At 50.7% G+C, this 71,427-nt stretch overlaps 1 protein-coding gene across 1 annotated transcript; it reads left to right on the top strand.

Moving 5' to 3' along the window:
* The first annotated feature begins 30,967 nt into the window (after positions 1-30,967).
* Positions 30,968-66,514, top strand: LOC116476162 (guanylate cyclase D-like). The gene is given in 19 exon segments (XM_058446239.1): positions 30,968-31,010; positions 34,393-34,688; positions 36,184-36,302; positions 36,712-36,808; positions 36,893-37,021; positions 38,354-38,434; positions 40,235-40,293; positions 40,295-40,367; positions 40,606-40,762; positions 41,005-41,126; positions 45,719-45,819; positions 45,821-45,890; positions 49,051-49,214; positions 49,846-50,038; positions 56,396-56,570; positions 57,798-57,896; positions 59,153-59,247; positions 61,227-61,315; positions 66,270-66,514. Coding segments are annotated over 19 exon segments (2,271 nt in total). The 3' UTR covers positions 66,379-66,514.
* The last annotated feature ends 4,913 nt before the right edge of the window (positions 66,515-71,427 follow it).

Genomic DNA, 71,427 nt, shown 5'->3' with positions numbered 1-71,427 from the left:
CACAAATTAGCCAGGCATGGCGGCGTGTGCCTCTAGTCTCAACTACTAGGGAGACTGATGGGGGGAGGATGGCCTCAGCCCAGGAGGTGGAGGTCGTGGTGAGCTGAGATTGCGCCACTGCACTCCAGCCTGGGCAACAGAGCCAGGCCCTGGCTCAAAAAAGAAAAACAAAAAACTCCAATATATTTATACTATGGAACGCCACTGAGCAACAAGGCAATGCAGCCCTGTAAACTTAGACTTACAATGTGGCCCAAGAGAGGGAGGCCTGAGCATCAGCTTCTCTGGGCTGGCCTGTCCCAAGGGCACCAGGAGGCTGAATTGAGGGCCAGTGAACCAATAGGCCTGAAAGGGTAAAGGGCCCGGGCGGCAGAGGCTGATGAGAGCCCACTGGGCAGGGGGATTGATGGGGACCAGGGCAGAGACTGTGGGTCTGCAAGCACCAGGAGCCCAGGTGCAGTCAGACTGGCCGGGGCCACCACTGGAGGAACGCCTAGACTAAAGGAAGGCCCTGAGCTCCTGAGCTGGAGGCCTCATGGGAGAAACCAGCAACTGGACAGGTGCAGGATGGCCCTGGAGAGGCAGTGGCACTGACTGCATCTGCCGGTTCAGGATGATTGGCCTGCCTGGCTGCTCCCACTAAAACCCCTCTCCTCCACCACTCCTGATGCTCCCACACAGCTGAGAGGCGGGTGAAAGGGGAAGCGACCCGAGGGACAGGGCGTTTTTATACAAGACAGACTGATATTACCTAGACAGTTTCAATGATCAGCTCAGACCACACTTTCAACCAAATTAGATGGCATTCTGTAACTTTTTCCTGCCAACCTGGGGTTAGGGAGGGGAGGGAGGAGTTTGGGAGGAAAGTCAGATTAGTAACACATAAAATCACAGCTTCCCTGTGCACTGGGGAGTAAAGTGAGCTGAATTTTGTGACTCCCACCGCCAGTGTGACGCACTTTGGTCATTCAGCCCTCCTGGCCTGGCATGCCCTCCCTCCCTGCTCCTCCTGGTTGGTTCAGTTTAGCCCTGGCATCCCTCCTCAGGGAGTTGCCTTTGAATCCCCCAGACTGACCTTCACACCCCTGGGCTTCTCTGCATGGTGGCACTTGGCACACCGGGTAGTCACGCCCGTCTTCCCCACAGACTGTGGGCTCTGGGACAGAGACCATCTAATGCTCATCTATGTTCCCTTAGAACCTAGCACAGTACTGGGCTCAGTTAATGTTTGCTGAATCAATGAGTGCATAAATGAATGAATGATGACATGACCTGAAAACTGTGACCTTGGGTCCTCACTTCCCTTCTCTAGGGCTCTGTTTTCCATCTGTACAGAGGTGGGGTTGGGGAGCTGGCCTTCTCTGACCAATTCGCCCAGCCCAGGCCTTCTCCAGAAGAGCCCCAAACTGCCAGACTCTTTCTCTTTTCCCCACTGAAAAATTCCAGACAGGAGAGCCCAGTCTACAGCAACCTCCCTGCCCCCTCTGCCCACTCACATCTTTTTCAAATCCCGCCGCTTCCTCTCTCTAGACGTGGCTCATGTCTGGCTTCCTCCCAACGCCCTCATCCTTGAGGGACCTGACAGCTTCCAGATGGGTGCGGTCACTGCCTCCTTCCCGGAGTCCAGCAGGCAGGCAGCCCGGCCCAGCGGAGGAGCTGCCCAAGGCCTCTGCCTGCCCCTGGGGGAAGTCCCTCTCACGTCCTCTCTCGTCCTTCTCTGCGTCGTCCGGGCCCTCTGACCCTGCTCCCCTCTCCATTCTCTCCGTGTGGCTCTGTCTCTTGGGCTGTGCGTCTCAGGCTTTGTCTTTGTTGCCTTTTCTCTCTCGTCTCTGTGTCTCTACTCGCTCCCAGTACCTGTGTCCCCCACTCCTGCCCTCTCTCCTTGTCTGTTTTTCTACGTCTTTCTCTCCCCTCTCCAGACTCCTCCTTCTTCTCCTCTGGCCTTCCCCTCCCCAAGCCTGGCTGATGGGTGGTTGTTTCTCTGAACCAGGCCCGCCTCCGAACCTGCCCTGACCAGCCTGAGTCCCCTCTCCCACCCCACCTCCTCCACACACCTCTGTCGGGTGTGCGCCCCAGGACAGTCGGGGGAGTGTACTGGACCCACAACATCCCAGCACTGCCTTCCCGAGGGGGAGAAGGGACTGGCTGTGACCCAAGGCCAAGGTCATATGAGCTTTGCCGGCCTGGAGATGCCCCACCCCTACCCTGCATGAAGCAGCCTGGTCCCTTCCAGGCCCTGACTGCTCCAGTGCCTGGCGAGGGAGCAGCCCTCAGGAGAGGGGCTGCACTTATGCTCCCACCCCCAAACATACACACACCGGGGAACGCTTTCCTCTGCTGCCTTTCTCCCGCAGAGCCCGCTGGGAGCTGGGCTGATAGCTCGCTGCTTCAGTTTTCACCCCAGAACCCAGCCCGAGGGATATAAGAGAACCCAGGCATGAGAGGGCAAGGCAGAGAAACGAAAAATGGGACGGAATGTGAACCCTGAGGTGGGAATCTATAGGTTAGATTCAGCCTTGTGGGATCCTGGGCTCTGCCAATGGGAGGCTTCAGGCAAACGATTTCTTTTTTCTGAGCCTCTGTTTTTTCCCTGTAAAATGGGACAGCAGATTCCCTCCTGGTACACTGTTATGGGAATTACATGTTAAGACACCGATAAAACCTCTAACACTGAAGGCTCTTGATAAATGTTACTCCAGAGAGAATCTGAATGCCTGACAAAGGAATAAGCCCGGAGTCAGGGGATCTGTGTTCAAATCCCATCTGTGCATTCTGTGGCTGGCCAGGGGGGGATGCTCAAAAAGAATTGAATAGTAAACAAATGAAGGGATAAGGAGATGATGAATGACTGAATCTCAATCACTGATCACCTGTGGCTTTGCATATATCACAGATTCTCAGGAAAATGGAGACGTAAAACTTACCTTGCAAACTTGTCAAGAGAATGAAATTGAATAATGAATGTGAAAGTGCACAGTCAGTGCTCACACACATTTGCCCTTATATAAATTATGATAATCCTAGTGCAAGACTTAAAATAAAAAATTAAGAGTCACAAAATCCTGGGACAGTTGCCCCACTTAAGCCCAAACTGCTAAGGAGCGTGGAAAAAGGGCCTGGCTTGCTTTTCAGTGACCCTCAAGCCCACAGCAGATTGAGTGAAGGTGCCTGGAGACTTTTTGCAGGTTGTTTGTTGTTTGTTTGTTTTAAGAGACAGGGTCTCCTCCGTCACCCAGGCTGGAGTGCAGTGGTGCAATCATAGCTCACTGAAGCCTCAGCCTCCTTAGCTCAAGGATTACAAGTACACACCACCACATTCAGCAAATTACTTTTTTTTTTTTTTTTTTTTTGCAAGTACACACCACCACACTCAGCAAATTACTTGCTTTGTTGCCTGGGCTGGTCTTGAACTCCTGGGCTTAAGTGATCTTCCTGCCTCGGCCTCTCAAATCACTGAGATTACAGGTGTGAGCCAGCGTGCCCAACTTATTATTGCAGGTTCTTGACCAAGTGGCCAGGGTGACTGCTGAGGAGCCAGAGATGCAAACCTGGGGATGCTGCAGCCTGAAGCAGGCCCGAGGAGGCCAGGGTCAGAGGGTCAGTCCTGCCAATGAGGGCCTAGATCGAGGGATGAGGCTGTCTTCAGGACTACAGGCTTCACTCCCTATCTCAGCAGTGAGCCTGGGCACACCCTATCCCCAGGCTGGGCACCAGACTCTTGTCCCACTTCAGCATGGGTCCAGGCGGTGTAGCAGACAGAACTGCCCTTTCCTGATTCCGGCTGCCCTTAAGTACATCTCACAGGCTACTACGTCTGTGCCTTGGTTCCGCTGTCCCTGCCACCTGGGATGTGCAGTCCGCCTTCTCTTTCTGTTAACATCTTACCTATCCTTCAGCTCTACTGCAACTCCCCAAGATCCCCCTGGGTCAGAATGACTTCCACACCAACCTGACCTTGGGCAGGTTACCTGACTCAATGAGTCTCCGTTTACTTGCTTGCATATGCTGCTATTTGTACCTACCTGTGGGTTCTATGAGCATTTGGTTAGAAAACTTATACAAAAGTGCCCAGCACGATTTTAGCATATAAATTATCTCCTTATGGTGATACCTTTTTCCTCCAATAAAAAATTTGTCTTGCTTTCTGTGTTATGTTAGTTGGCATGTATTCCCCATCAGAATGGGAAGTACTTGAGCACTGGGTTATTTTGATCTCTAGTGCCTAACACAGGACCTGACCCATCCATCATAACACATGCAGAAGGGCATGGCCCTGACCTTAACCTGCACAAGCTAAATAGGGCCACATTCTCTGAGCCTCCCCATGTGTGAAGCAATATGGGGAGCATTCTCTGTGCATCACTCAATCACTCAGCAAAAACTTAGTGAGCATCTACTATGTGTCAGGTTCTGTCTATGGCACTTAGGTGACATCAGTGAACAAAAGTCACAAATCCTGTCCTTGTGGGTGTTGCTTTCTAGCAAAGGGAACAGATGACAAAGAGCAAACACAGTGAATGTTAGAAAATGACAGCACTATGGATAAAAATAGAGCAGTGCGAGGGGGAGTGTTGGGGGGAAGGGGGTGGGTTACAATTTTAAATTGGGTGGTCAGTGCAGGCCTCCTTAGAAGGACAGTTGGGCCAGGGCTTGGAGTATGGGAGTTCATCATCCAAATGTCTGTGGGGAGTATGTATCTGGCCAAGGAACAGCCATGGCAAAGGCTCTAAGGTGGGGCCACCCGGCTTCTTGTGGGAGGCAGGGAACAGGAGAGCATTAGAGCAGGAGGTCAGGTCATTTGTTACTGTGGGTTCACCAGGGCGTTACAGGCCATGGTAAGGGCTTTGGTTTTTGCCCTAAGTGACTTGAGCCATTGGAGGGTTTTTTTGTTTTGTTTTGTTTTGTTTCTGAGACAGAGTCTCACTCTGTTGCCCAGGCTGGAGTGCAGTGGTGCCATCTCAGCTCACTGCAACCTCTGCCTCCCAGGTTCAAGCAATTCCCCTGCCTCAGCCTCCTGAGTAGCTGGGATTACAGGCACCTGCCACCACACTCGGCTAATTTTTTGTATTTTAGTAGAGACGGGGTTTCACCATGTTGGCCAGGATGGTCTCCATCTCCTGACCTTGTAATCCACATGCCTTGGCCTCCCAAAGTGCTGGGATTACAGGTGTGAGCCACCACACCTGGCCCATTGGAGGTTTTGAGCAGGGAAGAGACATGATATGACATGTTCTAAAAGGATCACTCCTCATGGCTATTCTGTGGGTTCAAATCCCAGCTGCCCTTCTTGGTAGCTGCATCTCTGGGCAAATCATCTCAGCACTCAGCTTCACTTTCCTCTTTAAAAAGTAGATTAATACTATGTGTCTAACAGATCCTTGGCAGAAATTTCTGTCTGCTTTTGGGCCTAAGAATAGCAGTCCTTCTGAGCAGTTGGTCTGTTTCAATCTCATGAACACTGTGGCTGCGTTTCTCATGCTTACGGGCTGCTGGGAGGTGGGAAGCAAAGCATGTGCTCTCCTCATGGCAAATCCATTGCTCTTTAGGCATTTCCAGCTTTATTCTTGCACTTGTTTCTTTCATGCCTACTTAAAAATTTTGTTTTAAATGTTATGCCCTTTAAACAATTCCTTTAAAATAACAATTTTTCCTCAATTACAAAAATAATACATGTTAATGTTAGGTATTTGGGGAAATGTACAGGAAAGGGACCATGAAGAAAATATTTGTGAACCAAAGCTAAGCAATTTTTTGTAGTATTTCTCTCCAATCATATGCATAGGTATGTGTGTATATGTATGTACGTGTGTGTGTGTGTGTGTGTGTGTGTGTGTGCATAGCTACAAAAAAAATTGAACTATTAAACATTGTTCCCCTTCCTCCAGAGTTTCTTTAACCAATGACCTTTGCTCTCACCCTGGCTGTTGGGGACCACGCCTTCATGCCACGGTGGAACACTGACAATAAAGGCCTTTGGCTTTGGGGATTTGAGTGTGAGCAACACATTTGGAAGAAGTGGTGAAGAGTCAAGCAACCCAGCTTCCAGACCAGCCAGAAAATATTCTGATGGAGGGAAGGGAGAGTTTCAAGGAGCTGTGGGTGCTAAGGAGGGGTCCTGCACCACCCGCCTTCCCCAGTTTTGTCCCAGGAAGAGAGTGTGTGAGAACCAGCCACACTGAGGCGGAGACTGAGGGGTGCTGGGACTCCCAGAGCAGGGAGGACTTGTGCCCTCCCTCTCAGCAGAACCTGGGAGGCGCCAGGGCACTGGAGTTCCTGACAGCCCGCTGCAGTCCTGGCTAGCAGAGCACAGATGCCTGAGAGAAGTCAGGCAAATGGGCCTGAGAGAGCTTCACAAAATGTCCCGTACTCCTGGAAAGGGTCTGGGGCAGGAGAGGGAGTCCTGGGCCCCGGGGGGTGTGGGGAGTGATGGAGAGCCTTGGGGAGCCCCCATCCCAGGTGCCCCTTTGTTTACACACACCTGGAAGCAATCACGGTATGCTGACATGCAGCTGTATCAGTTTCCTGCGGTAACAAATGACACAAAACTGAGTGGCTTAAAACCACAGAAATGTGTTTTCTCTTGGTTCTGGAGTCTGAAATCAGTTCAGGGAGCTGAAGCAAAGGTGTCAGCAGAGCCACACTACCTCCGGGGGTTCCAGGGGAGAACCTTTCCTGCATCTTTCTCGGTTCCATCTGCACTTGGCCTTCCCTGTGAGTCTGTCTGATCTCCCTCTGCCTCTTGTAAGGGCACACGCAATTGCATTTAGGACCCATCCAGATAACACACGATAAGCTCTTGTTGTCAAGATCTTCGTCTTAATCGCATATTTTGCCCTATGAGGCAACATTCATCTTTTGCCATATAAGGTAATAACAGCACTAACAGGTTCTGGGGATTAGGAAGTGAATATATCTTGGGGAAGGGGGACATTCTGTTTGCCTACCACAAGGACCCTGTAGTAGCCACGAAAGCTGCCTGGAATGGAAGGGCCATGTGGCTGGGAACCAGGCTTGACCAGGCAATGACCAGTGAGGACTGACAGCCAGGGCTCAGACAAGCTGACGGGGTGTCTCAGGGGACACCACTGTAGACGGATATATTGGAGGACCAACCTGTAGGAATAGGGAAAATGAGGTGAGGGGGGGACCCAGAAGTGACTGAGATTAAGTTTCCACTTCACAGAATGGTGGCTCATAATAGAAACTAAATTTAGTTAGAAAAATAAAATTGCCACTTCTTTTGCACATTTGAGTGCTCTGTGGTTGGAATCTGTTACACATACGCATGTACATACATACTCCCAAAATGAGCTCTCCTTTATAAATGCTATTTTCTTTTTTTTTTTTTTTTTTTTTGAGGGGAAAAAAAAAGAGATCTCACTCTGTTGCTGGAGTGCAGTGGAGTGATCACGGCTCACGGCAACCTCAGCCTCCCCAGGCTTAAGCCACCCTCCCACCTCAGCCTCCTGAGTATCTGGGACTCCAGGCACACACCACCATGATCAGCTAATTTTTTTGTATTTTGTAGAGACAAGGTTTCACCATTTTGCTCAGACTAGTCTCGAACTCCTGAGCTCAAGCAATCCTCCCTCCCTGGCCTCCCAAAGTGCTGGAATTACAGGTGTGAGCCACTGTGCCTAGCCTATGAATATTATTTTCCAGGCTAATTTTTTTTAACTTAATAAAATTTCTTTCTTTTTTTTTTTTTTTTTGAGACGGAGTTTCACTCTTGTTGGCCAGGCTGGAGTGCAATGGTGAGATCTCGTCTCCCTGCAAACTCCACCTCCTGGGTTCAAGTGATTCTCCTGCCTCAGCCTTCAGAGTAGCTGGGATTACAGGCATGCGCCACCATGCCGGGCTAATTTTGTATTTTTAGTAGAGACGGGGTTTCTCCATGCTTGTTCAGGCTGGTCTCAAACTCCCGATCTCAGGTGATCCGCCTGCCTCGGCCTCCCAAAGTGCTGGGATTGCAGGCGTGAGCCACCGCACCTGGCCAACTTTCTCCTCCATCATTGTTTTGATAATTGCCTTTAACATCCTGTTGATTAAATGTACAGTGCTGTACACACACCATCTCGTAATTTTATGAAATCTCATAAGCCACGTTAAATCCTTTTTTTACATGATCAATCTACTTACGAATATCTCACAAGGATATTAGTAAGTATATGCAACATATTCATAAGTACATACAGCCCAGGCTGAAGTAACAGTGGCACAATCTCACTGCAAACTGCCTCTCGGGTGCAAGTGATCCTCCCACCTCAGCCTCCCAAGTAGCTGGGACTACAGGTGCAAGCCACCACACTCAGTTAATTTTTGTATTTTTTTATAGAGACAAGTTTTCACCATGTTGCCCAGGCTGGTCTCAAACTCCTGAGCTCAAGCAATCCACCCTCCTTGGCCTCCCAAAGGGCTGGGATTACAGGCGTGAGCCACCATACCTCCCTATAGTTTCACAGGCAAGGTGCTGCTTTAATGAGAAACCCGGATATAACTCTTGCCTCCTCCCTCTTCCTCACCCCACCACCCCCTATATCTAATCAGTTGCCAGGTCCCACCCATTCTGCTTGTTCAATCAGTTCTCTCCGCCCTCACGGTCCCCCTCCAGGTTCAGTTCGTTATCTCTCCTCTGCACCATTGCCTCAGCCTCCTCCATGGCTGTCTTCATTAGGGTTCCCCCAAAAGCAGACCCTGATATAAGGACTCGGGTTATGTAGTTTTTCAGGGGCGGGGTGCGGGGGTCCTCCTAGAAGCAAAGCAGGCAGTGAGGAAAATGGGGAGAAAAAACAATGAAGTGTGTGTGAGAAACAAACTTGGTCTCACTGGGCACCCTCAGGTATCTGTAGGGCGGAACGGGCTCATGTGAAAGCCCTTATCTTCTTGGGCAGAGAAGCAGAGAGAGGGTGGCACATGGGGTGGGCCGCTGTCACAGCGTGACGTTATTGCAGCTGGGGTGACCACGGGGGATGTAGGGCAGGGCATCAGAGCATCTGTAGCACCGGTCTCCTGCCTCAGTCTCTCTCTCTCGCCTGTCTCTGCCCAGCAGCTGGAGGGGTGTTTCTGAGACAGTGTCTCAGGCTGCACTGGTATGAAAATGGGGAAGCAGGCAGAGAGGCAGAGGGACAGACTGGCTCCTACAACGGTCTCACAGAGGGACTGGAGCATGGTCCACGGGCTGCCTCGTGTCTGAGTTCACCCCTAGCTGAGCTGGACTGGGATGAAACAGGCCAAGGGTCTGTGATCAAACACCAGGATCAAATCTCAGGACATCAGATTTTATTTTATTTTAAAATAAAATATGGTTTTTATGTTTTTTTTTAAACCTTTATTTTAAGGTTAGCTAAGGCTAACCTTAGCTTCGGATGAGAGAGGGAGGTGGCCCAGGAGGCCCAGGGAAGCCACCTGGGAGTCCGCACTGCCATGGGCAGTCCACAGGTGGAGCAGTGAGTTTCCCTGTGCCATTCGGCTAAGATATGAAAGTCACGAGGATGTATTTAAGTCGGCATTGATGGAATTACTATCCTCATCTATGTCTGCAGATCTTAACAGAAAAAAAATGCCACTATTGGAGTATTGCCAGTGTTGGAAAACAAGTGAGTAAATGAGAGTCTCATGTGTGTCATGGGTTCGGCTGAGGAGGCAGCGTCTGGATGCCAGTGACTTCCCCAACAGCCTCTTGGCTCACCTCACTCATGGGCCTCTCAGAGGAGCCGGGCTGCTGGGGTTCCCCGCTGACTGGGAACAGGCTGTGTGGCCTTCAGCCAGAATCCCTTCGGGATCCTCTTGAAGGAGCAAGTTTTCTTATGTGCTGATAGATAATTAGTCCAACAGCCATTCCCTGGTGCCAGGTCCTGGGCTGGGACGTGGGACCCAGAGATGGTTCAGACATGATTTCTGCTCTCAGAGGGATCACAGTGCAGTCTGGCTGAGGTGGGAGCAGAGTTCTGTGCTGTGACGGACGCCCCCAGGTGACTTGATGAGTCAAGGGAGACTTCCTAGAGGAGGTGACATACGAGATGGGTACGAGTACGAGTAGAAGTTTGCTGGGTGGGCATAATGGGGCGTAGATGGGGAGAACAAAGCATTCTTTTAACTCCATTTATGAAGCGACTGCTCCACATGTCAGGCCCCCATCAGGTATAATGTGCATAAAAATGATAAACGCAAGAATCCTGGTTCTGAGGAAGCTGAGGCCCAGAGAGGCAAAGTGACATGCCCAGAGTCACGCAGTACATCAGGGGCAGAGCAAGGACTCGAATTCTCCAAGTCCAAACCTTTTCCCACCCTTAAACTGCGCATGACCCTGGAGGACAGCACTGGGCAGCTGGTGAGGACAAAGTACCCTCGTGGGTTTGCTGAGCCCACCCCTCTATCTCTGACTCATTAGCAGAAATAGATGTTGGATATGTCTTAATTTCTTGTTTGTTTGTTGTTTTTATTTGAGACGAAGTCTCACTGTGTCGCCCAGGCTGGAGTGCAGTGGTACGATCTTGGCTTACTGCAATCTCCACCTCCTGGGTTCAAGTGATTCTCCTGCCTCAGCCCCCCAAGTAGCTGGGATTACAGGCGCCCATCACCACGCCTGATTAATTTTTGTATTTTTAGCAGAGACAGGGTTTTACCATGTTAGCCAGCTGGTCTCAAACACCCGAACTCATGTGATCCACCTGCCTCGGTCTCCCAAAGTGCTGGGATTATAGGCGTGAGACACTGTGTCCTGTTCAGATAAGCCTAATCTCTGTGTTGTCTCACTCCACCTCTCAGGTTGGGTTTTTTGGAAGTGTCTGCCCTCAGGTAGGGCCAAAGCAGTTCTCTAGGATAGGTGGACTTGGAGAAAAGTTTTGCTGAGAGAGCCAGAGGAGGCCAAACCCAAGCAAACATTAGTATATCGGGTGTGGTATCAGATCAGGGTCTGAGCCGGAATGCAGCTCTGTGTCACCTGCATAGTTCAGGTGGGGTCGGGGGAGAACAAGGCCAGAGGCAGGGGATGGAGGCTGAAGGGTACTGCATTTGTATGACTTAGCTTCAGAAGTCACGTAGCATCACTTTGACCATACCCTACTGCTCAGGGCCATCACAAGCACCTGCCCAGGTTCAAGGGCAGAGGATATAAACTCTACCTCTTGTTGGGGAGTGGCAGGGTTCTAAAAGTGCATGCGAGATGGGAGCTCTTGTTGCAGCCATCTCTGGAAAAGGCAATTTTTGACACCCACTTTGTGGCTTTTATTTTCACTTTCTTTATGATGAACAGAAGTTCTAAACTCTACAGTAGTCAAATTTATTGCACTTCTTCCTTTATGTTTGCATCTTCTTATGTCTTTCTTAAGAAGTTCTTCCATGGCTTAAATTCATAAAGGAATGTTCCTATATTTTCTCTTAGTATTAACAAAAAAAGTTGGTTCTCACATGTTAAGCCCTTAATCCATCTGGAATTGATTTTTGTGTGTGGCGTAAGGTGCAGATCACATTTCACTTTTTCCAGAAGTCTCAGCACCATTCAGTGACTAGTTCTTTCTTCATCTGCAATGCAGCTGTCATTTATCAAGTTTCCATATGTGCAGGGGCCTATTTCTGGGGTCTCCATTCTGTTCCATAAATCTATTTATTTGCCACCTCTGCCGGCAGCCATACTTTCTTAATTTCTATCGTTTTCCGATAAATCTCCATAGCTGGCAGGGCAGGACTCCTCACCTTATTTTTCTTCTTTGGGAGTATCTTGCCCTTTGCTCATCTATTTTTTAAAAAAAGTTAGAATCGACCTGCAAAATTCTCCAACAGAGCTCCTGGAATTTTGATTGAAATAATAATGGAATCTAGAAATCAATTATTTGACATTGATCATTTTAATCCACAAGTCTAAAACGTCTACCCACTTTAAAAGCTCCTTTTAAATTTTTTTCAGTAAAGCTTACAATCTTTCTTCATAAAAGGGCTTGCGTGTCTTTTGTTAAATTTGTCTCAAGGCATATTTTAATTTTTGTTGTTACTATAAATGCATCTTTTTTTAAAATACATTTTTGAGCTTTTTTTTTATTTTAGAGACAGGGTCTCACTCTGTCACCGAGGCTGGAGTGCAGTGGCATGATTATGGCTCACTGCAGCCTCGACCTCCTGGGCTCAAGCAATGCTCCTGCCTCAGCCTCCTGAGTAGCTGGGACTACAGGTGTACACCACCACGTCCAGCTAATTTTTTGTGTGTGCGGAGATGGAGTCTCACTATGTTGCTCAGGATGGTCTTGAGCTCCTGGGCTCAAGTGGTCCTCCTGCCTTGGCCTCCCAAAGTGCTGGAATTACAGGCATGAGCCACTGCACCCGGCCCCAGTTTTGAACTTTATGTTGCCAGTATATAAAAATGCAACTACTTTTTATGTATATATCTCATGTTCACGTGTTTTGCTAAACTCTATCATTTTAATTATTTACAGATTATTTGTAGATTCTATGTGGATAATAATATTATGTACAAACAGTTTTGTTTTTTTCCTTTCATATCTCTATTCATTCATTTCTTCATATTTTATTGTGCTGGCTAGGGGCTCCAGAAGAGAATTCAATAGCAGTTTTTGACAGAAGGAATCCTTGTTTTGTTCCTGATTTTAAAGAGGATTTAATAAAAAACAACTCACTGTTGAATATGATGTTTGCTTTAGGGGTTTTGCAGGTATTCTTTATGAAATTAAGGAAGCTTTTATTCTTGCAAGTTTGCTAAGAGATTTTTTGTTTTCTTTTTCAATTGTGAATTAACACTGAGTTTTATTAAGTACCTTTTTTCATCTATGATATGAAAATATGGCTTTTCTCCTTTAATATGTTATTGTCCAATATTAAGATTAGGGTTGGCTGTAAAAGACAGAAAACTCAACATACTAGTATCTTAAACATAAGAAGAGTTTACATCTTTCTCAGACACAGGTCTGGAGGAGGGAATTCAGGGGTATTTTGGCAACTCTGCTCCAGGAAGTACCCCAGGCCCCAGGCCCCTCCTGTTTTGTGCTCTGCCACCTCTCCAGGGGCCTCACCCCATTGATCCAAGATGGCACTGCTGCCAGCACAGCCTCATGCCACAGGGCACGCAGAGAGGGCCAGGCAGGGGTGCAGGGCTGGCCAGGTGGCACTCAAGAAAGGCTCCCAGAGCTTCGCGCCCTAGACTTTGCTTATATTTCATTTGAGATATTTACACACATGTTCGTAGGTTCTATAAATTTGCAATTTTCCTTTACTACCTCGACTTTGATTTTGCTATGGAGGAGCTGTATGAATTAGGGGTTATTCATTCCTCGAAGGCTTAGCATTGCTTATTTCAAAAAGTTTTTATCTTGGGAGTTTTACTGTGGGCAGATTAAAGACAAACTTTTAAAAACAATTTTAAATTTGCAGACACTTGCGAGTAGAATACACACACTCTATTTTTTCCTGAGTGAATATTTTAGTGTTTCCTACAAACAAGGACATTCCCTTACATAACCACAACACAACCAACAAAATCAGGAAACGCCCATGGATACATGACTCTAGTCTCCTCCAAAATCTTGCATTGTCATGTCTTTTTGTCTCTTTCAGACTAAACAGTTCCTCAGTCCTTTCACTTTCATGAGCTTGATACCTTTGAAGATTACAGGCCAGTTATTCTGTAGAATGCCCTTCACTTTTGGTCTGTCTGATGTCTCCTTATGATTAGATTCAGGATTGAAATCTTTAGCAAGAATACTACCGGGGTGACACTGTGTTTTTCTGATTGCATCCTGCCAGGTGGCATGTGACTTCAGTTTGTCCCATTACTGGTGATCTTTGCTTTGATCACTTTGATGGTGCTTGCCAGGCTTCCCCATAGGAAAATTACCACAGAAAATGATTCCTTTTCCATGTGTAATGAACATGTATTTTGTGGGGAGGTATTTTGAGACCTTATAACTATACTGTTCCTCATCAAATTCTCCCTTCCTTGCTCGTTCCCTCCCTAATGGTTTGGACTCATGGTTTCTTATTTTATTCAGTGAGTTATAATCTGTCATTACTGTTATTTACTTCGATGCACAGAGTGATCCAGACATGACCCATGGGAGCCCCTATGGGATAACTTCTATGTCTTTTTGACTTGTCCCCATAACTCTTTGAGCACTGATTTACTTTCTGGTACAGGAAGCTGTTCCAGGCTCGTCTTGTAAGTTCCTTGTCCCAGGCCTGGAATCAGCTATTGCTACAAGGGGCCCTGGCTTGAAGAAGCCAAGACTGGAGTGTTCATTGCTATTCGGATGTGGCTTCCAGGCCCTCTCAATGGAGAGAGCTAGAAAGCATATCTATCTGGAAAACCATGAGTTCACACTGATACCTCCAAATCCAATCCAACACCATTGGGTTAATTTTATTTTTCTCTTTCCATATCTGTAACTCCCTTCTCTAGCAGGGAGAAACCTGGCTTTGATTACCTAAAATACATTTACTTTTTTGATCATATATAACCATTCTCCCATCACTACCCCTCCTTGCTCTGAGTGGATATCCTCCTCACCCTGCCTGTGCTCGACACCCATGCCAGATAGCCACCCCCATGTGGTCCCAGGACCTGGCCAGGGGAGTAAAGGCTGACGTTAGCTGAACTGACCCGCTTGATGCTCAGTCTTGCACAATCCTAACTTCAGAAATTCAAGTTTTATTCTAGGAAAATGCCTTTTAATTTTGAATGGTCACGGAAAAGGAAACCATTTGCCTTCGTAGCTGGGAAGAGCTCTTAAAAAATAATGCCAACTCAAAGAAAACACTCAATTTAGAAGCCTCATTGAAATCTTGGAACCCCAAGAATACATCATTAGATTCCTGATTGGAGACCCTTTTCCTAAAATGAATGTTATATGTTCATACCTGTGTGAGCAGAGTCGCCTCAGGGTGCTTGAGCCTTCTTTTATTTACTTATTTATTTTTGAGACAGGGTCTCCCTCTGTCACCTAGGCTGGAATGCAGTGGCACGATCATGGCTCACTGCAACCTCAAACTCCTGGGCTCAAGCGATCCTCCCACCTCAGCCTCCCAAGTAGCTGTAACTACAGGTGTGTGCCACTATGCCCGGCTAATTGTTGTATTTTTTGTAGAGACGGGGTTTTGTCATGTTGCCCAGACTGGTCTCGAACTCCTGGATTCAAGCCATCTGCCTGCCTCGGCCTCCCAAACTGCTGGGGTTACAGGTGTGCACCACCGTGCCTGGCTGCTTGAGCATTCTTGATGTCTGTGAATCCTCATTAAGCCCACTCACAGCCCCAATGCTCATGCCCTGCACTGCCTGGTCCAGACAGAGAACCATGGTAACTCCTGGTATCCATAGCTCGCGGTTGTAGATTTCCATGGCTGATACATCTTGGGCCTGCCAGCATGTTCCTCCAGGGTGCTTCTTTCTGACTTACTGTTTCTAGTCTGAAGAGGTCTGAGGAACAAATCGCTGGCCCCGACAGGAATGTGGGGATTTAAATGGAAATCCCATGGCAGTGTTTGTTCAGCCTTGCCCCACACCCTAGCCAAGTGCTCTGTTCTTCTTTCCCACCTTCTCTTTCCCTGCCTGCAAGTGGGACCTGGGCCAAGCCAGAGGCTCTGGAGTCTGGCCACTGCCATTCCCCGGTTTAGGGAGAGGCCTTCCCCTACCATAGCCTGCTGTGCCCTTTCCGCTCCCATTCGTCTCTCCTCCTGCTTCTTATCCCTTGGAACTTTCTGTCCAGCTCTCGTCTTTCGCCCTTTCTTCTTTCGCTCTCTTTGTCACCTGTATTCTGAGCCTGATCCTGCCATGATTTGCTGGGCCTCAGTTTTCTCACCTGCAAAATTGGGAGAGGGTTGAACATGGTGGATTCTGAGGCCCCTCCTGGCTCTGCTCTCTCCTACGTCCCATCCCTGGCACACATCCTTGTATTTGCCCCTCTCTTTCTGCTTCTTGTTTGTGGATCATGTATTATTTCCTCTCTGCCTCTGATTCTTTTGGCGTCTCTCTCCCTCTCCTTCCTCTGTGACTTTGTTTCTCTCTCTGCACATCTGCTTCTGTCATAATTTTTCTTCTTGGAGTCTCTTTATCTTTCTCCCTGTCTCCCTTTCTGTGTCTCCACTGCCTCTGACTCTATAGTTTCTGTCTCTCTCTGCCCCTCTTTCTGGCTTTCTACTTCTTTCCCATCTGTGATAGCTTTGTTGTGATTCTGTTTCTCCTTCTCATCCCATTGCTACTTGGTCACTGCCTGCCAACTCCCTTCCTGACACTGCTTTTTCAGTCTGTTCCCGATGCCAATGTTCCCGGGTCCCCACCCACTTCCCTATCCCTGTTCAGAGTCCCCCTTCCCATTCCTGCCCTGACCTAGGACTGGGAGCAAGGACCTGGTGCCATGCTGCCCCTACCAGAGCCAGTCTTCTCCCTGGAGTGGAAATAGCAGCTGTGAGGCTGTCTCCAGGAAGCACATTGGGCCCAGCTGGCCGCCTCTGTCTCAAGGAAGGCTCAGAAAGTTAGACGCACCACTCAGAGGGTGGAAGTCCTGCCACAGCCCAAACCCAGAGAGTGGCCATCGGCTCCACAAGCACCCTCCACCCAATGTGTGGGGGTGCACACACACATGTAATGCGCGCCCCTGCATACACGTGCATGCAGCTGGGACACAAGTGCTGGCACTCAGCTCTCATCGGGAGTGTCTGCTGGCACTCAGGGCCACCTAAAGGTTGCTTCCTCTCTTTGGAGTCTACTCCAGCCTTAATTGCAAACTTCCGGCCCCAGTCTGGCCCTTGGAACGTTCTCTATGTAGATATGGATCAAGACCCAGTAGAAGGCTGGGCAGGTGGCTCACACCTGTAATCCTAGCACTTTGAGAGGCTGAGATGGGAAAACTGCTTGAGCCCAGGAGTTGTAGTCCCAGCTACTCAAGAGGCTGAGGTGGGAGGATTGCCTGAGCCCAGGAAGTCGAGGTTGCACTAAGCCACCATGGTGCCACTGCACTTCAGCCTGAGCAATGAGAGTGAGAACCCGTCTCAAAACAAAACAAAACCAAACCCAAAAGACCCAATAGGGAGAAAGAATTCTGACCCAGCCCCGAGTTAGGAGCTAGTGTAATTCCCACCAAGCCCGCAGATTGCGATCTGGCCCCTATGCATTCCAGAATCTGGATCTAATATACATTTACTGGGCATCCACCAGTGCCCGGCGCACCTGTCACCCCAAGCAAACCTCACAGCTGCCCTAGGAGGCAGGTGCAATTGTCCTCCATTCACAAGTGAGGAGACCACAAGTCAGTCAGAGGCAGAATTTTCAGCCCAGCACAAGTCTGGCCTGCCCATATATCCTCTGCCTACTGTGACAACCCATGTTGAAGATCTGCCAGTGGGAGGAGGAGCTGAAGGAGCCTGCAGAAGCTGACCTTTGACAGCGGGTCCTAGTCCTGGAAAAGACACAACAGAAATAAAGTAAGTGAGATCTGCCGTCTTACTAGGGGTCACGTCAGAGTCGGATTCTGACCAAAGGCTCTGGGCCTGGCATTTTCGGGGTGGGAGGTGTGGCAGGGCTGAGCCTTTACAGCCAGGTCTAGGGGGCAGGCACATCACAGGTGGCACAGCCATAGAGGAAGCACGAAGCCCCCAGAGGGTGGCCCCAGATGTCAGAGTGAGGTGTGACAGGCCTGCCCGTGGGGTGCCCCACACTGGCGGTTTATCAGCACAGAGGAGGAGCTGCCTCCTTCCCCACCCCACTGCTCTGGAACTCTGCACAGGGGAGCCTGTGGGGCACTCAGGTCTCCATAGCCTAGTGTCGGCTCTGCACATTCGGTCCCACCTCCAGCCTGTGGTGAAGGCTGCAAACATTGTGCCAAGTCTGCCTTGTTTGGGCATTTGTTGGGGGCTAAAGCTGCTCCATTTTAGATGTTAATCTGCCATGATGACTTCTGATTAACCCCAGTCAAGGAAGGCCTCTAAGATTTCTACTTTATTTACTATTCCTTGTATAAGAGCACTACCTACCATAAATCCTGCCTTTAGGCCAAAACAACCTTGACCCTAAATCCTGTCCTTAGGCAGATTCACAGAGCATTCCTGCCTTTCCCTATAACTGTCGTACACATTCCTTCCCTATGGTAGATAAGCCCTGGCTGTGGGAGGGAATGGCTCAGAAATCCACCAGCTTGTCTCTTGGACGTGGCTTCTCTTTGAGTCCCTCTGAAATGTTTCTTCTGAGGAAGGGGATATGTCAGCCTCTTTCTTTGGCCTCTCAGCTTCCTGGGCCTTTGGAAGTAGGCTTGCACATGCCTGTCCACTGTGGAACAGCACTGGGGCCGTGGAGAATAATTTGACAGTGCATTAGACTGCAAACTCTCAGCCCCATGCCCTCCAGGACACCGGCAGGAGCCCCGCTGACAAATGCAGCTCCCTTTCTCATTGCATTGCTGCTCACAGGTCTCTGGATTCTTCCATCTGCTCCTTGCTCTTTGCTGCTGGCTCTCTGTCAGTTGCAGGTCCTCTCCAGCCTGCCCTCTGTCGCTTTTGTCTCACTCCACCACTTAGCTGGAAATTGCGATAAGGTCGCAGAGGGCAAGCTCATCAACCTGCACCTTGCGTGAGGATAGTGGGGATAGGATTCGCCAGACCACAGGATCCCCTTCCAAAGCCGGTTGTTCGCATCTCCTGTTGTGCCTCGTACCCTCCACCAGGTTGCAAACCTCTGCCTTTCCCATCAGGTTATAGCAGTCTCTTTTGTCTCACCAGTATCAAAAACAGAGCTGGCACAGACCAGGAGATCAGAAAATGTTGAGCCCACAGATGCATGAAGGCATGAGACTCAACAAGTTGGACTAATGAGCAGAATGCTCCCAGGGGAACTTCATCAGGGATGAATGCAAAGACCACGTTTGAGCCCAGGACAGGGAGCTGGGGCCATGTGCTTCAGGTGGAGGAGGCAAACCCTTCAGGTGGCAGAGAGTGTTAGCTCACTCTGGGTGAACCACATTGGGGGTGGCTGAAACACGAAGGTGGTCTCAGGCAGCAGCCCCACCAGGAGTGGGTTTAGACCAGAGTGAGTCTGTCCTGCTCAAGGCTATACTGGCCTGCAGTGCCGCGGCAGGTTCTGAATGCTGCCTTATGAGAAGAAAAAGGGCAAACTGAAAGTACTATCTCCCTCCCAAATTTGGGTCCCTCTCCCAGTCTCCAGGCTGGCCCTCACCAAGCCAGGGGACCAGCTCTCCACTCAACGCCAGTTCGCTGTTTTGTGCTCTGGGCTGGACCCTCCCTCCGCTCAGCACAGCCATTTGCTTCCGGGAAACCTGAGATTGGCTTTCTCTGCTTATTCTTTCTCTGTTTGAAGCTGTCTGGAACTGGGCCTGGCTTCTTTTACAGGATGCTGCCTGCGGACAATCTCATTCTGAAGCAATTCAAACCAGGCTTGGTCCCTGCGATAAATCCCTGGCAGGGACCAGGAGTGACAGCAACACATAAAATAAACCCCAAAGGAAAAACTCAGCCTCCTGAAACACTCTGTTAAGATGGCAAATTCACATCCAGTCACTGTGGGAGGTGCAAGTCAAGTTCACATTAAAATGATAATTTCCCACACTACCGGCTTGCACCTGGGGCTCCTGGTCGGGTGCTATGTGCATATTTGGTATCCGCCCCAGGTGGCAGGACAGGCTCAGGATGTAACTCAGCCTCCCAGGGTCTCCAACAGTCGTCTCCACTCTCAGAGCAGCACCCTGTAACCCCACAAATTGTCTTGATTCCCCAGGAACCACTTTTACTCTAATAGAATTTTCTTTATTTTTATAGAAATCTCATTTGGAGCTTCAGAGACTGTCTTTACTTCTTATCTCGCACTTACTGGGTGGCCTAGAATAAGTCACGCAAGCCTCTCAGCCTCAGATACCTCACCTGTGTCAGGGGCCCGCAGCATACCAAACTTTCCCTCTCGTGCATCTCATTTAATCCTCACCACAAGCCCAGAAGTTGCACTTATTTCCCCAAAAGGGAAAATGGGGCCCCTGAGGCCCCATTCCAGGAGGGAGATGCCAAGGTCTGTCCCTAAGCCCGTGCGTTTTTTGTTTTTCTTTTTTTTAGATGGATTCTCACTCTGTTGCCCAGGCTAGAGTGCAGTGTTGCATTCTCCACTCACTGCAAACTCCGCCTCCTGGGTTCAAGCGATTCTCCTGCCTCAGCCTCCTGAGTAGCTGGGATTGCAGGTGCATGCCACCACACCTGGCTAATTTTTGTATTTTTAGTAAAGATGGGGTTTCACCATGTTGGCCAGGCTGGCCTTGAACTCCTGGCCTCAAGTGATCTGCCTGCCTCAGCCTCCCAAAGTGCTGGGATTACAGGTGTGAGCCACCACACACTAAGCCTGTGTTTTTTATGCCCCTGCACCCCAGGACTCTAACTTGGTCCTTTGTGTCCTGAGCCTATCACCTGCCTGAGCTGCCCACAAGCTACAGGCCGGGCCGGTTCTGACTCCAGGTGTGCTCTCCTGCAGGCAGCTTTCTACTGCCAAGAAACTCCAGCGTAGGCCAATTATTGGAGCCTTGGCGCTCTCTTCTGGATAAAGACGAAAATACCAGCCTGAGACCACACTGGGCAGTAATGTCTATTTCACATCCATCCATCATCATCCTTGCATTCGCTTATCCACCTACCGATCCATCTCCCTTCCATCCACCCATCTAGTTTTCCATCTACTGTGGTTCGGATGTGTCCCCCAAAGTCTGTATGTTGGAAATTTGATCCTCAGTGTGGAGGTATTGGGAGGTGAGGCCTTAACAAGGTGAGGCCTTAGGTCATGGGGGCTCTGCCCTCATGAATGAATTAATGCCATTATCATGGGAATGGGTTGTTATTGTGAGTTCCTTATAAAAGAATGAGTTTGGCCCCCTTTTGCCTCTCTCTCACCTGCATGCTCTTTCTTGCCATGACATGCCTTCCACCATGTTGTGATGCAGCAAGAAGTCCCTCACCAGATGCCAGCCCCTCAATCTTGCACTTTTCAGCCTCCAGAACCATGAACCAAATAAATTTCTGGTCATTCTAAATTACCTAGTCTGTGATATTCTGTTATAGCAGCACAAAATGAACTAAGACACTATCTGTCCATCTACCCATCTATCTATCCAACCATCTCCATCCACCCATCTGTTCTTTCATCTATCCACCCACCTGCCCATCCATCCATCTGCCATCCCTACACCCACTCATCCATCCATCTGTCCATCCATCCATCTCAATTTTACTCATGTTCTGTAGGCATCATCCTCTCTCTCACTGCAGCATCCCCAGCTCCTCCCCTGCACTAGGCCCTGCAGAGGCCTCAGTGAAGGAAACAAGAAAGACCCCCCAACCCATGTGTCCCTTCCCTCTTTGCAGAGCACCTTCACTTCCATTATATCCTTTGTCATGACAGACACTCTAAGGAGCCTTGGGATTCCCATTTAACTGGTGAGGAAACTGAAACCCAGAAAGGCCAAACAGCATGATGCAGTAGAAATAGTCTTTGGGGACAGAGTGACCAGTTTCAAATCAGGGCTCTGTCATTTACTGATTCTGTCACCCTGAGCAAGAATCAGCTCTCTGAATCCCAGTTCTTCATCTGTAAAGTTAACTAATTCAGCATATATTTATTGGGTAAATACTATGCACCAGGCTTGGCTTTGGGGGTACAGCAGTGAACAGGGCAGGAAAGGCCACTGTTCATCTGAGCCTTATGCTGTAGAGGTTCTAATGAGGCTCCAGTGAGATGAGACTATATTCCAGGGCCATAGACAAGTGCTACTCATGTCATGTCATTGTTACTACCTATGTAAGAAAAAAGTTTGGAAATGCTTTCCTGGAAAAAGAAAAGTTGGGGAAATGGTTGACATTATTTTTATTTTTTATTTCTATTTTTTGATACGGAGTCTCGCTCTGTCACCCAAGCTGGAGTGCAGTGGCATGATCTTGGCTCACTGCAACCTCTGCCTCCTGGGTTCAAGCAATTCTCCTGCCTCAGCCTCCTGAGTAGCTGGGATTACATGTGCCCACCACCACACCTGGCTAATTTTTGTATTTTTAGTAGAGACAGGGTTTCACCACATTGGCCAAGCTGGTCTCGAACTCCTGACCTCAGGTGATTCGCCCACCTCGGCCTCCCAAAGTGCTGGGATTACAGGCATGAGCCACCACACCTGACTGACATTATGTTAATTAAAAAGCGGAACATATTGGAGCTGAAGGCATGAATTTTGGAGCTAGAGTGCCTGGCTCTAAATCCCAGCCCTGCCACTTCAGAGCTGTGTGATCTTCGGCAAGCAATAACCCCTCTGTGCCTTGGTTCTCTCATCCACTAAATGGGGTTAATAATTCAACACATACTTACTGTATATCCAATATATGCCAGGCAGGGTCTTGGGGACCCAGTGATGAGCAAGACAGGGAAGGCCTGTCCTGTTCATAGGAGTGTGGCAACTGAATGAGTGCAAAGCACCTGTGACAGTCCTAAATGAGACATGAACTGGGTGTTTGCAAAGGCTCTGTGGGTGTGATTTACTTGTGCTGTATATTTGTTGCTGCTGCCTGACTACCTGGGGCTGACAAGGGGAGCGGGGCAGGCTTGTCCTGTGGGCAAAGAGCGCAGAATAGCGACCAGAGTGTGGAGGTTGGAGTGAGGCCGGTTTCCCAACTCCAAGGATAGAAGCCTGCAGGCCGAGCGCTCCATAGCAGGGAACAGTGAATGGCTCAGCAGTGGATGTGTGCAAGCTTGAGTGGAGATACCACAGGGACCTGCTGTCCTGTCTTAGTGGTGGCATAGAGGCCACTTAAAACTCCTTCCTCGGCGAAGGACTTCCATTTTCCTGGGGAACGGATGGAGTGGCCTTTAACACCCTTGATGGGCCTTTAATACCCCACCAGCCAGGACAGTCCTGTCTCCTGGTAACACTCACCAGAGCAATGGCCCGCGGCCTGTGACTCAGTCTCTGCCAGGACCTAGGAGCTGGTGGCTGGCCTTCCCCCAATTCCTGGGACTTGCCTTCTGGTCCTAGCCATGCCCCGCACTCTACAAGTTGCTCTGGGGAAGCGGCCTCAGCTGATGCTGTATGGCATAGAGACAAAGCTTCCTTGTCAATCGTGCCCAAATTGTAGATTCATGAGCGAAATTAACAATTGTCAATGTGCTAAGCCTTTAAGTTTGAGGTAGTTTCCCATCATTAGATAACTAGAACATAACACCATACTCTGCTGCTCTCCCCAGGAATTCAAAGAGATAAGATGCTTCTAGGGTGTATGTCACATGACTTGCACAAGCAATGTCACCTTGTGTAAGTTACTCACCTACCCTGAGTCTCAGTTTCCTCATCTGTCAAATGGAGACAACAATACTAACATCTCCAAAATGCAGACGAAGCCACGAACTCTCCAGAGCCCCCTGCTACCTGCTCCTTGTCTTTAGGGTAAAATCTAAACTCCCAAGCCTGGTATTTAAGGCTCTTTTTTATTTGGCCCCTGCCAAGCCCTCCAGCCTCATCGCCTGCCATGTCCCATCCTCAGGAAACCAAGCATTTGCTTTTCCTGGCATTCTCCATGCCCTTGTGCCTCCAGACACTTGCTAATTTTGGTCGCGTTGCCTGATATGCCTTCCTCTCCTATGCACCTGGCGAGCGGCTATGGACACTCAAGACACAGTCAGAGGACACCTCCTTCTTGACAGCTTCCTTGTCTTTACCCCATGCACTTAGTCTCCTCTTCTGAGCTCTGTGCACACCTTGTATTTTCTTCTAGCTGAGCTGTTATTGCCATAGGATTTCATAGAGGCAGACACCAGACAGTGGCCCCTTCAGGCATGGAAACCATGTCTCACTTGCAGGGCTAGGCACTTAGGAAAAATTGGTTAAAGGGTAAGTTTGGGCAAATGAGCCCTGGTGAGATCAGAGCCCCAAAGGCCTTGGGAACTGGGTGGACAGCAGGGTAGAATGTTGGTGCCGTGGCCCTAGCCAGCAGTATCAGCCGTGCGTGGGCCACTGTGTTGGGGGTTTCTCCTGAGTTCTCTGGGTTTCCAGTGGGGGAGGAGCCAAGCCAGGAAGATGAACAGACTCCAGAAATAAGGTCTCTTCCAGATTAACAAAGACCTGGGGCCAGGCCTGCCTGTCACCTTTGTGTCTTGATATCCATCTTCCTTGCAGGAAAACAGCCCACACATGCGTGTACCTTGCAGCTTCTAGCCTCTGCACACTTGCCTGTGTCACTCCTCTCTCCTCGGATGCACTTGGAGGAAGCTGCTCCTGGGAAAAACCTCCCCTTCCCAAGGCCCTGCCCCTTGACTCTCCCAGAGAAAGTGGTTTGTGCTGAGATCTTCCCTTTGCCCGTCCAGATCCACTCTCCACCTTCACCCGCCCTTTCTGGGCACCAAGAGCTGACATGTATGAACAACAGCAATGGGTCTCTTGCCCCTGGATTCAATTGAGTTTGGCCAGTGAGAAGCCCTAACAGCAGATGAGAGGGAGGGAGGACACAGGATCAGGCTTCTAGTCCCCTGAGTCCCTCCCCGTAGGGACGCTGCAATCTAGTTGTGCCCTTTCACCAAAGTCACTGCTCCTGTCAAGGGAGCCAGCTTTCTTCCCAGCTCCTGAAAACTCCCTCTCCTCAGACCTTTGGGCCTGGGGAGGCAACAGTTCTGCCAACATTAGCCTTGAGTCACTGCGACATTCTCTATGGTGCCACTACCCCCACCCTTATCATCGCCCTGTGTGAACAGTTTCCCTAGAATTGTCCTAATTTGAGTGTGCCCTCAGTTTCTGCTGGACCTGACCAATACCAGAAGTGGCCCTAGGAAACAGACCCTTCAGACAGGATTCTGGAGTCGGGTTGGTTCTGTATTTGTGTAACACAGGGATTATCTCCTTAATGGGAGAAATAGGATGCAAGCAAGTTATCATTGGTGGGAGCAAGGGCTGAAGTGCAGGTCAGAAGCCAGACCTTGGGCTATGAGGCAGCTTTGGCACTTCGCCTGGTGGCAACGAGACTGCTTATGAACATGGTGGAGGCTCCTGGCTGCTTCTTTTGTTTTATTTTGTTTTGTCTCTTAGAATCAGATAAGATAAGCAACCTGGCTGTTTCTTACAGCCATGTATATATGAAATATGAAATTTAAAATTATGACCATACAACTGAGAACATGTGACCATAAGAAGCCTTCCATGACAGCTTGAAGGAGTACCTCATGTGCTGCAGGTGCAGGGAAGGTGTAACAGGGCACCAAGTCCAGGATCCAGCTACAGGCTGCAGAGCTGTAACACCTCCCTCCTCACAGCCTCTTATGCTACAGGAGGGGCACGTATATGTGCTTGACACATATGGAAAGAAAACTTCAAAGTGTGCTAGATGGAAACCCATCTTGAGTCATTATAGTAGAAGGTATTGCATTTTACCAGGTTCCCAGACTGAGCCGTCCACAGACTCAGAGTCCTTGACTGAGGGGACTCTGTGTCCCTTTGAGGAAATTATAGATCATGACTCTTCCTCCAAGGGGGACCTGTGGTATGAACCAAGGTGACTGTTCTCTGGGGAGGGACTCAGACCATCCAGAAGGTTACTAGAGACTAGGCCAGTGGGTCACTCTTTCCTAAAGAACCAAAATGCCCCAAGGGCCACTGGGAAAGAGTAGCGAGGTCAGGGAACAGATGCAATCTTGGCCTGAGACCTCCTAATGGAGGGTCCGGTAATCATGCATGCATTCTGTGGTTGTCTCCCCAGTTTCAGAATGAATGATAGGAGTAGACATATATAACCACTAATAGAATCCCTATATTTGTTCCCTGGCCTGTGGATTGGGGGTTCCATGGGTGAAAGTATTGAGCTCCCTACCCAGCTTCCCCCTGCCCAGTGAGTACAGCAAAAGCAATCCCCCTCGGGGAATTGCAGAAATTAGTATCTGCATCAAAGATTTGAGAGAAGCAGGGGTGGTAATTCCTATCACAGCCCCATTTAAATTGCACTCTGACTGGTGCAAAGACCAACTGGGTCCTAGAGAATAATAATATATTATCACAAACTTATTAATGATTAGTAAGTGATGCCAAGCGAAGCTGCCATTCCAGCTATCTTTTGGATCAAGTCAGTACAGCCCCTGACACCTGGTTTACAGCCATTAGACTGGCAAATATTTTCTTTTCCATTCCTATCAGTAAGGAAAAAGAGGTTTGCAGAACAACAGGATGCTTTTATTTATTGTTTTGTCCCCAGAGCTATGTTACCTCTCTAGTTTGCTATCATAATAGAGCTCGAAGGGACCTTGGATCAGCTCAGCACTCCACAGAACATCATGCTGGTTCATTATATTGATGTCATTTTGCTAATTGGATCTGGTGTTTAGGAGGTAGCCGGTATTTTAAATATCCTAGTGATACATGCCAGAGAGAAGGAGGTACACCTTGCAAAAATTCAGGGGGCTGTCATATTGGTAAAATTCCTAGGGGCCCGTGGAATACCTTTTCTAATTCGAGAAGCAAGTTGTGACATGTTGTACCAAACATCACATAGAAGGGGACATAGTGCTTGGTGAGCCTGTTTGGATGCTAGAAGCAATGTCTTAGGTCGGTGCAAAAGCAATTGCGGTTTTTGCCATACTTTTATGGCACCTAATAATAAGCACCTAATAATATCATATTTGGGAGTGTTGTCTTGATCTATTTATCAGGTAGCTCAGAAAGCTGCCAGTTTTCAGTAGATCCCAGGGCAATAAAGGGGCTGAACAGCAGATTTGTGCAAGTTGCCCTGCCACTGAAACTTATGACCCAACAGACCCCATGGTATCTGTGGCAGACAGAGATGCAACGTGGAGCCTCTTCAACTTCCAACAGGTGAATCACAGCACAGAGCGCTAGGCTTTGGGCATAAAACCATACATATTATTTTTTGTGGACAACTTTCATCCACTTGAAAAGCAGTTCTGACTTGCTCCTACTCCTGATGGAGACCAAATATGACTATGAATACTGAAAGACTGTTCTACCAGAATTGACCACTGAACCAGGGGCTATCTGATTCACTGGATCAGAAGATTGGCCATGCATAGAAGCATTCTATGTGGCCAAGCAGATGGCCTAGGCTGCCGTGGTACCTTCTCTTATTTTTTGCCACTTCTCCTTCAACTGATACCTGATACCAAAACCATACATGGGGAGTTTCTCATTGGCAGTTGGTAGAGGAGGAAGAAGCGTGGGTCTGGTTCATGGGTGGATATCATGGTATGCTGGTACCAGCCAGAAAGGGATGGTAGCTGCATTACCTCTCCAATCAAGGCTGGTCCTGACATACAAGTGGTGAAAGGAAATATTCCTCTTAGGCAGGATTTCCAAGGGGCACAGCTAGTTGTCCATTTTGTGCTGAAGGAGAGAGGGCCTGTGCTACTTATTTACTTTGACTCATGGGCAGTTGTCAATGGACTGTCTGGATGGCCAGAGTCTTGCTATAAACAAAATTGGAAATTGGTGTCAATGAGGTGTGTGGACAGGACTCTCAGAGCAGTCACACGCGCTCCACATGAATGCCCCACTAGTGGGCATCTATGACAGAAATCCTCAAGATTAGGTGGACAAGATGACTTGTGGCTCTCAGTCAGCTTCTTTCCATAGCCCCTCCAGTGCTTACTCAATGGCCATGTGGCCGTGGCATACAGAATGGAGACTTACATTGGTTTGACAACATGGGCTTGCACTCACCAAGGCCCATCTAGCTGCTTCCACAGCTGAGTGTCCAACCTGCAGATAGCAGAGGCCACTGCTAAGCCCAAAAACCGGCACCACTTCCCTGGAAGGTCAGCCAGTTACTTGGTGACAGTTTGATTATATGAGAGCTCTCCCTTCATAGAAGCAGCAGTGCCTTTCTTTCTACTTGTAGAGATAGAAATATAACTGTGTGTAGAGTTGCTTTTCTTGCCTACAGTGCTTTTGCCAGTACCATCGTTCATAGTCTAACAGTGCCCTATATGTTACTATGTTGTCCTACACGACATTGCCTCTAACCAGGGAAAGCATTTTACTGCAAAGGAACTGAAGCAGTGAGCTCATCTCCCATCGCCCAGAAGCATCTGGCTTGACAGAAATGTGGAATGGTCCATTGGAGAATAGCTCAGTTGCCAAATGAGCTAGGAGATGGCATCCTGTGCTTCCAGGATGCAGTATATGCCTTATACTAGGGGCCAAGTGGGCCATCTTCCTACAGTCAGAAGGGATGGGCTGGGAACCAAGGAAGAAAGATAGGAGTGGCCTCTTTCACTGTCACCCACAAACTCACTAGAAGAATATTTCCTGCCTGTGCCCATGGTCTTGGATTCAGTGGTTTAGAGCACCTAGTTCCCAGGGGAGAAACACTCCCTCCAGAGAATGCAGTAATTTTTCCAATGAATTGAAAACTAAAACTATTGCTTGGCCATTTTGGACTCCTCAGGACTCTGAATTAATGGACAGAGAAGAGAATCACTGTGTAAGCCCAAGTAAACAATCCCAATTATCACAAGGAAATATGGTTGTTGCCTTACAATGGCGACAGGGAGGACCATGACCAGAGCCCCATATACTAACTGGGGAGCCCTTTAATACTCCCTTGCCCAGTCCTGGTCAATGGTAAATGGGGAAACCCAATAAAGACCAGACACGGAGGCTTCAGATCCTTCCATCCATACTAACTAATGACACATCCATTCAATGTGCTCTTTGACCACTGAAATTACGACAATTGTGTAGCAATACAAAAAACACTTCCACAGAGTTATAACATGACATTATTACTCTTCTTTTTTTAATAGCACCTATCACTTTCGAACACTAAAAATATGTCTACTTACTTACTATGTTTATTTTTTGTTTACTAACACACCTTTCCCTACCCCTGCTAGCAAGTAAGCTCTGTGAGGGGCAAAAATATTTATTTTTTGTTCTTTTAAATTTGTTTGTTGGTTGATTTAGCTCAAGTGTTTAGAACAGTATCTGAAACATGGAAGGGAGCAAGAGGGAAAACAACAGGAATTAGGAGTGGGAGGTCAGGGTGGACGGAAGGCTGGCCCCTTGGCAGAATCATGATGAAGACACTCAGTGAACATCTGTTGAATGAATAAAGTGACATGAAGAAAGCAAAAGACAGTAATCCCTTCACAAGGTTGCTATAAAGGTTAAATGAGATGGGTATGCATAACCCCTAGCACAGAGCGGATGCTGAGTGCGCCTAGTAAAAGCTAACTTTACCTAGGTAGGAGAAAGCAAGTGGAAGAAGGAGGGCTTGAGCCCATGGACTGAGGTCTCTATCTCCACCTAAGTGTTCACCCCAGAAAGGAGTGGCCTCTATTCTAGGTCATTATGTGAAGTGAAATATGTCCAGCACACAAAGACAAATATTGCGTGTTCTCACTCATATGTGGGAGCTTAAAAAGTGGATCTCATGGAGGTAGAAGGTAGAATGATGGTTACCAGAGACTGGGAATGGAAGTGGGGAGAAGGAGAATGAAGAAAAATTGGTTAAAGGGTACACAAACACAGCTATGTAGAAGGAATAAGTTCTAGTGTTCGATAGTGCAGCAGAGAAATTATAGTTCACAGTAATTTATTATATATTTCAAAATAGCTAGAAAGAAGAATCCTAATGTTCCCAACACAAAGAAAAGATAAATGTTTGAGGTGATGGATATTCCAGTTACCCTGACTTGATCATTACACATTGTACCCATGAGCAAAGCCCAGACCTACAGTCAGCCCTGCAACTTACCAGCTCTGTACCCTTGGTCAAATCACCTAACTTCTCTGGGCCATACTTTATAAGGTGAAGATAATAGTAATGCCTATCTCCATGGGTTGTGTGAATGGTGCCTAGCACAGGGACTGGCACATGGCAGAGGTTCAAATAAACTAAGGGTTTCTTTAGTGCTTGCCCATCCTTCCTCCTGGGAGCTGTCCCCAACCAGATCTGGAGCTGTCCGGAGTGCTGAAGACCTCTCCTCTCTTTCTCCATCCCCCTCTACGTGTCTCTCTTTACTTCATTCCCTTCTTCTTTCCTGCTTGTGGCTTCCCAGAGCACTGGGGTCTGAACAGATCTAATTTTCCAAGTAGCTTCTTCAGGCTCCTGAGAGGGACAGGTAGGGAATGAGCCATGTAGGAGGCTCTTCCCAGGGAGCAGGGTCTGAAAGGCACAGGCAGAGAAGTGGTAATTGTACAGGCTGTTGGGGGAAAGGACCCCCTAAGCCAGAGTCTACTCTGAGAGCTTGACATCTAAGGACCCTGTTGCAGGAACCTTAGGGCCTACCAAGAGGCAACGAGTCGGCTCCAATAACGCAGAGTGGCAGGTCGGTCTGTGGGGAGCTTGCTCGGGAAGAAGGTAAGAGGCACAGGTTGGGGGACAGGAGGATGACCCTTGGCTGCAGGGGCTGCAGGGCCCCTGACTATGACAGGAATCCCCCATCCCCCTTCCCCAGGTCCCTGTCACGTTCCCTATTTTGGTCATTCATGTGTTAGCGCAGCTAAAGGCATCTTCAACTTTTGGAGATTATGGGGCTGTGGAGATGACTAACTCGAGGAGCTTGGCTCTATGAGCCAAGCAGTCTGTGGTTAATCCTTGGGGCCCATTTCCCTGAGTCTAAAAATACAAATGGTCTCTCCCCAGGAGGGTGGCACATTAGTCTATTGTGCCCAGAGGTGGAGGCACAAGAGGCTCACACACTCTTGGAAGAAGGGTTGGGAGAGATGTGGCCAGTTTAAGGGACAAAAACCACCTGTCTCTGGATTTTTGTAAACATGTAGAACATCAGAGCTGAATGATCTTTGGAAACCTAAGTGTTTAAACCAAGCTCTCCCTGTAGAGCTGGGAAAACTGAGGCACAGAAAGGGTTGTAGACTCTGTCCCATAAACCAGTGGCAGAACTGGGATTAAAAGCCAGCTCCTACCTTGGCCCAGTGCTGGCCTGCTAAGACCTTCAGCCTTCTGTGAGCCCCCGCTGGCCACCCACTGCAGAGTTCTTGGGATACTGAACATGGCCAGCAAAACCTCAGGCCAGGGGAGCCTGCTGCAGCTTTGTGGGACTCAGGGCTACCCATGCTCTTTTCTGTGCCTGTCTCCCTATCTGTACACAGAGGAATTGATTTAGATGTTTATATCTCCAAGGATCCTTCAGCTCTGATGTTCCAGGTGTCAATAAAAAGAGGTGATTTTTGTCTTTGGCTAGGAGGCAGGAAGCCAAGCTCTGGTCCGAGTTCAGTCTTAATATTTGGTGAGACCTTGGACAAGTCACTGTCCCACCCAGAGCCACAGTTTCCTCCTCTGTAAAAGGGGGTAAAAAGTCCTTGTCAGGGCCTCTGGGCGTGGCGGTGTGTGCCTGTAGTCCCAGCTACTCGGGAGGCTTAGGCAAGAGAATTGCTTACCCAGGAGGTGGAGATTGCGGTAAGCTGAGATCGCTCCATTGCACTCCAGCCTGGGCAACAAGAGCGAAACTCCATCTCAAGGAAAAAAAAAGAAAAAAAGAGAGTGGAATAGAAAAAGAGAAGAACAGAATTGAGCAGAATAAACTAAAATAGACAGGAATAACAGTAGTAACTATGAGATCGCATTGCAGGTAGCAAGGGTAAGTGGTTCTGAGAGATGTCCTTTCAGGGTACTCAAATCAGTCTCATGAGTCTACCAAGGTAAAATGTATTTCTTACTGCAGGGCACAGTCTACATGACGTTGGCTGTACTCTGGGGACACAGGCAGGATCTGGCTGGGCCCTAGCCATGAGGATCCTGAGTCTGGTGGGAGACAGGTGTGTATGCAGGGCACAGGGGAGCCCAGAGGCTGGAGCTGCTGATCTGCTTGGAGATGTGGAGGGCTTCACAGAAGAGGTGACATCGGACAGGGCCAGACAGTGAGAAACTGATTTTGGAGTGGAGCTGTCGGGGAAAGGCATTCCAGGCAGAGGGCACTCCAGCTAGTGCAAAGGCGTGGAGGTAGCATGCCAGCACGACCGGGAGAACGTCAACAGTTTGGCTCTGCATGGCCAGAGCCTGGCATCAGTGGGTGGGGAGACCCTCAGACTCCTTCTCCACCCGTGCTGCGGGAGACTGAGCTCCAGCCACAGTGCTGGCTCTCAGGAGCCAGGAGGCAGAGGGGTGAGGGGCACACTCTCTGGAGTCAGACTGCAAGGAGTCCCACTGCCGCCCCCTCCACCCCATCCCGCACCCATGTGACCTCAGGCAAGTCACCAATCCTCTCTGTGCTATGGTTTCTTCATTAATGGCATGAGGCTGATCTACTGCAGACAGCGGGCTCAGGACCCTGCCTTCACACAGCGGCACAGCTTGCAGCCCGCGCTGGTGTTTCCCGGGAGATGGCTTATTCCTGAGTTGTGTGGAGCAGCTCCCCCGCGTGGCCAAATACAGAAGAGCGCTTCCAACCCTTAAGAGAAAGGGCGTTTGGGAAGTCGACCCAGCAGCAGAGCAGATGGGACACAGGCCCGGCTTCTGTTTCCACTCAGTCCTGGTGGGCCTCTCTGAGGACCTCCCGCACTATCTAAGACATGGAGGGGGTGGGCTTGTGGCCCTCACAGTATGGGCCCCCAGAGGCTCAGTGGAAGCCAGGGCTCCAGGCTCTGAAGTCCATGTGATGAGGGGTCTTCAGGCTCCAGCAAGGAGACCCTCAGCCTTCCTGGGTTTTCTGCAAAAAGGGAGTGCAGTGAGAACCCAGGCCACATCCCAAACAAGTGGTGGCCCTTTTGTGGCTGTGATTGCCGTGCTGGTCAGGACCCAAGCGGGGAAGACAGAAAAGATGCAAAGGAAATCCAGTGTGGACCCCGACCTTGGCAAGGGCTCCCTTCTGTTCTGGGGCCTGGGGGTGAAATTAGTAGTTTTATTATTCAGGGCTACTTTTCTTACTAAGGTAGAGATGAATGTATCTGTGTCTACTTAGACCTTAAGGATGCCACCCACGGCCAAGGTTAAGATTACAAGCCGATGATGATAAGCAAAATGCGGTCTATCATACAGTGAGTATTATGCAGCCACGAAAAGGAATGAAGTACTGATGTATGCCGCAATAAGGACGAACCTGGAAAGCATTACTCTAAGTCAAAGAAGCCAGACACAGGCCAGTCATGGTGGCTCACGCCTGTAATCCCAGCACTTTGGGAGGCCCAGAGTGGGGGATGGATCACGAGGTCAGGCGTTCGAGACCAACCTGACCAACATGGTAAAACCCTGTCTCTACTAAAAATACAAAAATTAGCCGGAAAACAAAAATTAGCCAAGTGTGGTGGGCGGGCGCCTGTAATCCCAGCTACTCAGGAGGCTGAGGCAGGAGAATCTCTTGAACCCAGGAGGTGGAGGTTGCAGTGAGCTGAGATCGTGCCACTGCACTCCAGCGTGGGTGACAGAGTGAGACCTTGTCAAAAAAAAAAAAAAAAGAAGCCACACACAAAGTACCACATATTATGTGCATTTGTATGACATGTCCAGAATAGGCAAATCCATAGAGACAAAAAGCAGAGTCATGGTTGACTGGGGTTGAGGGAGGGAGGAATGGGGAGCAACTGCTAATGTGTTTATTTTAGGGATGATAAAAGTGTTCTATAATTCAGTGGTGGTGATGTTTACACAACTTGGTGAATATACTAAAACCACTTCATTGTACATTTTTTAAAAGAATGAATTTTATAGGTATCTCAATTTTTAAAAAATCATTTAAAAAAGAAAAAAAAGGATTATAAGCTGGGAGCCAACCTGCCTGGGTTCAAATTCTAGCTGTACCACTGTGGTGGTTATGAGTCCTGGGCAACTCCCCAACCGCTCCTCTAAAAAATAGAGATAATGGTCAACATGCTTCTTAGTGCTGTTGTAACGTTGAATGACAAAATGTTTGAGAAAGTTCTTTAGGACAACACAGAGAAAGCTGTTGACAGCCAAGTGTGGTGTCTCACACTGTAATCCCAGCTCTCTCGGAGGCCAAAGTGGGAGGATTGCTTGAACCCAGGAATGTGAGGCTGCAGTGAGCCATGACTGCACCACTGCACTCCAGCCTGGGTAACAGAGCAAGACCTTGTATCAGAAAAAGAAAGAAAGAAAGAAGAAAACTATCAATACGTATTTGCAATTGTCAGGGCGAATGGAGTTGGGTAGGGCAGGACGTTGGTCAAAATGATTGGGCAGACAGGGCAGGAGGGCCATGTTAATACAAATCTATCCTCCATTAAAGGGATATTTTTCATCACATCAAACTCAGATTTGGTGGCCTTGTCTGTTATTGTTATGGGGGGGCAGATTAAAGGGAAATTCTACCTTTGCTAGACCAGTGGGGGTGGGGGTGGGGTGGCAGCAGACCAGGTGCCCGGGAGTTCCCAGCAGCTCTCCAGGGCTAGAGAACTGTGGGCTTCAGGGCAGGCCACAGTGGAACTGGGCCTGCAAAGGTGACCCTGCCATCTCTGGCCCCAGTTGTGGTGCTGTGGATGCACTCGGCGGTGCTGGGGGGCTTGGAGATGACCATCCTGCTGAGCCGTGCCTGGGCCAAGGGCCTGGTGGATGGGAGATTGGTCTTCCTGCCCTATGACACGCTGCTCTTCTCCCTGTCCTACTGCAACCACTCCTGCCTGTCTCTCGGCACTGGTGGACCCCTGCAGGAGGCCTATGATGCAGTGCTCACCATCAGCCTGGAGTCTGGCCCCATAGACGAGGCCTTTGCTGCTGCCTGGCCTGATGGAGAGGCAGCTGCCCACCTGGAGCCAGAGCAGGTAGGTATGCTCCTAGTGCAGACCCCCGTATGCCTTGAGCAGGGGTCCAGGGGCAGGGGTGCATGCGCTCAGGCCCATCTCCACCATGGGCACCTGGCCTCTTTTTGACAAAGTATCTCTCTGCCTAGTCCCTGGGTGTAGTCAATTGCTTTCTCCTTCTTGTATACGTATGTGTGTATGTATATGTATATGTATATGGCTTTTCCCATGAGGTGGCTTATGTATGTATATGTATATGTGTATGTATAATGTATATGTGTACGTATACGTATATGTGTATGTATATGTGTATGTATATGTATATGTGTATGTATATATATATGTCTGCAGTAGTCCCCCTTATCCACTGGGGACATGTTCCCAGACCCCCAGCAGATGCCTGATGCCGTGGATGGTACTAAACTCTATATATGCTGCGTTTCCTATACCTACATACCTATAATAAAGTCTAATTTATAAATTAGACACGGTAAGAGATTAACAACAATAACTAAATAAAATAGAACAATTATAACACTATATTGTAATACAAGTTAGTGGATGTTGTCTTTCTGCCTCTTTCAAAATATCTTAATATTTTGAGACCCTGATTGACTGCGGGTAGCTGAAACCATGGAAAGAGAAATTGGACGCAGCTGCTGGCCTGGCTTGGCTTACAGGACTCAGTGAACTTGGGTCTCCTGGGGATGCCCGCTTCTTGGTGTTAAGAAGACAGCAGTGCCTGCAGGTGGTGACAGGGCTGTGGATGCTGATGGTGGGCCATTCAGGCAGTCATTTATCTGACAGATGTGGACTGAGTCCCTCTCATGTGCCACTACGTCTGGTGTCAGGAAGACAGTGGTGAACAAGACAGACCTGGCCTTTAAGGAGTTTCTATTCTGTTGGGGGGAGACAGGCAATAACCAAATAACCAGATAGCTAAATTCCCACAGTGATAATGCCACCGAGAAAACAGAACAAGACACAGTGATAGAGGAGCGGGATGGAGTAGTGGCCAACAAGAGTTAGATGGGCAGGGAAGCCCACTTGGGGGGTGGCACTTGAGCTGAGCTTCAAATGATAAGGAAGCAGCTAGATGAGGATCTGGATGAAGAGCGACCAGTCAAGGGAAGCAAGTGCAAAGGGCCTGAGGCAGAGTGAGCTCCAACTGAAGGAGGAAAACACAGGCGGGAGTGTGGAGTGGCTGAGCTGTCATGGGTGATGAGACAGGAATTTGAGATGAGCTTGGGGCCTGAGCATGTGAGGCTTTGTGGGCCACGAGGAGTCTGAACTTATTGTAAGTAAAATAGGAAACCATCAGTGGGGTTTGAGTAAGAAATGATTTGATTTAAGCCTTTAAAAATCACTTTGGTGGCCTTATGGGGAGAGGCCTGCAGAGGGCTCCTATCCCATGGGGCCTCCCTTCTGCGTGCACAGCCCCGGCAGTCTGCAGGGGGCTTTCCCAGCCTCTGTCTCCCAGGACTCTAGGGCCCCCCGGTGCTCCTGTCCATCCCAGAGCCCCAACCAGGACTTGTCAAGGCCCTGGCTGCCTCCTGAGAAGGTCTGTTGGAGACTTGAGGAAGAAGCCCAGGACCCTGGACGTGCTGCACACCCTGAGCTTCAGGCTCCCCATCTGTATAGTGAGGGGTTGGCCAGAATGACTCCCAGGGGCCCTCCAGCTTTGAAAACAATTCTCCCTGGGGTCTAAATTCCTGTGTGTTCCTGAATCCAGACCATTCCTGCGTCTCAGGTGCCTTGGAAGCGGGCAGCCTTCCAATCCCAGCCCTCTCTTGGCTGCCCCACGAGGACTCTTGGCAACTTGGGAACGTTGCGACTGGAGACCAGCAGATGCATCAGGCCCAGGGGTTCCAGACCCGAGCCCGAGGCAGAGGGGCTGCGTGGAGACAGTGTTCAGTGCCCTCCTGGCCCAGCTGGGACTGACAGGGAGACAAAAATGGAAACGGCTCTGAGTCAGAGGCCAGACTGAGGCTGGGAGGGGGCGTTGGCATCACTCCCACTGCCCTGCCCCTTCTCTCGCCTCCAGTTTGGGCATCCAGTAGCTGCAGCTGGTGTGGGGCCCCCACCGGATCTTGCTGACAGCCCTGGAGCTCACCTTCGTCCATCCTCCCCTGAACAGACGGGTGGGTGGGGCAGGGGCTGAGCTGAGTGGGTGGACAGCAGACAGAGGCCCAGTCTGCGCTCCTGACCACTCCTGCCCCCTCCAGAGGCTGCATGTGGATGGTGAATGGAGAAGTGTGGCGGATGGTGGGAGCCTGAGGTCAGTGGCCCAGGGGTCAGCAAAGAGTCTGCCAGCCCCCCAGGAACCCACCAGTGTGGCCCTGTACCAAACGAGGGCCTCTGCCACCCCCATGCCCAGGCCTAGGCAGCTGCCGTCAGTTTGAGAGAAGCCGAGGGAGCCCATAACCTCTTGGGCCTCTGTATGGCCTACTCCTGTTACAGACTGAGAAACTCAGGCCCAGATAGGAGCAGTGCCTTTCCTGGGTCACTTGGCAAGTTGGCAGCAGGGCTAGGAGTGGGAAGTAGGACCCCAACTCCTGGCCCAGCATGGTTCATGATCTGACCTGAAGGAACAAACAGTTCCCAGGCACTTGGCCATCAGTGCTGCTGGTGCGGTTCACCCCAGGGCCTCTCTTAGGGACCAAGGCCAGCCTAGGTCACCCTCCTGCCTACTTAAGTAAGGTGAGATCCTGGGTCTCCCAGGCCCTGACATGTGGGAGTGGCACCCAGCCCAGCATAGCCTCGGACAGAGCCGGGGCCACCAGCTGGCAGGGAGGCTGGGCGGTCAGAGGTGAGCTCAGCAAGATCTCAGGACGCTGAGGACGCTGCCATTTCTCAGGTGCTGTCATTCTCAAGTTCAACAATTCATGGATGCTATGATTCACCTACACCAAGACTCTCACGGTAGATGAGCCAGGCTAGTTGTTTCTACAGAAGCAACATAAGCTGATTGCTCCTTCTTTTCTACCTGTCCCCTAAGGGAATTCCATTTTTTTTTCTTTCCTGCTGAAAGGAGGCTTTAATGGTGTACAAAGAGTGTTTTGTCTGCTTCTCCGAGTTGGCTGACGGGCTGTAGGTGAGGCTGAGAAGGCAAAACCCATCAGTGATGGAAGAGAGAAGGCCAAGGTTACAGCTACCTCTGGGCCAGGCCAAAGCAAGGGCAGAGCCCCCACCTGAGACCCCTCCTCTCCCACCCGCCCCTCTCTCCTCCCCATGAATCCCCAGGTCACAGAGCTCCCCACCCAAGCAGTTCACAGGGTTAGGGGTGTCATGAGGGCCTGAGGCCTGCAGGGCAAAGCTGTAGACCAGGGGCGAGCATACTTGATACCCACCGTCTCATTAAGCCCCTGAGATGTGGGTGGGTGCTATGGTCCTCACTTACAGATTTGGAACCTACAGCTCAGAGAACTGAAGTCACCCACCCCAGGTCACAGAGCTGGAAAGTGGTGGTGTCAGGACTGGAACTGGAGTCCATCAGCCAAAGCCTGGCCCCTGGCTCTGCCCGGCTTATAGCAAATGTTTCCACTCACCAGGCTGTGCCTGGCTCAGAACACACAGAAGGAAGGCGTTGATGGGGAAGAAACTGAGCTGAGAGAGGTAGAGGGGTTTTCCTGAAGTCCCACAGCTGAGGAGCAGCAGCAGCTAAACTCTTGCTCTTCCTTGAGCAGGGAGACTGGGTATGGCTGAAGAAGTGTGAAGTGGGCTCAGATCCTGAGCTGCGCCCAAGCTGCCTCAGCCTCCTGAGGAAGGCAGGCCTGTAGAGGGCACAGAGGTTGGGTGGGGAGCGACGCTGCTCAGGAGACCCTTACTGATCCAGATTGGTCTCAAAGAGGAAGTTATTCTTGCCATCGTGATCCTGCCCATTGCCAATGCCTCGATCACAGTGGTTCACTATTGCTGTCACTGTCCCATGCCAGCATCCTTAAAGCCATGTCACCACCCCATAACCCACAATCCCCATCACCACCAGGGCGTAGTGCCCTCCATCAGTGCCTTCACATGGCAACTCATCATGAAGGGACCTCATCCTGCAGCCCCCTCCCTCCACCCATCCTTTCTTTTATTCGCTGTTTACTGAGCTCACTTATGTGCCAGGCACTTATGTGCAGTGTTCTGGGCTTTGGGGATACAGAATGGAGAAGAGAGACAAAGTCCCCTCCCTCAGGGAGATCTTAAGCACCTGTTATCACTAACCACATAAGCATTTTCACCCCCAAGATTGTCACCATCCTGAGAGGCACTGAGGGACGGAGACAGAGCATGAGACTTGAGTCAGGAAGATCTGGGTGAAATCTTGCCTCCATGGAACTCTTAGCTTTCCTGTAAAATGGAGCTAGTGATAGCCACCTTCTGGAGGATTATGATTGCAGAGAATGCATGAAATAACTTAGAACTCTTCCTGGCAAGTGGTGTGCTTTTGATACATGGTGAATTTTATTGATATCTCCAATATCATCACAGTCTGAAATAAAGTTCAGAAGGATTAAGTGACTGGAAGTTAAGTTAGGCATTTCCCAGTGGGCATCTTGCAACTATATGAGTAGATTTTTTTTTTTTTTTTTTTTTGAGACAGGGTCTCGCTGTTTCACCCAGGCTGGAGTGCAGTGGCTGGATGTCAGCTCACTACAACCTCCGGCTCCCGGGCTCAAGCGATCCTCCCACCTCAGCCACCCAAGTAGCTGAGATTACAGGTATGCACCACCACACCCAGCTAATTTTTGTATTTTTAGTAGAGAAAGGGTTTCACCATGTTGGCCAGGCTGATCTCGAACTCCTGGCTTCAAGTGATCTGCCATTTATCCACCTATTGACTCATTCGCCCATTCACCACCCTCCCACCAACCACCCATCCACTCACCCATCCATCCATCCACCCATTCATCCACCCACCCATCCACCCATCCATCTACCCACCCACTCACCAACCATGCAACCACCCATCCACCAACCACCCATCCACCTACCCAAAAACTCACCCACCCACCAACCACCCATCTACCCACTGACCAATCACCCACCAACCCATCCATCCACCCCCACCTACCCAAAAACTCACCCACCCACCAACCACCCATCTACCCACTGACCAATCACCCACCAACCCATCCATCCACCCAGCCACCCACCCATTCACTCATCCATCCACCCACCCACCCATCTACCCGCCAGCCCACCAAGTACCCACTCACCCACCCATTCACCCATCATCCATCCACCCACCCACCCATCAACCACCCACCCACCCATCTACCTGCCTACCCACCAGCTCCCCACCCACCCATCCACCCACCCATCCATCTATCTATCCATCTACCACCCACCACCATCTATCCATGCATACATTCATCCATCCAACCTCCATCCATCCCTCACCACCCACCCATTCATCCATCTGTCTGTACATCCATCCATTCATTCAACATTTCTGATGCCTCTCCATGCTTAGCCTTGTGCTTGGTGCTAAGTGCAGGTGGCCTAGATGTGGATTGCACCTGGTCCAGCCCTCAAACGGCCCCTGACGGCTGCTAAGGTGCCCATTTCCCTGACAGATGCGGGAGCTGCAGTGTGAGAACGTCGCCACCTGCCTGGGTTTTTTCATGACCTCTGGGGAACCTGCTGCGGAAAGAGGTCCTGCACCTAGACTGGACCTTCAAGGCCTCCCTGCTGCTGGATTTGATCTGTGTGAGATCCCTCCCTGGGCCTGGCACTGCAGGGAAGTGGGAAGGGCAGGGAGACAGGAGATGTTCAGATTTCCCACAGCTGGGCTCTTTCAGCTTTGTCTAACCTGGGGATATCCAAACAGCATGGCCACGGGTACGGGGAGGCAGGAAGGCTTTCTGGGGCCTGTGGGAATTCCGAGAGAACCAGGTTTCCTCTCATTCGTTACAGATCCAATGGACTCCCATTATGTCCACCTCAGGACATGAGGTATCTGCATCACCACCATTTCCCTCCTGGCTGCCTCAAGTTCCAAAACTGTGTGGTGGACAGAGGCTTTGTGCTCAAGGTCACTGACCATGGTTATGCAGAGCCCCTGGACACTTAGCAGGCTCCCCAACCCTGGCCAGCCCTGGAAGGTCAGCTCAGGGATAGGCAGGGGGCGGCCAGTAGGTTTGGGGGCCTCTGTTTAACCAGGTGCTTGTAAGGTGCTGGAAGAGGGCGATCTCCAGTCCTCTGGCATTGGTGACCTTGAGTTGATGCTTCTCCTCTCTGAACAAGCTGTAGGCTCTTTACCTGTGAACTGGGGAGAGTAGATGCACCCAGCCTGGCTTGGGCGGTCAGTAGGTGATGGTGGCGTGGCCCTGCCCTGTGATTGCAGAGCTGCTGCCGAGGCCTGGGTGCCCTGGGCGGGGCACCCTCACAGGGGACATCTTCAGCACCGGCATCATCCTGCAGGAGGTGCTGACTCGGGGCCCACCCTACTGCTCCTCGGGACTCTCAGTGGAAGGTAGGTATCCTCCTCCCCTTCCTTGGCCGTCCCTTGCTAGAGTCTCTGCCTAGTGGGAAACTCTATGGCAATCAGGAAATCTGGGCCTGAAGACCACATAGACACGCACACCTAAAGTCTGACCATGAGAACTTGGCTTAAACTGAGCAGCCTTTGAAGGGGTGGCCTGCCGCTCCACACCTGTGGGTATTTCTAGTTGGGTGGGACGAGAGACTGAGAAAGAGATAAAACACAGAGACAAAGTATAGAGAAACAACAGTGGGCCCAGGGGACCGGCGTTCAGCATACCAAGGACCTGCACCGGCACCGGTCTCTGAGTTCCCTCAGTTTTTATTGATTATTACGTTCATTATTTCAGCAAAAAGGAATGTAGTAGGAGGGCAGGGTGATAATAAGGAGAAGGTCAGCAAAAAACATGTGAGCAATAGAATCTATGTCATAATTAAGTTCAAGGGAAGGTACTATGCCTGGATGTGCACGTAAGCCAGATTTATTTTTCTCTCCACCCAAACATCTCAGCGGAGTAAAGAATAACAAGGCAGCATTGCTGCAAACATGTCTCACCTCCCACCATAGGGCGGTTTTTCTCTCATCTCAGAATTGAACAAATGTACAATCGGGTTTTATACCGAGACATTCAGTTCCCAGGGGCAGGCAGGAGACAGTGGCCTTCCTCTATCTCAACTGCAAGAGGCTTTCCTCTTTTACTAATCCACCTCAGCACAGACCCTTTATGGGTGTCGGGCTGGGGGACGGTCAGATCTTTCTCATCCCACGAGGCCATATTTCAGACTATCACATGGGGAGAAACCTTGGACAATACCCTGCTCTCAAGGGCAGAGGTCCCTGTGGCTTTCCGCCGTGCATTGTGCCCTTCGTTTATTGAGACTAGAGAATGGGGATGACTTTTACCAAGTGTACTGCTTGTAAACATTTTGTTAACAAGGCACATCCTGCACAGCCTTAGATCACTTAAACCTTGATTTCATACAACATATGTTTTTGTGAGCTCCAGGTTGGGTCAAAGTGGTTGGGTCAAAGTGGCTGGGGCAAAGCTGCAAATTAACAACATCTCAGCAAAGCAATTATTTAAAGTACAGGTCTTTTTCAAAATGGAGTCTCTTATGTCTTCCCTTTCTACATAGACACAGTAACAGTCTGATCTTTCTTTTCCCTACAGCCTTCAGCAACTCTGCCAGAATAGCAGCTGACCCACTCCAGGGGCTAAGGAGGTTGTGCTCTGGGTGAAAATCCCCGCCCCTGCCGTCCTCCCCAGTGTCACTGCCATGCGTGGAGGTGCTCATGCCCCGACTGCACCTGCCCTCCATGCGCAGCACAGGCTACACAGAGCTCAGCCCTACTCCAGCTGTGTCACTGTCTTACTCTGTGACCTTACACAAAACACTTACCCTCTCTGAGCCTCAGTGTTCTCATCTATAAATGGGAATCCAGTAACAAATGTGCCAGATCCCCAGCCAATGTGGCCAGGCTGCTCAATACCAGGGGTCTTCGTTACCTGCCCAGGCAGGCTCCTTCAGAGCATCTCTGTCCTCACATTTCTGGCTCCCCAGGATAATCACTCGCAGCTTCCCCATCATCACTTGGCCTGTACACACTTTCTCTCTTCCAGCCCCAGTGCCAAGGCCCAACTTCAGAAATGTTTCCTCCCCTCTGTGCTCTCTGTCTGGGCTCCCTGGACCCCAGACTACTCTTTCTGTCATCCTCCTGCTGCCTCTTCCCAGTCCCAGGGACCTGGCCCTCTACAGACACCTGGCACCTCGGCCCACAGTGCAGAGCAGTGACAGTGCCGAGCTCACCATCAGCTCCCACCCCAATGGATAATCTTTAATTCACAGGAGGCCCAGCCCCACTGCCTTTCTCCACCACAGCACTGCCCTGTGAATAATGAGCATTCCAGGCCCAAATTTATGAGGTGGAGGAGTGGGAAGAAGGGGGGCCTTATCAGACCATTTGTTCAACACTCCTTGGCGGCCTCCCCGTCATCTGCCTCTGAGGAGGGAAGGACTGGCCAGATGGGATCTGCAAGCCATGCCACCAGTGCAAGGCGCTCCAGGCCTGGCTCTATCCAGCTTTGGGTGCAGGGACCCAGGCCTGGAATGCTCTGGCCACCCTTGAGGAGGCTGTCAGCCTAGGGCCCACTGCTTCCTGCTGTGTGCTTTCCTAGGCCTCAGGGAGTACAGGGCTCAGGCCACAGGCTCCAGGGAACACCAACCTAAGCCTAGCTCCACACCAACATGCCTCGTGACTTCGAGTAAATCCCTTTTAGGCTCCAAGCCTCAGTGTTCTCATCTGTAAAATGGGAACCATGATGTCTGCCTTCCAGAGCCGCTGTGAGGATTCAGTGAAATGCTGTAGACAGAGTGCCTGGCATGCAGTGGGTGCTCAATAAATATCTGCGGGGTGATGTGAGGAGTGTGCTAAGGGGGGTCCCAGGTTCTCTCCTGACTCTTAACATCTCTTTAGGATCCTGTGGGTGGGTGGGGGGCACTTTGTTCCCAAGGCACTTTCATGTGCATGAATCCATTTGATAACCCTGGAAGGTGGCTAATCGCCCCCCTTTTAGAGTTAAGTGAGGCTCAGAGAGGGGAAGGGACTTCTCAGAGGGGAAGCTGTGGACCTGGGATTGGGTGGACATCCCTGGTCCAAGCTCAGTGTTCTAAAATCTCTTGGAGTCATCCGTGGGGCATCCTCTTAGAGCCCAGCAAGTTCCCACCAGAGCTGGATGCTCAGCCTCCTCCCTCAGCCCTCAGCACTGTCCATCAAGCAAGGCTATGCCTGGGGTGTGGACAGCATACCTGGTGCAGTGAGGGAAGCATGAGACCTAGCCTGGCCTGGGGCAGGGGTTCCCAGCATGTTCACATATGAAGACTCCATTTTAATGTCAAAAATGCTTACAGCCTCACATGCTACTATTTGACTTCTAATATCCACTAACTGAGAACATACCCAGTGATGAAATCAGCTGTGAAATCAGCAACACTTTGAAATGGATTTGTATTGTATTCATTACAGTGCCATCTGCATACCTTTGAAAATCAGTAGTACATGTGTGCATGTGGTGTATGATTGGTTCCATCAGCACACAGTCTTTTGTAAGCACATACGACTTCCCAGATCCCACACTTGGGGGCCCTCAGGGTCTAACGCCTGTAGGCTGGGAACCTCTGGGCAGAGGAGATTGTGCAGGCTGGGGGCAAATCAGGCCCAGTTCTAGTGTCTGCTTTTGACTGGCCCTATGTGGGTACCTGATTTCACTCCCAGGAGCCTCAGTTTCCCCGTCTGTAAAATGGAATGGTGACTCCTGCACTATCCCCAACAAGAAGCCAAAAAGGGATGGGAAGGGGACTGAAACCCAGAAAGAAATTTCTCCTCCCTGGCTCCAAAGGCTCCCACCTCCCTCACTCATGAGAGTAGGATCCCGGCCCTCCTACTCTGCCTCGTGACAACCCTTCCAAATATGTAGTATGGTTATACCCGTCTTCCAGGCGAGGAGGCTGAGGCTCAGAGAGGTGATGCGCCTTGTGTGGACCGTAAATGGGTCATCTAAAGTCCCACTTTGATCTGTGGACTCCAGAGGCTGAGCTCGGTGTCAGCCCCTCTTCCTCCCAGCCTACTTTAGAATCGCTTGGCTCTCCCTGGCTCTCCAGCAGCCCCCCGAGGCAGGGGTTATTTCCATCAGTTGTTAGGTGGGGAAACTGAGGCTCAGAGTCATAGCAGAACTAGAGCACTGACTTAGCCTGGTGTGGAGACAGGATGACGCGTGGCCAGGTTTTCTTGAGGACAGAATCATAATGATTATGATAACGATAAGCAGGCAGTGTCGTTCACACCCGTGGGGAACCGGCACACCAGTGTCTGTGTGGCAAGGCTGGAGGAAAGAGCTGCGCTGTCAAGGTTTCAAGATCATTGGTGGGCATCGTTGGCAACACAGCAGCGGCAGTTTTTGCGGGGCCTGAGGGTGGGAGAGAGTCTGCCAGGTGCTAACATCCGTCGTCTTCCACCTCAGCACTCCTCTCAAGAAGGCAGTTTATTTGAGACCAGTCTGACTAACATGGAGAAACCCCGTCTCTACTGAAAATACAAAATTAGTTGGGTGTGGTGGTGCATGCCTGGAGGCTGAGGCAGGAGAATCGCTTGAACCTGGGAGGCAGAGGTTGTGGTGAGCTGAGATCACGACATTAAAAAAAAAAAAAAAAAAAAAAAAGTGAACAGAAAAGAAAAAAAGAAAAAAGAAGGCAGTTTATATGCTCATTTCACAGATAGGGAGACTGAGGCTCAGAGAGGTCATTGTCTTCTCCACCATCCCATAGTATTGTGGTGGCAGATCCAGAATTCAAAACCAGCTTGCAGCTCTCCTGGATCCCAGTTTGAGACCCTTTCCTTGGCCACACCCAGGGTAGACCCAGGAGAGCAACAATGCCACATCCACTGGCCAGCCATACCCTGGAAACAGGAGCAGAGGAACATCCTCAGGCCCAGAACCTGGCACTGCCATAAGCCTACCCTGCCCACGCTCTCAGGATCCGAGGCCAGGCTCCTTTCATGACCCTTCCCAGGACCCCAGGCCCGCCCCATGGTGTTTGTTGCCGAAATCATCAGGAGGGTGGCATCTCCCCGTCCTCTGTGCCGGCCCCTGGTGACCCCGATCACGGGCCCCCTGAGTGCGTCGGCTGATGAAGCAGTGCTGGGACGAGGCTCCAGAGTACAGACCTAGCATGGACCAGATCTGCAGCCAGGTGAGTGCTCCCCAGAGGAGCGGGTGCTCACAAAAAATGGCCCATTAGTTCAGCTCGCTTAGCTCATGCAAGCCCTATGCTTTCCCTGGGACCTGGAAAGCCACGCAGTAAGCGGCAACCGCCCAGTACTGTCACCCCTGAGGTCCGCCCTTTAAAGAACTTTCTCAGGACCACAGGTTCCAGGGACGTTTGTCCCATGTCTTCCTGAGTGTCAAGCCCCATGCTGAGGGCAATGCTCCCCTCCTTTCATCCTCGCCACAGCCCTCTGAAGAAACAGTGTTAGTTTCTTGGCTTCGTGGGAGAGAAATGAGGCCTGGAGGGGACTTGCCCAAGATAACTGAGCGAGTGAAAGGTGGGGCTGGAGTCCAACCCAGGTCTGTCTGTCTGCAGAGCTGCGCCAGGAACCCCACCTTGTACCAGGCCTTCTGGCACTAGAGGAGAGAGGCCATTGTGGCTGTGGAGACAGTACTACTTCCTGAGTCAGTGAGGGAAAAATGTGAGGGGCCCTGGGCGCCCCCCAGGACTGCCTTGGGGATTTCAGTGGGAGGGGCAAAGCAAGTCTGTGCAAGCTGGCGGGGCAGCAGTGGAGTGTGTGAACATGACCAAGCTGGCCAATGGCTTCCACGGCGCCAACCCATCAGACCCAAGGGAACAGTGCCTCCCCTTCCCGTCCTCCACTCCCCAGCCATGGTGGAGAGTTGCCAAGGAGCGGCTCAGGGAACAATAACGGGGTTAGGACAGGTGACGAGAGGGAGAGAGGCAGCAAGGCAGTCCAAAGAGACGCACACAGGTGTCCTTTGAGAAGCCCTGCCCATCCCCTCTCTTCCCACACCCCCTCCCCACTTAGCTCTGGCATCAGGGGTGGTGCCCCCCTCCACAGATGAGAAATCTGGAGCTCAGAGTAAATGACCTCTAAGCAGTCACCATAATGGTGGGTAGCAGAGCTAGGATGAGCAACCAGTTTCTAAAGCACAAGCCTGGAATCTTTCCAGGGGATCAGAGGTTGCCATGGCCAGTGAGGTGGGGAAGGGCTCTTGCCTTGAGTGAGGGGTGACTGTGGGATTCTTGCCCAAGATTCCTGCCCAAGGCCCCAAGGCAAAGAAGGCTGAGATGGGCACACATGAATTCAGCCTGAAGAAGCGGGGAATGGTATCACACTGTGGGGAGGTGAGGGGTCAGATGCCTGGATTCACATCTATGTGAGAATCCAGTGGATATCATCCCACTTACCCACTGTTTGACCTTGGACAAGTTAATGGTCCTCTTGGGCCTCAGCCTCCCTGTGTGTTTCCTGGAAAGATAACTAACCCTGGCCTAACTCTCCAGATAGGTGTGACCATCCAGTGAGATAACTATTTTTTTTTAAATGTAGCTCTTTGAGAAGGAGAGAGTGAGTAAGTTACAAGAGAAAGAACATTGACATTAAAGTCAAAAGGCCTGGGTTTCGGGAGGCAGAAGTTGAGGTGAGCCGAGATCGCACCATTGCACTCCAGCCTGGATAACAAGAGCGAAACTCTGTCTCAAAAAAAAAAAAAAAAAAAAAAAGGCCTGGGTTTATATTCATTTCACATTGTTCTAGGAGTGGTAGCCAATGCAGTTAGACAAGAAAATTAATTTTGGAAAGGAAGAAGAAATACATATAATTCCAAATGATAAAATAATTCAGTGGGGTGGCTGGTGATAAAATTAATATAAAAGACTTTAGTTTGAAACTCAGATCCACCACTGTGTTCTCCTTGGCAAGTTATTTCACCTCTCAGATCCTTTGTCCCTTCATTTATGAAATGGTGACCTTCCATGCAGAGGTGACCTTGGAGTTGGCTTCATGTCCTTGTTGGTGTCTCAAGGTCAGCAGCTGTCATGCCCACCTTGTAAAGCTTATGCCTCTGCTTTTGTTGGACAATACAAAATAGGTGCATTTCAGGGGCTGCTGCCACTCCCTACCTTGCAGACATTTGGCTGAGAGACATGGCATTAATGGAGGTTGGATGTGCATACCTACACACACACACAACACACACACACACACACTCACACGTTCAAGATGCTGGATTTTGACAAGCATGGACCCCTTCATTTTGACCATCATTGATTTGCTTCTCCTACTGACTGCACTCTGGGAAGGTGCAAACCACACTGGGTAAGGTTCTAGTAAGTCTTCCTAGGAAAACTGCTGCCAGATGTCCTGTAAGGTTGTTGTTGAAGATGTAGTTTATGATCACACATAAGGGTTCTCATACAAAGAACTAAGAGGCTCTTCTCTTTGCTTGGCACTAGGAGTAGTTGTATTTCTTTTGAGCAATTAGTTTAATGTTTCATTGTCTTATGGACCCCGTGGATTGTGTAATCTATATTTCCCTCTTTGCTTTGTTGCTAGGAAGCTCATATCCAAAATGGTGACCAAATTCTAGCATGGATTTTGCATACAGATTTCACTCCTAGATTTACCTATTTTTTAAAAAAGCCTTTACTCTCCTTTGGTCCTAATATCCTCACACGTTTATTATTTTATTGTGGGGTACTGCTTTTATTCTTCTTCATCATTAAAATTTCAGATGAACAAAGTAGAAATAGAGACAGATTATACATATAAATAATCTACATATATTCTTTCTACCTATCCACCCATCCATCCACCTACCCTTCCATCTGTCCATCCATCCATCCATCCATCCATCCATCCATCCATCCATCCATCTGTCCATCCATCCATCCATCCATCTGTCCATCTGTCTGTCCAGCTGTCCATCCATCCATCTGTTTATTTGTCTCCTATCTATCTATCTATCTATCTATCTATCTATCTATCTATCTACCTTTAAGAAGAACAAAGAACCTCACAGTATTGTTGTGAGACCCAGTGCAATAGGGTTGTGTTTGTTAACCATAATGCTGTGCTGGGTACAGGCTCCTTTGCAAAGTCCTATTGCTGCCTGCCCACTCCACACAGAATTAACCCGTTAATCTGGCACAAAGCTGATTGCACTTTTCCCTTGTCGGAGCCACCATCCCCCTGTCATTTACATATCTGTTCCCCACAACAATGCAGCTCCTACAAGCGGGGATTCTGTTTGGTGCATTTCTGTGGCCCCAGACTCCCAGCTGAGGACCAGGTGTGCTGACCTTCATGGATGACTTGGCATTTTTGTTCCATTTTCAGTTCAAAAGCATCAACCAAGGCAAGAAGACCAGTGTGGCTGACTCCATGCTGTGGTTGCTGGAGAAATATTCCCAGAACCTGGAGGACCTGATTCAGGAGCAGACTGAGGAACTAGAGCTGAAGAGAGAGAAGAAAGAAAGGCTGCTCTGTCAGATGATTCCCCCGTGAGTGGCCCCTGGACTTGAGTGTGCCTCTAGCTTTAGCTCTAAGCACAGGGCCTGGAATATAGCAGGTGCTCAGCAGATCTGGATTCCATGAATTTATTCAATTCACTCATCCATGTTTATTTATCTAACATTTTTCTTATGCAGCTCATTACTTTGTTTAGTTAGTTAGTTTAGTTAGTTTTGTTTATTATTATTATTTTAGATACAGGATCTCACTATGTTGCCCAGGCTGGCCTCAAACTCCTGGCCTTAAGTGATTGTCCTTCCTCAGCCTCCCAAAGTGCTGGGATTATAGGCGTGAGCCACTGCACATGGCTTATACAACATATTTTTATAGAGCCCTCACCATGTGCTAGGTACTCTGTTGGGCATGTGAGTGGAATTTCTGCTCTCTCACATCCTTGGGAGCAAGGAGCTGGGCACAATGCTTCCCCCACCCCAATATCACTTCAGAGGAAGTCATGTCCAGGGAAGGCAAATATTCACTCCAGGGCAGTCAGCACAGCAGCAGACTTGAACCAGATCTGCTGATGCTCAACAGTTTCCTCTCAAATATCCCTTCCTAGCCTCCAAACTGTCAAAAATAGGCCCTCACACCTTATGTGTCTGGCCCCTCCCATCCCTTCAGATCTGTGGCTGAAGCTCTGGAAATGGGGGCAACTGTGGAACCAGAGTATTTTGACCAGGTTACCATATACTTCAGTGACATTGTGGGTTTCACCATCATCTCAGCCCTGAGTGAACCCATTGAGGTGGTAGGCTTGCTCAACGATCTCTACATGCTGTTTGATGCTATTCTGGGCAGCCATGACCTGTATAAGGTGAGAATACCAGGAGGCTGGCATTCCATTCCTCCCTTTACTACTGTGTCTTGATGGTGCAATTACTTCCATTCATTTATGTATGTGTTTATAACAGCTAGCTATTGTTGTGTAATAAATACCCCCCCAAACTCAATAGGGTAGAATGATAAGCATTTATTATTGTTCACAAGCCTATGGGGCCACCAGAAAGTTCTTCTGGACACACACATACATCTGTGGGCAGCTATAGGTGAGGTAGCAGCTCTGCTGATCTCGTTGGGTTCTCTCATGTCTCTCGAGCCTTGGCCGAGAGATCTCAGCTCTGTTCCACAGTCTATCTTCCACCAGCAGGCTAGTCCGGGATTGTTTACATGACGTGGCAGGGTTCTGAGAAAGAGGACAGAAGTACACGAGGCTCTTGAGATCTAATCTGGGATCAGGCATATTATAATGTCTGATGTATTCTATTGGTCAAAATGAAAGGCTAGCTCAGATTCAAGAGCTGAGGAAACAAAGTCCACCTCTTGATGGGAGAAGCTTCAGAGTCCCATTGCAATGGGGTGAACATAGAGGGGGTGGAGGATGTGGGCCATTTTGTATTTAATGGACCAGAGTGTTTACTTGTCCATTGTCCGTCTATCCATCCCTTTACAATCTTATCAGCAGGCTCTTCTGTGCCTGACCCTGTGCTGGGTATGAGCAGACAAATGACTCAGCTCCCACTCCTATGCTCAAGGAGCTCTCAGTCCTGTAGGTAAAAGATAATGACCCTCAGAAGCGGAGGAGGCCGAGAGGGCCCCAACCCAGCTAGGGGTAGGTGTGTAAAGTGCAGGGAAGTCTTCCTGGAAGAGGTGCTGTCTTCCCAGCATTGTCCCATCTGGGAGTGGCAGCCCTAGGCAGGCAATGGGGGAAAAATATGCTAAAGCCTGAGGCTTCAGAGGGCCTGGTGAGTGTGGGGATGCTGAATAAGCTGGGCTGGCTGGACATGAATGAGCCAGGAGTGGGGAGTTAGGGGTACTGGAGAGGACAGCAGAGGCCTCAGCAGGGCCTTCAAGCCCCTCCCTGTGCACCTCTCAGTCCTGGGTTTGAGTCCCAGCCTGGCCTCCAGCTTCTGTGTGGCTTTGGGCTAACAGCTTCCCCTCTCTGGGCCTCTGTTTCTTTGAATGTGAACAGGAATGGCGACCACAGTCCTGGGAGGGTTCATGGAGGATGGCAGGATCCTGTCCCACATGCACAAGTGGGTGTCAAGCACGGAGTGTGAGAGGGAGTCACCTCCTGCCTGCCACTCCTCCACTCTACCCGTGCTGTGGGGACTTTCCAACCCCAACCCTGCTCCTTGTTCTGATCCAGGGGGTCTGGGGGCAGCTTCAGACATGGTGGGGAAGGTATGGAGGGAGGTCCCAGGAAACAACACGCCAAGGCTCTATTGGCCTTAGCCCTAATTTGTGACTCACCAGCCCTGTCCAGCCATGGCCCTCCATAAAGGCAGGGGCAGGGGAGGGCCAGGCCCTGAGGGCTGAAGCCAGATTGAAAAGGATTCCTTGGGAGGAATTTTCCGAGGACACGATGAACTCTTTGAGATGCCAGACAATCTGCTGATAGCATTATTTATAGTACCCCAACGACAATAATCGCCAACACTTATTGAGTGTTTAGTGCATACTGGATGCTAGTATTAAATGCTTTATATGTATTAGCCCATTTATTCAGCAAAACAATTTACCAGGTAGGGACTGGTACTGCTAATTTATATATGAGGAAAATGAGGCAACAGAGGCTAAGTGGCTTATTTGTTAACATAATCCCAGTGGGATCTGAGGCCAAGATTTGAACCTGATTATGCTGGTCCAAAGGCCCTTCTTCAGGGAGGCTCACCATCCCCATGACATAGACATCCTCAGGATAAAGCTGTGGGTTCACAGTGGCCCGCAAGCCCTCCAGGAGCCGCCCTACCTACCTCCCCAGTTGTGTCTCCAGCCGCTCCACCTCTGCAGGCCTCTGGATCCTCACACATGCCTCGCTGCCTCTAGCCACCAGGCCTTAGGACCTCTGTTTCTCCTGCTGGAGCAGCACTCTCCCTCCTCTTCACCTAGCTCCCTCCTGGCCGTGTGTCTGGTCTGGGGTTAGCCTTCTCCCCCTCCCAGACACGGTTAGGGGCACCTGTTTGATGCTCGCATAACCCCCCCTATGTTGCACTTTATGTTTCCACCCTGAATTACTCCCCAGTGGCCGGCAGTGTCCAGCACATCATAGATCCTCAGGAAATGTGTGTTGAGGGAATGAGGAGGACACGGAGGCACAGAGAGGGAAGTGACCCACCTAAGGTTACACAGCTGGCCGGCAGCAGAGCCAGGACAGAAACCTACAGCATCCACCACGGTGCTCCATCCACCACGGTGCTCCATCCACTGCACCATACTGACCGACACACACCCACAGGGACCTGCGCCACTGACAACCAAGGGTGCAGCTTCCCTCCTGTTCCCCACTCAGGACCTTAGATCCCCACCCTGGCCTGCGGTTCCAAGGCGTTCCTGAGTTTTCCTCTTGCCTCCAGAGCCGCCCTGGCCTCACAGCCCCAGGAAAACATTCCTCAACTCATCTCGCTGAGCTCCACAGCTTTGATCTACCCTGAGTCACCCCAGCCTCATCTCTTCCTCCACTGCTAATCTTTCCTCACACATGTGTCCCCTGGCTCTGAATCATCCCTTCTGATCTGCTCTGAACTCTGGCCAGGAGGTCTGCATCTTTCTGGCAGAATGAAATGAAATCAAACAAGTCCCACACAACATTCCAGATGTGGGGAGAGAGGAGGCCCCTTCTTCATGATGTGCAAGCGTCTCTCATCACTCACGCCATCCGCCTCGGTTTCCCCTTCGTCCCCAACAGGATCTGGTTACTGCTGTTTAATCCGGTCTGGGTTGGGAGGCAGCCAGGCAATCATTTCCTGGTTTCGCAGGGGTCTGTGATTCCCTCCCACGCTCGCTGAGTGTGCACTTTCATGGCCATGACTCCAGAGCGGAGCCGCTGGGGGCTGTCTCAGAGGCAAGGCCTCAGCCCCACCTGTGGCTCCACCAGGCGTAAGTCTTGCCCTAGCCCTACTGCCAAGCCACCCTGGGCACGTCACCTCTCTGAGCCTCAGTACTCCGCTTATAAAACAGGGATGAAAGTGTCTCTGGTTTAGGATTGCTCTGCAGATTAAGGAATGTGAGAGAAAGCGCCATTGTTCATTTAGTCACCACCTTAACTTTGAGCACCTGCCACATGCCAGATGCTGAGGCATCCCTGAAAGCACAGAGGGAAGGGGCAGCATTAGTTAGTCACCTACAGAGGGCTAACTTGGCTGGGGAAATTTCACAAGTGATCTCATCTAACCCTTTCAGTGCCTGTCAGGGGTATGGGTTACTATCCCTACTGTACAGATGAGGACTCAGGCACAGGGAGGGTAAATGACTCTCCCAGGGTCACACAGCAAGTCAGTGGTAGGGTCAGAATTCACATCTGCATTTGATAGTATGGACCCTTTGCTTGCACCTCTCCCCTGGCTGTTTCTCCCATCTGTGATGGGAACCACGGCCTCACTTACAACTGAGAGCCCCCTATGATAGGCAGCTTTGAGTACATCACCTTTACGAGTCCCTGGAGAGCATGCCTGCTCCTGGTCATCTTTCTGTTTCTAGGGTTAAGGAGTGAATGTTAATCACCCTGCATGTTCCCTTCCAGCTCAGGCATCAGGCAGGTCAGCAGCTTAGAGATCAGCTTTAGCAGATCAGAGACTGTGGTCTGGTTGTGTGGCCACCATGAGGCTTTCTACTCCTCTCCCCTAGTCTGGACGGTGGGGCACACATCTGAGGCAGGGCTGGGTCCCCAGAGCTGGTGCACCCTCCCTGAATCACAGCTGCACACCTAGCAGGCAGGGTGGGAGCAAAACCTCCTCAGAAGAGAGAGAGAAAGGTCCCAAGCCATGTCCATCAAGAGGCAGCATAGTGCACAGACTCTGGAGCTGGACTGACCAAGTTCAAACCCACGCACTGGCTGCAAGTGACCTTGGCAAGTGACTTAATGCCTCTGACCCAGTTTTCACCTATAAAATGGCCTTAGTAATAGTACCTACATCCCAGAATTCTTGTGACGATCTAATGCGTTCATAATTATAAAGGGTTTGGGACTGTGTCTGGCACATAGTAAGCACTATACGAGTATTTAAGAGGCACTTAGTCCTTTTTCCAGTCTCGCCAATCAGGTAAGGCATTCCTCCTCCTGCGGTGAGGAAGAAGAGAGAGCAGGGAAAGCCAGGAGTCTCTCATAATTTTCCCTCCTGGGGAGTGGAGTGGAAAATCTCTTTTGTGGAAAGGTGCACAGCTTGGGGCAGCCCTGCCACCACCCCCACCGCTCTTACCACCAGCCAATGAATGCTGGGTGGACGGCAGCAGGCAGGCCACAGGGCGGGAGAGCAGGCCACAGCCCAGAGGAGGGAAACATCTTTCTCGCAGCTGGGGAATGGGAAGATTCTGTGCCCTAGATCACATGTGAGCGGGACCGATGGAGGGGTGGGATTTCAGCAGATAGAGACCGGGGAGAGCTTTTCAGGCAGAGGGACCTGGCAGAGGTGAGCAAGCGCTGGGTGTCTCTTGAAATGGTAGAAAGGGTTTCTGTCTGGCTGAAGCATGGGGAACCGGAAGCAACTGTTAGAAAATGTCAGGAAATCCTGCAGATGAAGGAGGCCCTTGATAGCTAGGCCAGGGGGCCTGAATTTTAAGCCACTGGCCATAGGGAGCAAATTGAAGTGCATATCAGAGCAGAATGTGATGTGATTAGGGCAGATCACTTTTTGGTGGTGAGGTGGAGGACAGCCGGGGTGAGGGAGAGATCGCAGGGTCGTGGGGGCGTTGGTAGTGGGGCACAGTCCACACTTGCATGCTGTGTGAGAAATTTTTTTATTTACAGCGCCCCCTAAGGGCTGTGGAGCATCACTATTCTTGTGCACCAGGTGCTAAGTGCAGAAGTGCCTGGCAGGGGAGGCTCTGCGGCCGAGGCCTGGTGAAACCAACATGTGCCTGCTGTAGCAGGAACAGTGCAGGAGCCAGGAAAGACTCAGAGGGTAGAGTCGCTGTCTTCACCCTGGCAGGCTCGGCCTGTGGCAGGGGAGAAGGCTATGCTTCATTCACATCTGTGTTCCAAGCACCTGGAACAGGGACTTAGGAACAGAGGGAGTTGCTTAGGAAAGGTATATGGGTCCAGTTCACGGGGTGGAGCTGGAACCAGCCGGTGAAAGGCAGGTTTTAACCCAACTCAAGTTTTGAAAATCAGAGTTGCAGCCGGGGGCAGTGGCTCACACCTGTAATCCCAGGACTTTGGGAGGCCGAGCCGGGCAGATCACCTGAGGTCAGGAGTTCAAGACCAGCCTGGCCAATATGGTGAAACCCCATCTATACAAAAAATACAAAAATTAGCCAGGCATGGTGGCTCACGCCTGTAGTCCCAGCTACTTGGGAGGCAGAGGCATGAGAATCACTTGAACCCAGGAGGCAGAGGTTGCAGTGAGCTGAGATCATGCCACTGCACTCCAGCCCGGGCAACCTTGGTTAAAAAAAAAAAAAAGAAAAAAGAAAGAAAGAAAGAAAGAAAGAAGAAAGAAAGAAAATCGGAGTTGCCTAAAGAGAGAAGTGGCTACTGAAGAAGGAGAGACTTTCCTATCAAGGGATGTGAGCAGGCGAGAACAGCAACTGGGGTGGGGGAAATTGGGTGGGTGACCAACAAAGCCCCTTCCAGTTAGGAGATTCCAAAACCGTGATGATGATGAGGAGGACGACAGCAGCCTCTGTGTATTCAGCACTGGTATGCCTGCTTCTGTAAATACTTCACCTCTAACATTCATTCCACATAAGAGGAAACTGAAGCTCGCCCAGGTGAAGTCATCCAGGTAAATGGCAGGGCCAGGGCTTGAACCTACATCTGTCTCATTCCAAAACCTACATTCTTTCCAGTTTACCTTTGGAAGGCCAGCAGGGTTTGGAAAATTGGAGGCGTCCTCTAAATATATACAGTCCTCTCCAAATTAATGCCTGATCTGCCACTATGGCCTTGAGCAGATGGGGTACCCAGGCCTGCCACCAAGGAGCTCGTGGACTGAGGCCACAGACAAAAAAAAAAAAAAGCCACTGTCACCTGGAATACAGACAAAGGTGATCTGAAATGTACAGATCCAACCGTTGCTAAAGTGCCTGGAACTGGAGGCCTGGCAAAGATGGCACTGCAGGCCAGAGACCCACGGGGTGGGTTGGGACTCCCGAGAAGCAGCCATGTGTAGCAGAATGTGTGGTGGGCCAGCGAGGATATGTTCTCATGTTGGAGTGTGAAGGCTGTGGTTTCTAGGTGGAGACCACTGGGGACGCCTACATGGTGGTGTCGGGGCTGTCTCAGTGCAATGGGAGTCAGCATGCGGCTGAGATCAATAACATGGCCCTGGATATCCTGGGCTCTGTGGGTGACATCCGGATGAGGCATGCACCCAACGTGCCCGTTTGCATCAGGGCTGGCCTGCATTCAGGTATGGGCTAGGGGCCTCCAGGGTGAGGGGCCACATCCATCTCCCAATCTTCCCTGGGGCGCTGGCTGGCACGCCTCCAGTGGCATGCTTCTGGTTGTCTGAGATTATAAAACCCTATGGTAAAAACATTTTATGTTTCTTTTTCCTTACATTATTTTGAAGTCCTAATTATGTTATAAATAAGAGAGTCTGGCCAGGCACGGTGGCTCACGCCTGTAGTCTGAGCATTTTGGGAGGCCCAGGCAGGGGGATCACAGGAGGTCAGGAGTTTGAGACCAGCCTGGCCAACATGGAGAAACCCTGTCTCTACTAAAAATACAAAAATTACTTGGGCATGGTGGCGCATGCCTGTAATCTTAGCTACTTGGGAGGCTGAGGCATGAGAATCGCTTGAACCCGGAAGGCGGAGGTTGCAGTGAGCCAAGATGGCACCACTGTACTCCAACCTGGGCAACACAGTAAGATTCTGTCTCCAAAAAAAAAAAAAGAGAGAGAATATGTGATGCTGATGGTCTGATGGAAGAGGCAGGACAGAAACATGTGGTCATGCAAACAACCAAATGTTTGCTGGGATGAGTCTGGGAGAGCCCTCAGAGTCATGAATATACCCTTCCCATGTCCGTGCTCCTTCCACCATGGTTCCCCTGCCTGCAGGATAAAGTCCATTGGCACTGCCACCACCACCCAGCCACTGCCACAGCCTCTCCAACCCCATCTCCCACCACTCCCTGCATGGCCCTCCATCCACACTCAGCTGTGTGCAGTTTCACACACATGGGTTCCTTGCCTCTGTGCCTCTGCGCCTGCTGTTCCCTGCCCACTCATTCTCTCATCCTTCAAGACAGAGCACATGTATCCTCTTCTCCAGCAAGTCCCCTGGGCTGGATTAGAGGCCCTTTTTGGTGCTGGCACAGCCCTGGTGCTTCTTTCATCACAGCCTTGATTGCAGGTTACACATCTCTCCCCACCGGGCTGGGAGCTGCCCAAGAGCGGGGAGGGGCTCTGATCTATCTATGGCCCCTCACCTCCAGCACAGAGCCTGGCACAAGCATCAGCTCCTCTCTGGATGTCGTTGGAGACTCCAGTTAGCTTTTTCCTCACCTCGCAACTGAAGCCCAGCACATGCAGTGGGGAATGGCACGGGGGGTAGAGAAGGGTGAGGCTGTCACTGGGCTGTCTCTCTGGTCCAAGACATGCTGGAGTTCACTGGGTACATTCGAGTTTCAGGGCCCTGTGCAGCAGGGGTCGTGGGTCTCATGATGCCTTGGTATTGCCTCTTTGGGGACGCTGTCAACACGGCTTCCCGGATGGAGTCCACGGGGCTGCATGAGTATCTCACACTTCTATCCTGCCCAGGGGAGAGCCTCTTTCAATAACCTGTGTGGCCTGGCTGTTTAATATAGTTATTAGTAACCAAATCACCACCTGGTGGCGGTGTACCCTAGTTTTCAGGAAAGCAATTACTATGTTGGTGCAAAAGTAATAGCCATTTTGGCGTTAAAACTAATGACCACGCCATTCTCCTGCCTCAGCCTCCCGAGTAGCTGGGATTACAGGTGCACGCCACCACACCCGGCTAATATTTTGTATTTTCAGTAGAGACAGGGTTTCATCGTGTTAGCCAGGATGGTCTTGATCTCCTGACCTCGTGATCCTCCCACCTCGGCCTCCCAAAGTGCTGGGATTACAGGCATGAACCACCAAACCCGGGAGGTGGAGCAGTGAACCGAGGTCGAAAAAAAAAAAAAAAAAAACCACAGCTAATGGCCAAAGCTGCAATTACTTTTGCACCGACCTAACAGAAGGAGATGATATATGTCATTGGCTCTTTTAACTTTCCACGCAATATTTGTGGTGATCTCATGAGCACATTAGCAGAGAAAACAATGACTCAAGAGGCAGGAAATCTGGGTCCTAGCCCTGGCTCTGCAACTGGCTTGCTTAATGTCCTTGGGCAAATTGTTCTTCCTGTAGGCCTTAGTTTCCCCATTGTACGAAGAGGAGACCCTTTAAAGTGTTTTCTTTTTAACTGGTCACATGCCACCTCCTTTTATGCTGGGGCAGCCCTGACACCACCATGAAGACATCCCCAATGTTTTTGGCCCTTACTGGCAGCAGGAGCTACCATGATGGCTTGGCTAGAGCAGCTAAAATGTTGAAGCCCCAGGTCCTCTGCCTCTGGCTGTGTAGGTAGTTGCTCCCTAATGTTCAGGGTACATCCTGCATAACTGGATGCTATGGCTCTACTGGGAAGTCCTGCTCTTAAAAGAAAACTAAAAACTGTATATCTTCTCAGACTCAGCCTTCACAGACTTCCTTACAAGTAGAAATTATGTTCCTAGGGGTTCTGACTCCATCATGAGCTCCCCTTAGCACTCAATCTGTGTACTTGCTTTGTCTCTGGGTCTCTTTTAGTGACCAACAATTTAGAGGGACAAGAGGGCCAGAAGAAGGGTATTGTATAAATCATCACTATGTGTATGATTGACTGGAACTGCAGTCGTTGCAGCCTCTTAATGATTTTACCAAATACTAGGTATGCTGTCACCAGGTGGTGACCTGATGACTGCCTTTCTTCTCAGCATACAGAATTCATGTCAGCCGAAGCACTGTCCAGATACTGCTTGGCCTTGATGAAAGCTACCAAATTGATATCAGAGGTCAGACTGAGTTGAAGGTGAGAGAATTTTGTGGTCTTTGTGGGAAAAGTCCCCAAGGATCCAGTTTTTGTGGGAAGCAGGAAAGATTCTTATCTGGCTGATGTGGCTGCCCAGAGTTGGGGATGTAGCTGGTCACCTTTACATGCCCTCTATACTCCCCAAATTCTAAAGAAACATTGCTTCCTGGGAGCCATCTGGCTCCTTGTGAGAGGAAAGGCCAGGACAGAGAAGTCACTTCTCCTGCTGACCTACCTGTATAGCACGCCAGTGTACAACGCACATCAAAATATTTATCACTCATAGTAATAATGAAAGGAGCATCGTTGTCCCCATTTTACAGTTGAAAAAATTCAATTAAAGAGGCAGAGTGGCTTGTCAAAGTCACATAGCTCATAATTCAGATCTCATGGCTCCAAAGCTTGTGCCTTCTCCATAGCACTGTTGGGCTCCTGCCCATCCCTCAGAACCCCAGATCAGACATCACCTCTCACTGCAGCCTACCCTGACCCAGGAACACTCCTTCTCCTCCTCCTTCCCCACAAACAGTGACTGCCATGACTTCTGTGTGTACCCACCAGTCCCAAGGCCAGTTCCCTGCTGTTACAGTGTAATGTTGGGTTGTTAATGCTCGTGAGCACCTCAAAGGCAGAGAAAGGTCTGTAACCTGTGCAGTCTCTCTCAACGTTAACATTCTATAAAGGCAATGGTACAGCATTCCTTTCAGTGACTTTTCTTCCTACCCCACCTCCTCTTCCTCAAATTCCTAAGCTGAAGCCAGGTCTGGCAGGGAGACCGGAGCAATCTAGCTTAAAGGCCTGATGCACTGGGTCCCGGAAATTCGGTGCCATATGGGACTCACTTCATTACACTGTGGAATGTTGGTGCAGGAGGGTGCAACACAGAGATGGGCAGCAACTTGTTCATGATCACACAGCCCGTGAAGACCAGTAAATGTGGTATCCTTTGCTCTGGATGGCTGGAGTTAGGGGAGAGTGAGCTGGAATAAGTCAGGGCAGATGTGTCTTATTTAGGGGAGTGAACACTGAGCATCCTGAGGAATGGATGACTTATGTCAGAAAGGGACACAGAGAGGTGTGGAGAGGGCAGAGAGGTGTGGGGAGGGCAGAGAGGTGTGGGGAGGGCAGAGAGGTGTGGGGAGGGCAGCATGCCAACCTTAGACTCTTCAGGCTGGCCCGGGGGCTCCAAGGACAATATTCATCCCATAGAGCCCTGGCCCAAGATGGGGCACGGAACCTCCAGCCCAGCAGCCAGCCCTGACCCTCATGTTCTCAAGCCCCCTCACTCCTGACCTTCAGGAGCTGCACTCCCACCCCAGGGGAGGCCACCATACCAGGTCCTTCCATTGTGAAGGTTGGAGAGAATCACAGATGGTGGGATCTTAGCACTCTAGATCTGCTGATCACAGAGCTCATGATTCTTTTCTCTCTCTCTCTCTCTCTTCTTTCTTTCTTTCCCAGGCTGGAGAGCAGTGGCACGATCTCGGCTCACTGCAACCTCCACCTCCCAGGTTCAAGTGATTCTCATGCCTCGGCCTCCCGAATAGCTGTAATTACAGGCATGTGCCACTGTGACTAGCTAATTTTTGTATTTTTTAGTAGAGATGGAGTTTCTTCATGTTGGTCAGTCTGGTCTTGAACTCCTGACCTCAAGTGATCCACCTGCCTCAGCCTCCCAAAAGGCTAGGACTATAGGTGTGAGCCACCACGCACCTGGCTGGGTTATTTCTTTAACAGAAAAATATTAACTTATTTAATCTTTACAACTTTGTGAGGTACTGAGGCAATGGAGGCACAGAGACGTAAAGTAACTTGGCCAAAGTCACACAGCTAGGAGGCAGCAGAGCCAGAATTTCAATCTCCAGGCTCTAGGCTGTTCTCCACGGAGCTGTTGGAATCACACATTCTGCCCTTGCTGTTCAGCTTGAGGAGGTTTGCATGGGGAGGGACCTTCCCATCCCCTTCCCTCTCTCTTCCAGGGGAAGGGCATCGAAGAGACCTACTGGCGGGGGCGGGGGGAAGGCAGGCTTCCCAGGCCCCTCCCTGCACCTGTGGACATCAAATCTGGGTGAGTAAGACAGATTTCCCAAAAAGCTTGGATGCTTTTGTTTTGCATTTGACATTTGTTATTTTTCTGATTATAAAAGTATTTCCCGCCTAGTGTGGAAAACTTGGAAAATACAGAATTCTTCGAATATTCAATAATCCCCATCTTTCTACTCCTGGGAGGCAGCTGCTGTTAGCACTTCAGCAGGGCTCGCACGCACCTCTTTCTCATGTGCTTGGCGTGCGTGAGGTCATGCAGCCCAGATCACTTCTCATCCCGACCTGTGCCCTCAGCTCACTGTCCTGAGCACCTTCCTGTATTGTTCGGAGTACTTTATAAACATACCCTCAGTAGGCCGGGCACGGTGGCTCACGCCTGTAATCCCAGCACTTTGGGAGGTCGAGGCAGGTGGATCACCTGAGGTCAGGAGTTTGAGACCAACGTGGCCAACATGGTGAAACCCTGTCTCTACTAAAAATACAAAAAGTAGCTGGGCGTGGTGGCGGGTGCCTGTAGTCCCAGCTACTCAGGAGGCTGAGGCAGGAGAATCGCTTGAACCCAGGAGGCCAAGGTTGCAGTGAGAGGAGACCGCACCATTGCACTCCAGCCTGGGCGACAAGAACAAAACTCTGACTCAAAAAACAAAAAACAAAAAAAACCCATAAACATACCCACAGTGACTGCATCTGGATTGCAACATGAGGACACTCCAGGATTTGCAAAGCCTATCTCTATTGCAGAGAATGCAGAATCTTTCCATTTTGAGCTGACTACAGGTCATGATTTGGTAAATATTATCATGCATTTATTGCTATTCAGACTATTTCTGCAGATGAGGAATTTTTAGATAAAAAGAGCACCCACATTTTGGGGTCCATGTGAAGCAGATTCTCAGAGAACTTGTGCCTGCTTGGTGGTTTGTCTCTTCCCTCTGTCCTCTGTCGCCTAGAACCCATGTCCCTCACTGAGGGCAACATGGATGGGGTTGGGGAAGGGAGAAAAGTTAATAACATTTTACTTCAAAGTGGGCAGGCAGTCTGCAGAGGGTCGGAGGGCAAGGGGCACAGGTGTTGCCAGTTGCCAAGAAGGTCCCAGGGACCATAGAGCCTGACTGGCTGATTGCACCGGTGGGGAGGCTGAGCCTGGGAAGGGCAGGGCCCCACCTGGCGTGCTACAGCGCCACCACATCAGTGCCTGGGCCAGAGCTCAGGCTTGCTGTCTCCCTGCCCAGAATGCACCCTTCATCGAAACTTCCAACGGGCTCTGCTCAGTTCTTCCAAGATGGCGCCCCACCCAAGGCCACCTCTTCCCATCCCTCAGAGACAATCAATATGGGCTTCCTGGGAAGGGACCAGAGTTGGAGCAGCCCAGGCTGAGCATCCTCCAACCAGGCGGGACTGGTGTGAACAGGGCAGGTCACAGCAGCCTTTCCCCTCCTGCTGTTGCGGGGCCAAGGCCTTGGGACCCCAGGGAGCCTGGGGCACAGCAGTGCCTCGGGGCAGGAGTTGCTCCCGTTCATCTGAGTTCCCCCTTGCCACACACATCAGGGTCCAGAGGGGCTCCCAGCAAGGGAGAGAGGGAAAGAGAGTGAGTGCGTGGGCAGACGCCAGCATAGGATGGCGAGCCTCCCGGGGTGCAGACACACAGGGACACCCTTTTCACAGGGACACGCCAGCCTCTCAGAGGCAGAACCAGCTTGTGCTGGTGGAAAGGCCTTCACACGGCTGGGGCCCTTCTCCTTTGCACAGTGATGGATGGCCTGCGGGGCAGGCAGCGTGATGCGAACACAGGGCTCAGGCCTGGCCCCGACTGTTGTTGGCAGATCTTGCTCCTGTCTGGGACCACTGGGCTCTTCGGCTGGACTCGGTCCTCAGCTTCCCCGTGGCCCTCTTCTCCCTTCCCTTACGTGGAGGGCCTGTCCTCCCGTTCTCCTCCCTGTGTCCTGAGGAGCGAACCCTCCTCTGGCCTTGCCTCCCTACCAGCGCCCACCCCACTGCTCATCTCCACTCAGAGCTCAACTTCTCAGGAGCTGGCGGCTGCCGCTGACTTCACTTCCTTACCTCCCACTCCCTCCCCGGCCCCCGCAGTCTGACTTCCACCCCCTCGGGCCAGAAGGCTCTTCGGAAGGTCTCCAGTGACCTCCGTCCATGTCACCAGATCCGGGGGCAGTTTCAGTTCTTAACCTGACAGCTCAGCAGTGTTCGCCCCGCTGCCCTCCTTTTCCTAAAAACTCTTTCTTCCCTGCTCTCCTCCTCTGGCACCAGCTCATCCTCCCCTTCTTGGGGTCTCCCTCTCTACCCAGACACTAATGACACCCAGTACACGTCTCGGGCTCCCACCCCACTGGGCACCAGGCTCCCGTAGCTCTGGCTGCTCACTCAATGCTTCCTTCTGGGGCTTCACAGCACCACAGATTGCAAAGCTCCAGCAACCCTCGAAACCTGGTCCTCCAACATCCTCAGTCAGACAGCCCAACACCATCCCGGGCTCCTGGAATCTCCACACCTACCCCTATCCATTAGCAAGTCTGGAGCCTCCAGAGCCTCCGGGGAGGCAGGTGGGAGTCCTTGCCCCCACCCAGGCCTCAGGCTCAGATCCTGCACACAGGATGTGTGTGTGCCTAGCAGCCCCCACTCCATCACACATCCCTCCTCTGGCTGGCTCTCACCTCCATGCCTTCACCCTGGCCCAAGCCACCACACCTCTCAGGTGGCCCGCCGCAGGGTTCCTAGTCAGTTCCCTTCCATCCATCTCTACCCAGCAGCCAGAATTATCTTTTCAAAAACACAAACATGGGCTGGGCGTGGTGGCTCACGCCTGTAATCCCAGCACTTTGGGAGGCCGGGGCTGGCAGGTCATTTGAGGTCAGGAGTTGGAGACCAGCCTGGCCAACACGGAGAAATCCCATCTTTCCTAAAAACACAAAAATTAGCCAGGTGTGTGGCAGGCGTCTGTAATTTCAGCTACTTGGGAGGCTGAGGCAGGAGAATCGCTTGAACCCAGGAGGCAGAGGTTGCAGTGAGCTGAGATCGTGCCACTGCACTGCAGCCTGGGTGACAGAGCAAGACCCTGTCTCAAAACAACAATAACAAATGTCACAGACATGATGGACAGGACAAGTTGCTGCTGCTAACCCTTCTGGGGTTGTCCCATCGCCCTGAGGCTAAGCAGCCTTTCGTGCAGCCTCCAAGGCCCTGCGCTGTCCAGCCAGTGCCTGCCCCTTGGCCCGGCCTCTCCTGCCACCTTCTGCTGCTCACCACCTGCTCACAGGCCTCCTCTCTGTCCCTAAAGCACACCGTGTTCTTCCTACCTCCGGCCGCTTGCTCTTGCTATTCCTGTACCTGGAATGCCCTTTCTGTCATCCTGGTCTCAGTCAAATGCTGCTTCAGCCAGGAGGTGGCACAGGTCACACACTCTAGACAGGCCCTGCTGTCACCCTCCAGCTCATTTCCCAGCGTGGTGGCCTCCACAGCACTTGTAACTACTGACATTTCTTGTTTGCCAGTTGACGGAGCTTGCTCTGTCCATGTAAGACTCAGGAGATCCCGGACCACTGAGACATCGGCACATCCGTCCATCGGTGCTCAGCACCCAGGGAATGTGACCTCTGGAGTCTCCTATGCACCAGCCGCCTTCCACCAAGTCCCCTGCCCCGGTCTGTCCTTTCAGGCACTACTGAAAAGCCCAGCTCCTAGCCCTCACCCCGCCCATCCTGTCTCAGAACCGGGAACCTGCAGATCTGGCAGCCATTTGTCATCCTGCGCCCCCTCAGCTGATGGCTTTTCCACTCCTGGACAGAAACTTTAGAAAGTGCCAGAAATGTTTTCATCTTCTTGGCTCAGAGGGAGGGAGGAGAGCGGAGATTAGTCGCAGTGGGCACCACCTGCTGTGGGAGCCTCCCAGACCTCCAGGCAGGCAGGGGAGGGTCTCCGAACCCCAGTCCTGCACAGGAGCTCACTGGGTGCACACACTCGGCATGGGTGTGGAACACCACGTGCCCCCTACTTGTCTGGAGATGAGGTCACAGACACACACACACACACACACATACACACACACACACACACACACACAGAATCTCTGCAGGAGGGGCTCAGGACAGGCTGGATAGGAACTTCCCTTGGAGCCGCATTTACAAAGCAGTTACCAAATTTTTGCTTGCACTGTATGTTATAATTCGATTTTTATTTTTTTGAAGCCAAGTTTCCCACTTTATGTATTTCCCATATCTGCAGAAGTGATTTATCTTTCTATCTGGGGATTTTGAGGAGGCTGGTGGAGATCGGGGGAGGGAACAAAGGGCCCCCCCATACCCCCCGCAACCATGTCTTGGTGTAGCCACAAACTCAAGCAGCAGTGCCCACAAGAAGCACTTTTCATCAGACGTCACAGAGACACTCCACACAGTGGCCCCCTCTCTCCTCTGCCCCGCAAAACAGGCGCAAAAAACCTCCCCTGCCAGCCAGGTTGCTGTGAGACCCTGGCTGTCCCTCGGAGCCTGGCTTTCTTCTCTGGGTAATGGCAGTGACCCAGCTCCACCCTGTTCCTGGCACCTGTGAGCAGCAAGTGAGAAAAGGAAAGTGTGTAGGAGTCCATGGTCCCTACCTTGGATCTGTATATTACCTGGGAGTCACAGAAGCCCTCACCATGGCCTCCCAGCCTCCCAAGGTCATGTCCTGAGTAGGGGTGGAAGTTGGGGTAGTTCCCCATCTCCTAGGAGTCCACTGTACTTGAAGCCACACCTGCAGATGAGTCAGCAATGGCATGGCCTTGGAAAAGACACTTCACCTTTCCCAGCCTCAGATCCCTAAAGTTCAAGGCAGGGCAGGCGGCGTGTGCCCATGGCTGGGCTGCTTGGGACCCAGGAGCACGAAGGAAGTGAAAGGAGCTCCCCGTCAGCAGGGTGGGGCTGTAAATGCAACGACTGCGGCTTTCAGTGGTCGCTTTGTGATTCTTGTTTCTCCTTTTTCTCCAGAGACCCTTGGTAAGACTTCATAAACCAAGAAATCAGGGCAGCCTTTGCCAAAGCCCGTCAGGACACGGCAGGGACCCAGAGCTCCGGGAAGACCTCGGCCAGGCCCTGAGGAGAATGGTGTGGGGCAGGTGCCTGCACCAGCGAGGAGCCTCCTGTGGATACGCCCTTCCCCCTCCCTGCTCCACTTCCTTCAAAGACTTCCTTGCTGAGCTCCCTGGTGGCCAACCGGGTGCTCGTTACTAAGTGCCCAGAGTGATTGTAATTGATGCATTCCCATACGAATCCTAGAGCTGAACTTGCCTCTAGACACAAAAACAATAAAAATAGAAACCCTCCCCTCCTTTCACGTGGTGCTTTGTCCTCAGCAAATGGTTTTGATGCAGAGAGCTCATTACCATGAGAGCCGACCCTGAGGAGCCCTGTGCCCACTGCTAGCTGCAGGGCCCAAGGCCCAGGGGGAGGAGGTCATTTGCCCCAGGTGGCACAGCTGCTTTGGGCAGAAGCAAGGCTGGGACAAGGAAGTGAAGCCAGGCAGATGAGGGCTCCAGGCTCATCTGGGCCTCCCACTTGCGACATATCTGTTTTGTCGTCTCTGAAAGGGGCATTGAGAGGATTCAGAGCTTCTAACACAGGGCCTGGCCCATAGGAAATGCTCAAAGTGCGCTGCCTCCTTCCCTGCCTCTCCTCCCCAAGGCAGCCTAAACCTTCGGGTGTCTGTGAGCACTGTGTCAGGAGTCCAGGCCTTGGGACACAGGAACTCAGAAACTCAAGATGGAGGAGGGAAGGTGAGAATTCCTCAGTTCTCAGGAAAATGAGATGAGAGTTCTGTCTTACAGAAAAAAAAAACACAAAAACCAACAGCCAACTTATTAAATTGTCTTCCAACATCAGAGTGCTCACCAAATCCCCGCGGGTGATTTCAGAGCAGGCAAGATCAGGCACACGTGGAATTCATTTCCCCAACTGAGGGGAGAGGGGCGGGGCCAAGCAGGCAGGTTAAGCCCCAAACAAACTTATCCTTTCCTCAAAAGACCCCTTAGGAGGGGGGAGCTGGCACGAAAACTTTGAAGTGGTGGTTGTTGGGAAAATGTTCTGCCTGAGGGCTGCTGTGCCCACAGAGGCCAGGGTGCCCCTGTGTGTGTGTGTGTGTGTGTTTGCGCATGTAAGAGAGAAGAGGTGTGTAAGGATGTGATGATGTGTGTAGAATTGGCTTTGGGAGATGCCACTGCCTGTCCCTAGCTGTGCAACTTTGGGCCTAACCTTTCTATGCCTCAGTTTCCTGAAATGCAAAACGGAGCCAGTTACTCTTACGTCCCATATCATCACGAGAGTCCCATATCATCCTCATTTGAGAGGACCGTGGAAACACCACATCTGGCCCTGCGAGCCTGCAGGAGTGTTGAGCAGGGAGGATCTGCACACGTGTGTCTGTGGAATGTGCCCATGGCTTGTGTGTGATTGTGTCTGTGTGTGTGGGACAGCTGTGGGGTGGGGTGAGGGACAGGGACAGAGATGTGGCCCTGGTTTCTCCCCAGGCTCTCTGGGTGGCCCCCTTTAGGGCTATGGATTTTCTCTCGGGGCTCCAGTTTCTTCATCTGTAAAATGAGCATGTGGTCTAGGTGACTCCTGAAGCCGCCCTGGATGCACAGCTGTGTGTCTGCCGTGAGCATCCATAAGCATATGCATGGGTTTGTGCCCTGGCACCACAGATGGGCAGGAGGAGACCAGAGCTTGACCAGGGCTCCTCTTTCCTACTCCTGTGGACTGAAGACCTGTGTTCTCCGCCCACATTCCTATGTCGAAACCCCAGTCCCAATGTGATGGCTTAGGAGGTGGGACTTTTGGGAGGTGATCAGATTATAAGGCTGGAGCCCTCACAAATGGGATTAGTGCCCTTGCGAGAAGAGGCCAGTGAGCTAGCTCTTTCCACCAAGGGAGAGCACAGCAACAAGGGGCCATCTGTGAGCCTGTAAGAGAGGCCTCACCAGCGCCAGGCCCTGACGGCACCTTGATCTGGGACTTCCAAGCTCCAAAACGGTGAGAAGCAAATATCTATTGTTGAAGCCCTCCAATCTGTGTTATTCAGTTACAGCAGCCCAAGCTGACTAAGACACCCGCCAGAAGCCGAGTGGCCCAGGCTGGTCTGTTGGCGCCTCTAGGCCTTCTGTTCCTCACTGCACAGGAGGGCCCAGGCCCCTGCCCTAACTGCCTTATGAGGCTGCTGTTAGATGAAGGAGGCAGTGCGTGTGAACGCACACTCAGCTGAGAAGTGTGGTGCAGATGTGACTTGGGGAGTGGGGTGGGTGAACAGATCTGTGTGACCTTGTATATTTAAGTGGACGCCGGAGCTCAAAGGGCCCTTTGCAGGCAAGTGACAGTGAGCCTGTGCCTGTGCCTGTGGACATGTGTGGGTTGTCATTGTGTCTGTGTCTGCATGTATGTGCTCGTCTGTGGGCATCTGGGCATGTTGTCTGTGTATATGTGCATTTATGTGTCCATGTGTTTCTGTGTATGTGCATTTATGGCCTTGGTGTGTCTCCATGTATGCAGCTTTACTGTGTATGTTATGTGTCTGAGCAGTCTGAGCACCAAAATCTGGGGCAGTGGTACATCCCCTCCTGTCCCAAAATCTGGGGCAGTGACACATGTATCTGTGTGCATACCATGTGTGCCCATATGTGTGATGTGTGTCCAAGTACCTGTTGTGTGCATGTGTGCTGTTTGTCAGGGTGTGTCTAGCTTCAGCCATGAGTCTTCGTGCTCTTGGGCCCTCTGGAAGGTTGTATGGTGGGATCAGCTCTTGCCCCTCTGCTCACTCCCTCAACTGCCCTTGCTGAGAGGGGCTGAGTCAGCTCTATTCTTAGAGGCTTCTAAGGACTCTAGGAGGAAACTTTGGCTCCAAAGCTGACATACTGCATGTAACTAGACTCCCTACATTGGTCCGTTTTCACACTGCTATAAAGATACTACCTGAGACTGGGTAATTCATAAACAAAAGAGGTTTAATTGATTCACAGTTCTGCATGGTTGGGAAGGCCTCAGGAAACTTACAATCATGGCAGAAGGCAAAGGTGAAGCAAGGCAACTCTTACATGGTGTTGAGAGAGATACAGAGAGAGAGAGAGAAGGGGGAAGCGCCCAACACTTATAAAACAACCAGATCTCATGAGAACTCACTCACTACCATGAGACCAGCCTGGGGAAACCAACCCTATGATCCAATCACCTCCCACCAGTTCCCTCCCTTGACACGTAATTCAGATTACAATTCGAGATGAGATTTGGGTGGGGACACAGCCAAACCATATTCTTCCTCGCCCCCCCCACACACCAGGGTTCTCACCTCTCTCCAACCTTCCTCCATCAGCTAGGGACAAAGGAAGAAGGCCCATGCCCACCTGGATCCTGCATCATGCCCCTGGACTGGGCTGGCCGTTTCCTCCTGGGAGGCTTTATGTCTCATTTTATTTCCCCACTTACCTGCTACCTGCTATAGGCCAGGTGTGTGCCAGGAGCTTCATGCACATTGTCTCAACCATGCTAACTCTCTAAAATGAGAGTTATTTGCGCACTTTACAGATGAGGAACTGGAGGCTTGGAGGGTGAAGTGCCTTGTATGTGTCAGCCCATCTGTCTCCTGATCTGAGGTGGTGATGCAGGGCTACAAAAGCCCAGAAAAACTGCAGTTGTCCCTGGAGGGTTCCCAGGGGAGGCAGCCTCAGTGAGCACACAACTTCCTCTTCTGCAGAACAGGGATGAGGATTGCACCTTCCAGGTGAGGCCGAGGAAGCCCTCAGGAGGAGCCAGCACGGCATTCGCATGGGCTTCCATGCACATGCTCAGATGGGACCGCAGAGATGGAGCCCCAAGTCATGGCTTTCATGATGAGTCAATGCCAGCTGGTGCCAATGAAGGCCTTCCCCCCAGCAGCCTGTGACCATTCACCTGTCCCTTGGAGTACATTCCCAGCAAGGGGATATTCTGGCATTTCCAGAGGTTGGGTTCTCGCTATGGCAGATGGAGCTATGGGCTTCCAGAAGGTTCTTGCAGGGCTGGGTGATCTGGAATTGCTTGGTCCCTGGTTCTTCAGGTGGGCACACTTTGGGATGGACTCCTTAGAAAAGCCCAAATACTTTAGCCTGGCATTCAAGGCCCTACACAGGCTGGCCCCACCTCATCTGCCCTCTACACAACCAACTCTGGCTATGACACACTCCTTACTCTTCTGCAAACCCCTCATGACGCTGCATCTTTGCTTTTGTTATTTTCTCTATCTAGATGACCTTGTCCCTTTTTCAACACCTGGTGAATGCCTCTACATCCTTCAAAGTCCACCTAAAATGCCACCTCCTCCTGAAACCCTTTCCCAATCCTCCTTGGTATGGAATTAGTAGCTGCCATGCTTGACCCTCACTTGAGAGGAGGGACCTTATCTAGTTCCTTCCTTTAGTCCAATGCCCAGGAAGAGCCATGTACTAGAAAGCTGAATTGATGAATGAATAAATTAAGGAACTAACTAGCCCAAAGGCATCTAATAAATAATCTCCCCTCCCGCAGTGCCAGCTCCTGAGGTCACCTTCCTTGTTTCTCCTCTGCTGTTCTCTGCATCTGAGCTTGGTTGATCTGATGCTTAGCTGGGATTCCAGCACACTAGGCACAGGCAGCATGTCAGCTCGTGGCTCCCCTCGCAACCCTGCCTCTGCTCACCACTGCCCTCATGCTGCAGTGGACGCCCTCACCTCCAACCCCTGCACCGGCCTGGAGGCTCTTTCCCAGCTCCCTGTTTCCCACTCCTTCTGGCTAACTCCTTCTTCTCCAAATCTCTGTTCCTCTGCCACTTCTTCCAGGAATCCTTCCTGACACACTCCCTTTCATCCCAACGTGCTGTGGGAGGGGCACCTCCTCTGGCCCCTCAGCCCTGAGCCACCCTGTCCGTCACTTACTACACTCTAAGTATGGTCTTGTGTCAGCTTTTCCCTGCAGAAGGGGGCTTCTGGAGGGCAAAGGTGGGCCTGAACCCTGTTTGTGTGACCCCAGTGTCTGGCCAGTAAAGTTCAGTGGGGAAGAAATATGACAGATCAGGGGAGGTGGAGGCTACTGTGGTGGCAGGTGAGCCTCCCTTTAAGGAAATCCACGTGCATGACAATTCAGATTTGCT

Source organism: Hylobates moloch, unplaced genomic scaffold (genome assembly GCF_009828535.3).
Source record: "Hylobates moloch isolate HMO894 unplaced genomic scaffold, HMol_V3 SCAFFOLD_11, whole genome shotgun sequence".
Taxonomy (NCBI): Eukaryota; Metazoa; Chordata; class Mammalia; order Primates; family Hylobatidae; genus Hylobates; species Hylobates moloch.
The sequence above is the reverse complement of the archived record's forward strand: the minus strand, read 5'-3'. Positions and strand labels throughout refer to the sequence as shown.